Source organism: Euleptes europaea, chromosome 9 (genome assembly GCF_029931775.1).
Source record: "Euleptes europaea isolate rEulEur1 chromosome 9, rEulEur1.hap1, whole genome shotgun sequence".
Classification (NCBI taxonomy): Eukaryota; Metazoa; Chordata; class Lepidosauria; order Squamata; family Sphaerodactylidae; genus Euleptes; species Euleptes europaea.
Window position 1 is genome coordinate 46901062 of NC_079320.1, and position 71787 is coordinate 46972848.

The 71787-nt window shown below is 42.0% G+C and overlaps 3 protein-coding genes across 3 annotated transcripts; 2 read left to right on the forward strand and 1 right to left on the reverse strand.

Moving 5' to 3' along the window:
* The first annotated feature begins 1354 nt into the window (after positions 1–1354).
* On the forward strand, positions 1355–12595 carry TDO2 (tryptophan 2,3-dioxygenase). Its single transcript, XM_056855053.1, has 9 exons — positions 1355–1389; positions 1738–1840; positions 4766–4856; positions 6646–6716; positions 7430–7557; positions 9340–9526; positions 10264–10371; positions 11452–11587; positions 12396–12595. Exons 1-9 carry the CDS (start codon positions 1355–1357, stop codon positions 12593–12595), a joined length of 1059 nt encoding a protein of 352 aa, XP_056711031.1.
* A 2692-nt stretch (positions 12596–15287) lies between these two features.
* Positions 15288–39539, forward strand: LOC130482342 (tryptophan 2,3-dioxygenase-like). The gene is made up of 14 exons (XM_056855054.1): positions 15288–15291; positions 21138–21202; positions 22889–22956; positions 24837–24939; positions 27865–27955; positions 29745–29815; positions 30529–30656; positions 32439–32625; positions 33363–33470; positions 35035–35146; positions 35670–35727; positions 36780–36859; positions 37810–37900; positions 39386–39539. The coding sequence occupies exons 1-14, from the start codon at positions 15288–15290 to the stop codon at positions 39537–39539; spliced, it is 1320 nt and encodes a 439-aa protein (XP_056711032.1).
* Positions 39540–41249: 1710 nt separating this feature from the next.
* Positions 41250–49655, reverse strand: CTSO (cathepsin O). The gene is made up of 8 exons (XM_056855012.1): positions 49485–49655; positions 47383–47491; positions 46209–46342; positions 45466–45633; positions 44872–44993; positions 42868–43031; positions 41981–42073; positions 41250–41325 (listed from the first exon to the last, which is right to left on the reverse strand). The coding sequence occupies exons 1-8, from the start codon at positions 49653–49655 to the stop codon at positions 41291–41293; spliced, it is 996 nt and encodes a 331-aa protein (XP_056710990.1). The 3' UTR covers positions 41250–41290.
* Positions 49656–71787: the final 22132 nt, after the last annotated feature.

Below are 71787 nucleotides of genomic sequence, written 5' to 3' on the forward strand. Positions count from 1 at the left end.
AGCAGCACACATACTCTGAACATGTGTGTGTAAAGTGCTGTCAAGTCGTGACCGACTTATGGTGACCCCAGAAAGGGTCTTTCAAGCAAGTGATTGAGCAGATTTGGTTTGCCATTGCCTTCCTCTGCAGAGTCTTCCTTGGAGGTCTCCCTTCCAAGTACTGACCCTGCTTAGCTTCCGAATCTGACGAGATCAGACTGTACCATGCTGCCTTCCCTCCCACTCGTAATATAGCTGTTTTAAAAAATGCAACACCTGCCCAGGATGACCCTTTTAAATGTTTGAATGTCTGCTTTATAAACATTGAATCATCTCCACATGGAGCCACTGAAACGTATCTGTGGGTGGTGTTAGAGGTTCTAGCTATAGTTTGTTATGTTTTGATTTTGAGAACATTATGCATGAGGTTAGTCCTATCTAACTGATAGTATTCTGGGAAAGGTTTTTTAGGCATCTTGTGAAACAGTTACATCACAAAATGCAAGTGGGCCTTTCAGTATGGAGGATGTGAGATTATTCACTCTGAGCTCTCTGTACTTTCGGCAGAAATCCATACCGCTTGGGGCAAATACAGTTTCTTGCTAACAGTTCCTGCTGGTATAAGAAACGTCCTGGGCTGAACAGGCTTACCTCTGAGATGATTTGAAAAATGGTATAATTTATTTGGGTGCTATCCCAAAGACTCAGATGTAATTGGTGAAAAGAGAGTCTGTATCATTTAGTTCAGCAAGTGCTTAGTTAATGATTAGGAAGAGTTGAGTAATGACGTTCAACAAACACAACTGTTTGGGGGAAAGTAGTTAGAGTTCAAAATTCCTTTTTAGTTAAAGTACTTTTCAGCCTAGCTAACATACGCTTTAAAAAAATCAAATTTAATGTAGAGATACAGGCATTTGATGGCTCTAATGACAGCCTTGATTCCAGAAAGCCCTTGCCATTATCTTCATTATATAAACATATTAATTTCTGAATTGCTTTTGCATTTTTTTAAACTTAGGACAGTCTTTCTTTAGCAATGACGGATACACAATAACACCCTTCATTTTGTGTGTGTTTTTCGTTCTACTTTGATCTCCATCCCTTTGCATGACTGAAAATGGTTAGAGGAACTGCAGAGGAACTTTTGACCTTTGTGAGTATTTCTTCAGTGCATGTTGGGGTTGACCGAAAGAATTGATCAGTTGACAAAACAAATACTTCATGGAGTTTGTTTCAGAGTAACTTCTGTAATTATGACTACAGGGATGGGCCGATAAAGAAGCAGGGATTGGTCTAAATCCTAGGATCATCTTACATAAAAAGGAGACTGCCCTCTGCTTAAGGGGAGCTCAGTGCATTATTGGATTCTGGAGTCATGAGTGGGTGTCCATTTTGGGAAAACAAATATCAGTGAGTACATTTCCGTTTTTAATAAACAACGGCAGCACTTATTTTGATCGCCAACCTTACGAGAACGTCAACAATATTACATCAGTATTGCCTATTGATGTAGATGGTTAACTACTAAAAGTACTTTTAAAAAAGAATAAGAAGCTACCTTTTGAAAACAACAACAAAAATAACAATAATGATGATAATGATGATGATGATAAAAACAATATGTTCTACAGTGCTATATGATTAAAATGGAATTGTGGAATCAGCTTTTTAAAAATTATGCTCCATCCCATCAAAAGGTTGGAACAAGTGTAGGCAGTCTGAATCCCTTAGCCTAATTGTCTTTTGTTTTATTCCTAGATTTAATTTCAACAAGCTGTCTTTGTCAGACGGGGAAGATAAGTCACAAGAAGGGGGAAATAAAGCAAGCAAAGGGGGGCTTATCTATGGAGACTATTTACAGGTAAATGGAAATTTGTGATGGGACACACTGCTTTTCTCTTCCAAAAAATGGTCATCTGCATACATGCTACCTCCAATATATTGGTGTGTGAGAGATTTAGCACCTCAGTTGGACGTGAATCTTTGTGAACATTTATGTTATGCAAAACAATTTCCCTCAACTTTTATACGAGTCAATGGATGACGGATAGCAAGAGAGTTTGATTATTTTAATACAACCTGCTTTTGAGTTAGAAAAGAGCAGAACAGTATTTAAATTTTGTTCAAGCTGCCTAATCTGCAGTTCGTGAAGAGAGCAGAATGTCCTTTAAAGAGCAGAAGGCACTATATTGTCGGAACGAATACAGGGCTGGTGTCAGCATATCTTGAAGTGGGGCAGCTGCCATGGCAAGGCCCACTGCTGCTGACTCCCTACTGATGTATCTCCTCTGATGCCTGCACTCACACCCTTCCACTGCCTGCTTGTGTTTTGTTGCTTGGGCTCCCAGCTGGATATGCTGCCTAGTGATGCTGGAGAAGGAGACGTGGGTGGTACACAAATAGGGTTGCCAACTCTGGGTTTGGAAATACCTGGAGATTTTGGGAGTGGAGCCTGGGGAAGGTGGGATTTGGGGAGAGAGGGACCTCAGCAGGGTCTAATGCCATAGAGTCCACCCTCCAAAGCAGTCATTGTCTCCAAACAAACTGATCTCTGTAATCTGGAAATCAGTTGTAATCCCAGATCATCTCCAGGTACCACCTGGAGGTTGGCAACCCTATGCACAAAATGTCAGTGTTCCCTGTGGCCATGGCAGTGGCACTCCTAGCTGCAGCCACCATCCAGCACCATCGGGGAAAGGGCCTGCAGCCAGTTTGGGCAGCTATTACTACAGGTAGAGGGAGAGCTTGCAAGTGGGCAGGAGAATGATGGTCAAGCAAGTGGGGGCATGTGGGTGGGTAGCCAAGAAGAAGGGCCTGGTAGTGGGCTTAGGGGGGTCCTGGGCACTCTCTGTCACTGGCCCTGAATGAACAGACTATCTTAACAAGCCGTAGTAAACCACTGGGAACTAAAGGCCTGAGAATAAATTAAAAGTTATACAATCATAATGGTTTTCATTTGGCCAGTCTCTCTGCTAGCCCAATTGTTTATTGTCTAGACACAGTCAATAATTTTAAGACTTGAAGGTATTAATGATAGCACTTATGTTATTTGGTAATGTGATTCAGCTGAGTCTTTATCTGGAGTCTATGTTTTTAAGTTTTTTGAGGCACATTTTGTTTGACAAGAGATTAGTCTTGGGGCAGAAAAAAATAATGTGCACACCGTGGGCATAACACCTCCAGCTCTTTAAAAAAAGTCATCTGTTTCCAGTCAAAGGGGGTTACTGCACTTGTATTCCCAGCGATGTATTAAGAGTTTGAAAATGTTCTAAAAAAAATACTGTTTGCACTTTTTATGTATTCCCACCGTTGTATTAACAGTTTGAAAACTTATAAAAATTCCTGTTGGCACTTTGTTTGGCCCCTTTAGCTGTGAAGACATCTTCCAACCATTTATAAGCCGTGGTATCCAAAAACCATTTTAAAACGATGTTTTTTAGAACATTTTCAAAATCTTAATACATCGCTGGGAATACGAGTGCGGTAACCCCACAGAGGACCACCCAGATAAAGCACAATAACTGCTACCATTGGAATCTGATTATAGTCACCCTTTAGTTGGCAACTATGCAACACAAATAATTATATTGCGAGGGGCCCTATGAGTTTTTACCCAGGCTGTACAAGAAGTATACTTTGCACTGAATTCCCCACCCAAATATATGCATTTTTATGTTATTTACACATCAATGAATCAGCATTACACATGTTACCTACATCTATCTATAAATTATACACACTGCACTTATAATATTCATTGGGTATAAATAACATAAAATTAGCAGGAGATTTCCTGCTACTGCCTGGCAGTTGGCAACCCTACTCCTCAGGCTCCACCCCTAAAACCTCCCACCGGTGGCAAAGAGGGACCTGGCAATCCTACTCAGGAAGCATAACAGTGGGGCTGTCCTTGAAAACAACTCCACGTGAGACTGCCCTTGAAAACGACTTGGAAATTGCCAGTGGTTCAGAATGTGGCAGCCTGTTTATTATTGCAGGCTAGCTGTAGGGATCATACTCTACCATCTTTATGTTGGTTGTCAATATGATTCTCAGTCCAATTCAAAGTGCTAGGAGCTGCAACCTTGAAGGACTCTTCCTCCCGCCCTTTCTCTGTTTGTCTGTCTCTCTCAAAATGAACTCTCATGGCAACTTCGCCCAGCAACCTTTGTTGGATATACTAACCCCCTCAAGGGTACATTCTGCTGCTGCTTATTTATAGGTTTTTCATTGGCCTCCCTGGCTATTTGGAATGACCTCTCAAAGGAGCTTAGGATGGCTTCAACTCTGTTGGAATCCCACAAGGGATTTAGCACTTTTTAATAGGGCCTTTGGAGTCTCCTGATACTGATGGAAATCTAAGGACTCATAGGAGCCTGGGCAGGGCAGTTTTTATTGTATTTTCACTGGCTTGTTTAGATAATTCTCAGTGTATTATGTGAATTGTTTATTTGGTGACCCACCTTGGGTCCCAGTTATTTGAAATAAAGGTGGACACATAATTATTTTAAATAGATAAATAAACAGCAAGACAAATGTGTGTGATTTTCTCAAATTAGCATACTATGTATGCTGTATGCATTTCCTCCTATTAGCCATTTCATCACAGTGGACTATAGATCACAATAGTAATGTTCTTTTTAAAAAAACAAACAAACTAACATAGACTAATATGACTCTGAACTTAAAGTTGTGCATGCTCATGCTGACTGTTAAATGCAAACTCATGGAAAGAGAAGTTTTGTTGTACTGCCTTAAGACCAAGGCTTCTATTCTTTCTTTAAAGCTAGACAAAATATTGAATGCTCAGGAACTTCAGAGTGAGAAGAAGGGGAGCAAAATCCACGATGAACATCTGTTTATTGTAACCCACCAAGGTAATCTTCTGGAGCAAAAGCAAAAATAGTGTACTATAAGCTTATGTTTATTATTTGATGATTAAATTATGTCTATAAAATTGATACATAAAACATAAATTGATCCAATTTTCTGTTAGAGTCCAGTTAGAGTCCATATGCTTGTATATGCCTTATCAGTTTCTCAGAAATGCGTTGGAAATGAAAATAGATGGAGACCTTAATGGGGTACAGTTCAATTTTTAGGGGGAAGTAGATTCCCCTTTGTCATGACCAGGCTCAGACTCACCAGATGGGGACCCAGATGAGCTCCAGGAAGGGACAGGATGGCTTTCTGAGGCAGATCTAGAGGCACAGGGTTTTCCTCAGAGCCAGAAACTGTGGCTCCTGAGGCCACGTCACAAGACCTCAAGCCCCAAGCTCCCAAGGCCATGTGCCAAGAGCTTGAAGTTGAGACCTTGCCACTGAGAGACCTAGCAGAAGTTCCAGAAGCAGTGGTAGCCACCAACCTTGCAGGTTCTGCCACCACCCAACAGAGGCAGGAGAGGCAGTGGGACCATGCAGAAGCAGCCCAGTGGAGACCCAGTGCCAGGCTTGCAGCCTGGGCTCCAGCTCTTGTGCCAGACTCAGTTGTCAAGACTTAACTGGGGCTAAAATCCTTCAAAGGAATGTAATCCTTTGAAGGATTTTAGCCCCAGTTAAGTCTTGACAACTGAGTCCCAGGTGTTCCCTCCAGAGCAGATGGGGTTGCCTTGCCTCCCTCATAGCTTTGGGCTGAGAGGGGGCTCTTGCTGGATCAACCTGTTATCAAGGCTCCAAATCTTATGCTCTGCTTTTTTTGCTCCGGGCCCAGGATCTCCAAGAAAACCCTTCTTGCTGCAGCACCTGCAGTCAGAATACCCTCATTTCTTCTTTTATTGTTGTATACATTCACTCTCCCCTCTGTTTTACTACTTCTGAATTCCAGTTTCACTAGAAAAAATGTTCACTGGAAAAGCCAGCATGGAGTACTGGTTAGAATATCATACTAGGATCTGGGATATTCCGGTTTGCCTGCTGCCTTCAGCTTTTCCTAGCATTATTGTTTTTTCCAGTGAGTCTTGCCTTCTCATAATGTGACCAAAGTACAATAGCCTCACTTCAGTCATTTTAGCTTCTAGGGAGAGTTCAGGCTTGATTTGATCTACAACCCTCTTGTCTTTTTGGTGGTCCATGGTATCCATAAAACTCTCTTCCAACATCACATTTCAAGGAATCAACTTTCTTCCTATCAGCTTTCTTCATTATCCAACTTTCACACCCATGCATAGTAATGAGGAATACTATGGTATGAATTATCTTGATTTCGGTTGCCAATTTTCACTCCACCTTCATCTAAAACTAATCCAGCTTTCCTTTTGATATGTTCTGCATATAGTTTGAAGAAATAGGGAGATAAAATACATCTTTGTCTGACACTTTGCCAACTGGAAACCATGACTTCTTGATTAATACCTGGTAGGGCTAGAGACTTGGTCCCTCAAACTCTAAGCTGAGGCTAAGTTGGAGGAACTGGCAATGGCTCATTACCCAGGATTCACTCTCCAGTCTTGCTTGTGTTGTTTTATCCTGTTACTAGCCCTTGACATAGTATGGAAAAATTCAAGGCAGATTCTATACGTGTTTTCTTTAATATTCTACTCTTAAGGAAAATTTTATAGGACCATTTCATAATAAATCAAGAGATGCTTAACTTTCTGATGTTCAATATGAATTCATTATCACTGTTTGCTAAGAAGGGAAACTAACAGTGTATGCCTTTTAATTGTAGCTTATGAACTATGGTTCAAGCAGATCCTGTGGGAACTGGATTCTGTCCGAGTGATATTTCAAAATGGTCACGTAAGTTGTATGAAAATAGATTCCATTTAATATTTCCGTTATTGGCTGTTTTTCATGAAACACACACAGTATTTTAAATTCAGCTCTTTACTGAAGGTTCTATTTATTGAGGAGATTTAGAACAGCAAAATTATCTGTTGGGCACCCAAAATCCCATTGAAATAAATAAGACTTAACAACATAGCTAACTGATGAAGACTGCTCTATCCTATATTCATCTATCTTGGAGTAAGCCCCTACATGTGACTTGCTTTTGAATAAGCATTCATCGCCCTATGCTGTAAGGATGTTAAATGTTAAATACAATTATTCAGGAATATGCTACATTGATCTGAGTAAACCTAGTTAACATTGTGAAGCATGTCTGCAAACGTGGTTGGGAGTAAGTCCTAGAGAACCCTGCAGGTCTAATTTCGAAGTAAACGTACAGAGGATTAGACTGCCAATGTAGCCTAAATAGGATTTATGTACGCCTAACTTGCTTTGGGTTTTTTGCCAAATCTGATCAATTATTTCATATACATTCCTCCTTGGAAGACACAAGCATGAATAATATAAGTAAACCCTTCAGTGGTTTATAAAAACTAAACAGCAAGATCTGGGTTAAATGCTGTCTTCATTACATGAAACACAACGATTAAAACAAAGCCCCTATTCCTTGTCTTGCTAGTGAGCCATGAGATGTATTTATCTTCTCCCCCTACCCCACTAAGGTGAGAGATGAACGGAATATGTTGAAGATTGTTGCTCGAATGCACAGAATTTCAATGATCCTTAAACTACTCGTGGAACAATTTTCTGTCCTAGAAACTATGACAGCCCTGGACTTCTTTGATTTCAGGTAAACGTTTCCTTTGATTCATTCACAAGTGACAATACCCATATCACAGAACGGAACCCTTTGGAGCCAAAAGAAAGTTTGCCATTTGTCAGCATTAAACCTTATAACTCATAGATCAGGATAAGACTGTTCAAATGAACAAGACTAATGTATGCTTTAGCAAATGGAAGCTGGTCACACCAAAGGTGTACGCTCAGCAATTCTGTCTGGTTCATTTTCAACTAAAGGGTAGAATTTGATGTGTGACTCTTCAACCCAGTTTGCTGAATTTACAAAACAAAAAAGATGAGAAGCGTCCACTTGGATCTTAACTAATCAAATAATGAGTTGAAAAGCCATTTCTGTTACTATCCCTATTATAACTATTCTGTATTTTCATTATTTTAGTTACTTCAGAACAAGGTGGCCAATGTTAAGTGGGGAGGAGAAAGAGGAGAGGGGAAATAATTAAAATCAAATAATAAAAGAGTAATTCTAAACATGCACAAGGCCAGCAATCTTGGAAGACCCTTTTCTGCCTGAGACCCCGAAGAGATGCTGCCAGCCAGCACAGGCAACACTGATCTAGATTGATCACATGTGATTTACAATGAAATCCTAAGCAGAGCCACACCCATCCAAATCCACTGATGATGCATGCTTTTATTTATGCATTTATTTATTTATATCCCCTTTAATTCAGCAGGACTCACTTCTGAGTTAATATACAAATGTCTGTTTGATTTATATCGCCTTTTCTCACCAAGAGCCCTGTGGCACAGAGTGGTAAGCTGCAATACTGTAGTCAAAAGCTCTGCTCACAGCCAGAGTACAAACCCGACGGAAGTCGGTTTCAGGTAGCCGGCTCAAGGTTGACTCAGCCTTCCATCCTTCCGAGGTCGGTAAAATGAGGACTCAGCTTGCTGGGTGTAAAGTGTAGACAACGGGGGAAGGCAATGGCAAACGTAGTGTGCCTAATAAATGTCACAATGTGACGACACCCCCATGGCTCAGTAATGACCCGGTGCTTGCACAGAGGACTACCTTTACCTTTTTCTCACCACTTATGACTCAAAGTGGCTTTGAACATAATTCTTCCCTCCACCATTCTCTCACAACAACAACCCTGTGAGGTAGGTCAGGCTGAGCGTTTGTAACAGGCCCAAGGTCACCCAGTGAGCTTCCATTGGTGAAGTGGGGATTTGAACCTGGGTCTCCCAGGATCCTATTCTGCCACTCTGTCCACTACAGCATGCCACTCTGAATAGATTTATAAGGGTTTAACTCTGTTTAGGATTGTGCTGTTAGCATAAGCCTGTTTTGTATGTTTTCTTGCTTGGCAGTAAGCCCCATTTAATTTAGCCCAACTCACTTCTGAGTAAATACAAAAATGTTTGATTTTGTAAGTACTTATATTTTATACTTGCAATATATCAAGACAAGCAAAGTAAATGTTTTGCAAATATTCTTGATTTGTTTGAATGCAGAAGGTGGTGGTTAATTAGAAAGAATTTAGAAAGCATTTTGTGCAGATTGATCTAGTGTCTATTCTTTTTAAAATGACGTACTCTTTGTAATAATTTCTGGAGTGTTTCTCAGTACAGCGCTCCATTGCTTTGGCTCCCTGCAAGGAACCTTCCGCACCATCTCCTAAGACACTGAGCCAGTCTCTGCTTTCCATAAAGAAGCAATTAGACATGGTGGTCTATGTTTTGCTTACTGAACGAGTTTCCTCAAAAGCATATATTAAATTGTACTTCACTTTTTCCATTGCAAAACTGTTCTTTTTCTCTACCTTGAAAGAGATTATTTGAGTCCAGCATCAGGATTTCAGAGCTTACAGTTTCGATTACTGGAGAATAAGATTGGTGTCCCACAGAGCCTGAGAGTCCCATACAACAGAAGACATTACCGGGATAACTTCAAAGGAAAAGAAAATGAGTTACTGCTGAAATCTGAGCAAGAGCTAACTCTGCTGCAGTTAGTGGAAGTAAGGGTTCCTATTAATTGGTGACCAGCTGCGGGGCAATTCTAGCAATAATTTATGGATTTCAAAGATCTCATTAAATTTGGCCAAGAGGGATTTACCTTAGTTGAGCACAACTAATGTATTTGCACAAATCTAAATCCCTCTTGCCTAAAATATATGGGGCATTTGCACACTTGGGTAAATTCTTATGAACACTGTTTGCAGTAGGTTAATTAAAATGCCTTAACATTATGAGAAAGCTTCTCTGATTTGCTTTACTAACTACAGTAGTACATGAAGCAAACATCAATAACTGTATATACTTTTCGAAAGTGTGGAGTTTACAATAACCTTACTGGCCATAGGTAAAAGGGATACTTACACAGCTGGTGTATCATTTATATGTCACTTAGACATGGTGTGGACATTGATCCACACCCCCAAAATATTAATTTTGTCATCGGAAGCAAATCTGTAAAACATTGTTAAAAATGCCACTGCCAATTTACAAACTATAAAAGCTAGTTACTAGACAGTGTATTGTACACAAACAGATTTTCCACTGTTGAAAAAGGGAGGAGGCAACCCCCCTTGACCACCCAAAAGGCTATGCTGGGGATTGTAGGACCTCCATGGACACGATTCATGTGGAATGAGGGCTCTAGTCCAGAGGGGAACTGGGTGAGAAAACTGGCTGGATACAAACCAATACACAATCCATGTCATGAATGAATAATTAATCTATATTGTTCTTTAAGTCGTGGCTAGAGAGAACACCAGGACTCGAGCCAGAAGGATTTAATTTCTGGGGGAAATTTGAAATGAATGTACTTAAAGGACTGGAAGAAGAATTTGCAATGGTGCAGGTACTGATAATTTTTTCCTCTGTTAAACAAAGAGGCCATTCAATTACACTTATAGTAGTTGGTCATGTGGCCATCCATAAGTGTGGTCACATGAAATAGGACTACCTGTATATGGCTTCATAGGGTAATCCATTTTTGTGACTAGCCTCCGTCCATTGTAAGGGGAGGGATTTATGCAAGCCAGCAGAATTCCTTTTATATGCTGACATGGGCAAAATATACATTACTGCTTTTGAAACAGGTGACTAGGGATATAAATCAGGTGTTTAGTCTTCAATGGACATGAGTTTCAAGATCTGTGATTGATTGTAAGTTATGTCTGCATGACAAATATACAGCAGTTCTTTGATGATGGGGACAGCTGTAGCTCCTTCACCGAATTCCCATTCCCACTGTAAGGAACCGTGAGACTGATGTTTGTTCACTTAGTGAACAGAGACTCTGAAGAAGGAATTTCAGGTTAACTTTTGGTATATTTGTACCCAGATTAATTTACAAACTCATTTTTCTGCATACTTGGGAAGTCCTCCCAACTGTGTAAAAACCCTGTCTGGCCTGCAGGTGTCCCTGTCTTAATAACTTTGATGCTTAATGGGGGCCCAGCCACATTTTTCTTAAAATATAGTGATATTTAACTAAACAAGATGATGTTTTTAAATCTTGTTCCTTATTACATTATATGTGAATGATAGACTCTAAGCAAGCTGACTAATTGCCTTGGGCTAAAATTACTAATGTTTGTGAAGCTGGAGGCAAAATCTATTTATTGTAAATATCTGGGCTAAAGGACCATGTTTCATTCAGGTTACCCTAAGTGTGTGCTATTAACCATCAAGATTCAGCATTGCATTTCCAGAACATTTTCAACAGATGGTTAAGTTCATATTGGATCAACCTGTTTGATGTCAAAAAGCAAACTCAGGCCCCTTCCAGAGACGCTCACGCTTCTTCTTGTCGGAATGTTAACATGATTAAAAGTGAAGCAGTTTCCATATTCAGTGAAGACATGCTGAAAATCCTTCAACAACAAAAAAAGTGAAAACTGCGTTAGCTCTTCTATTCCTGTTAGTGTTTTCCTAGAGAATTGTAGCTATAGATTTGGATCTACTTGGGATCAGTATGGGAAAAATCAACAGCATTCCCAAGCAAGGGTCACGACTGCTCCATCTGTATCATTGTTGCAGTATAGAGATTCTGCCAGAAAATATAGCAGCAGGTGCACTCTTAAAAGGCCAGTCCTTAACATGGAGAAAATTAAATTTGTCGTTGACTTTTCTGGTGACATCACAAATATGTGAACCCTGGGAAAAGAAGGCTTGCCAGTAACAACTATTGTTCTGAGGGATTAGACAAATCAGTTTAATTCCAAAATGGGCATTGAGGCTACTGATGAAAATGTAAATGAGTACCAAAAAAAAGAGGGAAGAAATCAGCAACATTCATGCAACTCAAGCTATGGTTCTATATGTTTGTTCTAATAATCAAATTACCCTTATTTCACTATATACAGAGGATGTACAAAAGGAGCTTCCCATAACTGAGCAGGACTTGGGGAACATCCAACATAAAGAAGGTAGCATGTTTCCCATGTGAATGACTCACAGAGCAAGATTGTGATCCATCACAGGTAACCCCATTCCTACCCTCCAAATATTGTCCATTCCCTTCCCCATGTGGCATGACTAGTATATTTATTCATTACATTTTTTAATCTTTCCTAAAGCCTTCTGCATGGCAATTATCTCCTCACAACAACCCTGTGAGACAAGCTTAGTGAGGAAATAGTGACTGGCCTAGCAAACAAAATGCCTTAATGACTTTAAATTTGGATATTTCCATTCCTATTCCAACACTTGCACTCTTTGTGTTGCTCCAAAACGACCAATCTTTTTACATGCCTTCCCTCAGCTTTATTGCAATGTCCACATTTCCTTTTATAGTATTATAAAAACATAAATATTACCTGTGGGTAACAAGGCTTCCCAAAAAATTCACATTCTAACAATGTGCTGCTGTTGAGATAGAAACCATTATTCCTGGTAAATTCTTTGATGCTGAAGTTTTGATTCCCCTGAAGAAAATGAGAGAGCTCCTGGCCAAACTTGTCCTCTGCATCAAAGAAATTAAGGACACCAGAAACTATACTCCACAGGAAGAAAATGATGCTCAGGTTAGCTACAGCCTGGGTTTGGTACCTGTGGGCACAAAACAAAATAATGCTTGAGACTTGGTTCTGAGGCAACTCTTCAAACTCTCTCAAACAATGGAATAAGGAAACTTGGGGACGCTACTGGGCATACCGGCCATTTGACAACTATGCTTTAAATGACCAATGGGCATGAAGGTGTTCGGTCTTTGAGAAGCAAATAGGGCCAAGAAGAAGCAAAGGGTGACTTACCTGTTCAGGTTGCAAAACGTTACAGCAGGAAACTCAATATTTTCCACATATTGAACAACTACTGATGTTGTGGTGGGCCATCTGAAATAGTTGGTAACACGACTGCTGATTTGCCAAGCAACAAGGACAATGGAGCACAAGACTATAAACATCCATAGCACCTTACGAGTCTTGCTGTGCGTTCGAACAATATTGTGCACCCCATGGAATGAGGTGGAAGTTGCGAAGTCATAATCATACTTTTTCCTTTCTTCCAGGGATGGCAATTGTTTTCTGGTCAAATACAACTTGGCTTTTCCCAACAAACCTTGACATTTGATAGAAGAAAATATTATTGACACAAAAATTTACTATAAAACCAAGTGAGAAGGATCCTTCAAGGTGCATTTGGTATCAGTTAGGATCCCATCCTTTTAACAAAGCTAGCTCTCAAAGCACTGCTGCCATTATAATATTGTTGAAAATATTTCTGTAAATGTATCTCTAAATCATGTATGTGTCTCCAAAGAAGCACTAACTGGAAAGAAAATGTCTAGATCCATCAAATTAACAGCAACTATTCATCCAGTGTGCAAAAAAATGTGAAAAGATCATTATGGAAAATTATCTAATGACAATTCAGTATTTTGATTCTCTGTGTTAAAACAGTATCAATAAATGATAGCATTTATCAGCCGAAAGAAGTGACACTAATTGCAATTTATTTATCCCAGTTCTTTAAATTATAGTTCCTTATTTAAATGATATTCTTATGTCTAGCTGTAGTCTATTTATATCTATAAATATCTTGGTTTTACTAGTGTCTGCAGAAAATAACTAAAACCAAAGCCAACCTACCACCAAAACGGTACCACTCAAGACAAATTAAAAACACTTGTCATCTCAAAGGAATACTTGTTACTCACCCTCGCCATGAAATCCACTTAATTTTCTGAGCCTCTCCATTGGACACATATTATTTAACACAGGGGATGCAACTATCAAACAATGGTATTTCACTGCAAGCAAATTGCTTATATTATGAAGGAAGGGGCGGAGATTATAATAAATACCATGTCCAAGGGCAATTTACAATCCCCTGTTGCTACACTCTTCTTTCTAAATAGTACCTTCGCATTAAAACAAAACAAAAACAACAGGGCCATATTAATGAGCTGAAGTGTACATAATATATTTATGCCAAATAAAGGTGTGATTTGATTTTACTGTTTGTGTACATAAAATAAGGCAGATAAAAATGGACGAGCACCCATGAAGCTTCCTTATTCTGAGTCAGACTACTGGTGCATCAAGATCAGTATTGTCTACTCTGACTGGCAGCAGCTCTGTAGGGTTTTCAGTGAAGCTGTTTCACATTACCAACAACTTGATCCTTTTACTGGAGATGCCAGGGACTGAACTTGAAGCTCTACCACCGAGCCACTGCCCTGCTATAAAAAGGGGGTGGAATTTAAAATTAATTAAGACATTTAAAAATTAATTGCTACAAGCAAGAACTCAAATTTAAATTTTTATTTTAGCTGTAACCTGGAAGAAACAAGTAGTAACTTTTTTCATTTCTCTGTGCTATAAGAGAAGTAGAACTTTTTGTCAAAGCTGTCACTGCCTTTGTTTATCTTCCTTTTGACATTAGCATTACAAAATTCAAATGTTCCTTTGCTATGTTGAAGGAACAAGTGTTTTGGCAACATCTCTAGACATGAGTTTATGTGTCCAATCAAATCTGGCACCATATTTATTTAATTGAGAGCAACTGGTCCTGCAATCACTGCAAGGGTGAACTTAGCCAATCAGGAATCATGACTTGAATGTGATCAGTCACATTGCCGATGGACTGGGAAATCACGTGGGGGGAGGGGCTCCAGGAGTGATCATGAATGCTCGCATGTGCAGCCCCCCAGTGCCTGTAATAAATGGCTACAAATCATGTTCAAAGGTTCAGGGTATACAAAACAATCCTAGTTATGGATCAAGTTGATTGCAGAGTATTGCTTTGGTTAATTCCAGAAAATTACATCACGGGGTGGTTCCAATTGAATTTGGGATCCAGTCCCATAGAGTACTTATCATACTTAAGTCCCTTATTACAGAACAGGGAGCACAGCCATTTTGCCAGATGTGAAAAACAAAACAAAACAATGACTGTTATGTCTGCATTGGTATGATTGCTCTACTTATTACAAAGTATGAAAAAATCTAAGGCTCAGTCTTACTCAAGTTAGCACATAGGAAGCATATGAAATAAGGAGTAACACTGAAGGACACTGTCCTTCAGTGTTACTCCTCTGAAGATGCCTGCCACAGCTGCTGGCGAAACGTCAGGAAAGAAAATACCAAGACCACGGTCACACAGCCCGGATAACCTACAAGAACCAATGAACTCTGACCGTGAAAGCCTTCGACATATGAAATAACTTCCATTTTTAGAAGGATTTTTGTTTGCTTCATAGTTATGTTTTGTTGATGCTACACCATGCAGCTTTATGTTAAACTCAGTGGGAATTACTTCTGAGTAAACATGGGTAGGAGGATAAAAAGCAATAAATGAATATTGTCTTCTAGGAGCAAACTTTACTTGCCTAGCCAGAGGTCTTAAAAGGAATTCCATCCATCGATCCATTGATCCATCGATCCATCGATCCAGCGACCCAGCGACCCAGCGACCCAGCGATCCATCGATCCATCGATCCATCCAGCGATCCATCCATCCATCGATCCATCCATCCATCCATCGACACTATTTGTAGCCCACCTTACCTCTGCAAACTCAAGGAGGAGAACAGAACAGCAAAAACTGCAAGGACACAAATCATAAGTGTTCAACAACAAGTTAAAACCAGTACATAAATAAAACACGTGGTTAAAAGCACACCAAAAACTGTTTATCCTCCATCAAAGGCCCTCTGGAAGGAACGATCTTCCACTCCATCCTAAATAGGACAAGTGAAGGTGTCTGCCACACCGACTGAGAAATCCCATGGCTGAACTGTTGCCAAATGGCCCATCCTAGGTGAGGACACTGGCAGGATACAGCTGTCTGAGGAGCTTAACTTGTGCAGAGGAGTATACTGGCAGATGTTGTTTGAGAGGTCTGAGCCAAGGAAGCCAGGTTTTGAAGGGCCTTAATAGTGATGTTCAGCACTCTGAATTCAATTGGAAACAACCGATGCAGTTGATGTAGCTCTGGCATTAAACGTTTCAACCAGCTGACCACAGTCAGCAGTCTTGTTACCGCATTTTGCAACAAATGAAGGTTCCACCTAGAACACATAGTAATCCAACCTGGAGGTTACAGTAGTATGGATCAGCATAGCTAGGTCAGCACAGTCTAAATAGGGGCCAGCCATGAGCCAAATGTAATTTAATGAAGGCACTCCAAGCAACAGTACCAACCTGTTTATTCATCAACAAGTCCGGGACCAAGAGCATGCCACGGTCTTAAATAACAGTAAGCTTAACCCTGCCAAAGGCTGGTAGACCATCCCTTCACCACTCCAAGCACTCTGCCTTCCCAACTAGCATCACCTCTCCCTTGCCTTGATTAAGCATCAATTTGTTCACACTCAGCCACTTGACCACAGCCTCAAGATACTGGCCCAGGACATTCACAGCTGCTTCTGGAGGCTTAGACAGTGATATATAAAGCTGGATGTCATCTGCATATTTGGTGGAAGCTCACTCTGAAGGTCCTGATGATCTCAGCCAAAGGTTTTACATAAAGATTAAAGAGCTTTGGGGATACACTGGATCCTTTGGGCTCCCTATATAACAGGTCCCAACAAACTGTTTTCCCCCCTCTCCTGTGGCAACTCTTTGTTTCCTGCCAAAAAGAAATAAGCAACATCAATGTATGGCCGTCCCTTTTACCCTAAACACTGATTGCAGTTGATCCACCAAAATGTATCATTGTCAGTCATATCAAATTGCTGCTGATAGGTCTAGAAATATCAACAGTGATGGACTGCCCTTATCCAACTGTATCCAGAGATCATCCACCAAGGACAATTGGGCTATTTTACTCCTGAAACTCATCCTGAAGCCAAACTGAAATGGGTCAAGGGCAGATGTTTTATGCCTGCAGTTACTCCACCACATAAATTCAGTTGCTTTGCTCAGAAATGAGAGATTGGACAGAGGTAGATAGTTGCCCACATCCAAAGATGATTTCTTAAGAAGAGCTTTAATCATAGCTTCTTTCACCTGTGAAGGAAACTCCCCTTGAACGAGGGACATAATAATCTTCCCAAAAGAGGTATTTCCCAGCATGATTTTAACAGCCAGCATGGATCTAATTGGAAAGAGATGGTTTTTACAACCCCAGGCACTCTGTCAACATCAGTCAGTGAGATCAACCTGAAACTGGGTAGTTTCCTTTTAATACTTAAATTAAAAACAAAAACATCCAGCCTGAAGATGAGTTCTAGTGAACTCAAAAGCTCACACACTGTTATGTATAATTTGTTTGATCCTAACAAAAAGCTTTTATTCTTAGATTTTAGATCTACTCTTAATAGCCAGAGGGAGGAAGAGGAAGCAGGCTCCTGTTCCCTGGGGCCAAATCAGGTGATAGCACCTGCCTAGGAGCTGGTGAGCTTAGCATGGCAGGAGAGGAGGCAGTCCCCTCACTCCTCACTGCTTCCTGAATCAACCTGTGAGCCAGTTTTCCACTGACAGTTTGAGCAGTGCTCCACCCGCCTGGCCAGAGCTCAGCAAGCTCTCATGCCATTTTGGTTCTTATGCTGAACCTATGGGATGGACTTACTGTGCATTCCTGAGGGGGGGCGAATCCTCTCAGGAGGCGGAGTGACCTCGCAGCCAGCATAAGTGTGTCTTATCATGGGACAAGACGCACACACTGGTGGCGAGGGCAGTTCCATCGGTGCCCGAGTGCCTCACCCCTTGCCAGTGAAGTGTCCCCGTGGCGCAGGCCACGGCGGAGACTTGCGGCACCAGCGTGGGGGGCATTCCCAAGGTGGGCCAGGGGGCGGAGCTGCTGTTAGGCAGCTCACTATGCCCTTTCGGTCCGGGATGCCGGCAGCCAGGACAGTGTTGCTGCGCTTGCTTTTTAGCAGGCGCAGCCTCGCTGTTTTCAATGGGACTTTTAGCAAGTCCAATTGCCGAAGTGGCCCTTTTCTCCAGGAGAACTGATCTCTATCGGCTGGAGATCAGTTGTAATAGCAAGAGATCTCCAGCTAGTACCTGGAGGTTGGCAACCCTAGATGGACTGCAAGAAGAGATGCAAATGAGAACCTTCAGTGGTAGTCTGCGAAACAATTTTGGATAGGGATTTCTCAGATTTAATGTACATGAGTTTATATGCAGGCAGTGCAATTTACAATGGCTGTTTGACTTTTTATAGTGTCAATTTTTCTAAGCCACCTTAAGGCAAGTTATACATTTTTAAACGCACAAATGGTTTAATGTCATAATCCAAACTGGGAAACTATGATTAGAGCTTTCCCTTCAAGCCAGGATTGCAAACTATGGTTTGATGGGGTGGGGAGTTCGGCTCTGCTTCTACTTTGTACATTATTATTTGAAGCTGTGTGTGAGAGGAAGAAGGAGTTTGCTCTTTGTTTCTGCACTTTAAATGATGGTTTGGAGAGGTGTCCGAACTGAGCAAATATTTTTTTTAAGCGAAGAGTTGCTTTTTTCCGAAGTGTCCTAGTCCTGTCTTTGCTCCCCCCCCCACTTTTTTTTAACTAACCAGTTGGTCGTTTGCAGATCTTTGAACTTTAATCCTCCCACTGAGAATGAGTATCTGATTGGGTTATTAATATTGCATCAACTCTTATCCATATTTGCCTAACCTTGAGTTATTGAATCTCCATTTACTTAAAGCAGACTATAAATTGGATGTGGAGGTTAAATTCAAAGGTTACTGTGTCTGTGGAAATTACAAAATACTCAGGGAACAAGGGAACCACTGGCGCTTAACTGCAGAGGAGATAAAGATATTGATGCTTTTATGACAGAAATGGTCATTCAAAATATTCCTTCCTGCCCATTCAAATTTCAGAGGCAATAAATATATCTAAGCAGCCTCTAGAACAGATCCAGAGGGATGGCTGAAGTTAAGGATATTAATTCCTTTTATAGAATAGACAAAAACATTTTAATACACATAGAAGTCCACAAATAAGTGGATATGAATGATCCAAATTGTTTGAAGTTATTTTCACTTCCTTGTTAATGGCCACAATGAAACAAGCCCTACTTTCCCCCACCTTTTTGCTTGTCCTGAACTATTTGCCGACTATTATGTGAGGGTCCTGACGGTCGGCTGGCTCTGCAGCGACCCCTATGCTGCAAATGAGTACCATTCTGCATTGTTGTCTAATGTTTATTGGGATGTAAAATCGTTGAAAGTGTCAACTGTTTTATTTTTACCATGTTATTGAAATTTTTATTGTGTTTATTACATTGATTATCATGTTGTGAGCCCTCCTGAGCCCGGGGAGGCTGGGGAGTGAGGGTGGGATACAAAACTAACTAAATAAATTTTGGACACAAGGACTTTGCAGCTGTAAAGGGAGTCTGATAGGATTCATTTGGAAAAACCCTTGTTCCCCAGTCCTTCTCCTTGAATACAAATTAGGAATTTGAGTTATATCCTTGTGTGTTAGATCCAACAGCCATGTACTTGTGGTTAAGCTGACCACATAGGATTTGTGTTTTTATTCTTCAAAGAGAAGTGTCCCTAGCCCTCACTGAGGATACAGCCAAAGGGAGAGAATCATGCACCCATGGCCACTGCTGAGCAGGGCACTGTCTCAAACCAAATACACAAAGCTACGAGAAAATGACTCTTTAGAGCAGTGGTTCCCAACCGGTGGTCCGCAGACCCCTGGGGGTCCGCGAGAACTAAACCAGGGGTCCACGAAACAAAGTTATACTGGTGGTCCGTGGACCACCAGGGGTCCGGCACACAGCTCTCTCCCTCTCTCTCAGTTGAGCTGTGGCCGCGGCTCAGGGGCCGTGTGTGAGGTAAAGCACCCTCCTCCTCCCCCACTTTCCCTCTCCTCACAGCGTGGCCAGGTTTTGCACGCGGCACTCGAGGGCCGGCGTCGCTAAGGCATGCGGCGGCAGCAGCCAATCAGCAGGCGGGATTTTCCCGCTGGTTTTGGCTGGCGGAGGAGGCCGAGGTGCTGAGGACGGGCGGATGGCAGGCCCCCCGGGGAGGGAAGGTAGGAAGGAGCCCAGGCGGCGGCAGCAAGGAGGAGGAGGTCTTGGATTTGCCTTCCTCCTCGGCCTCCACCCCGTTCCCTCTTTATAGGGCCGTCCCCCTCTTAAACGCCTCCCCTGCCCCCACACTGGGCTGGGCCGGGACTTCCGTCAGTCTGACCCTTCGCCTTCCGCCCCACCCATGTCCCGTCCAGGCTCATCTGACGCCCAGCTGGCCAACGGGCCGCTCAGAAGCTGGCGGCACGTGTCTTCTCCTCCCCCTCGCTTGTCCTCCTGTCTCCCGGCCGTTTGTGGGGAGGTCCCTCGCTGTGCTTCTCTCTCGTGACGGCTTCCTAGAGGAGAGGGGACGTTTTGGCAAGGGACTGGCTGGGCCTCGGTTCCCCCCGGCCCCCAGGCCGCTCACGCGGCCACTGTCCTCCCTCGCCGGCAACGCGGCCGAAGGAGCGCTTGTTGGCGCGCGTGCTGCCCTCCCGGCTCCCTCCGTCGGGGACAGAAGACGCCCCCCCCGGGCTAGCCTCCAGGCATGGGTTGCCCCCCTGTGCGGTAAGTGTGCGGCGTTGTAGAGGGCCCGCGACGGAAGGGCTAACAGCCGTCGCGGGACGGGGTTATTGGCCATTTGTGAATGGGAGGTTTTGCCTTGGATTTGCCACTCAGATGCACGTTTTCCCCATCCAGATTCTCAAAAAGCTGCATGGGGGGTTATTGGTCATCTGTGAATGAGAGGTTTTGCCTTGGATTTGCCTTTCAATAAAAAGTTGTTTGTATCATTGAAAGCTCTGCTATTGTGTTTTTTCTTTTAAGGCAAAAGATGTTAACATATGAGTTGTTTTTTCTAAACTAAAACCTCAGTATTCAGGTTAAATTGCTGCATTGGCACTCAGAAATTTTATTTTGAACCTTGGGGTCCCTGCACCGAACAAAAAAGTTCTAGTGGTCCCTGGTCAAAAAATGGTTGGGAACCACTGCTTTAGAGCATCTTTGTCCTTTTTTCTCCAGCTGCCCAAGATGACCTCCAGCCTCTTACTGTCTGAGCTGCCAAGTGATTGCAACCAGGTTGCACCTTTAGAACAGATGCAATGAACTGGTAACTACTGGGATGATGTTGTGGACTTTTTTGGAACATGTTGGCTGCATTCCCTTTGGAAACCTTCCCTTTGACACCCTTTTTTCCTCTTGTTTTTAGTCGTGTGGAATGTCACTGGTGACTATGCTGACTTGTTTGTGGCAGGTAGGATGAGAAGTGCAGTGGTGAGTTTAATTCTACAGTGTGTGTGTGTGTGTGTTATGCATATACCTTTATACTGTCTGTCCTGCATTGTGCAGACCCAAAATGGTTTACACACACACACATTCAAGAACACATCACCAGGAGAATGGAAAAAACATAAGAAAACATAAAGAAATGGTCCCATGAGACCAATCTGGCCTACTGTAGCTTCTCTATTCAAGTGAGAGCCAGCATGGTGTAGTGGTTAAGAGTGGTGGTTGGAGCGGTGGAGTCTGATCTGGAGAACTGGGTTTGATTCCCCACTCCTCCACATGAGCAGCAGAAGCTAATCTGGTGAACTGGATTTGTTTCCCCACTCCTACACACAAAGCCAGCTGGGTGACCTTGAGCAAGTTACAGCTCTGTTAGAGCTCTCTCAGCCTCACCTACCTCATAGGGTGTCTTCTGTGGCGAGGGGAAGGGAAGGTGATTGTAAGCCGGTTTGAGTCTCCCTTAAGTGGTAGAGAAAGTCGACATATAAAAACCAACTCTTCTGCTTCTTCTGCTTCTTGTTCTTTTTCTTGTTCTTCTTTCAACTCTTCTACATAGCTGCTATCCAAAAGTATCAATGCAAATCCTGAAAAGATCTTCAGTCTTTAAGGATGAACAGGGCCAGCAGCTAAGTCACCTTCACTGGTGAACTCTGGGCTTTTCAAGTATCTGGAAAGAGGGAGGGGCAAATTCTCAGCCAATCTTTCCCTGTTGGCCCAGATACCTTTTCTAATTGATCATGTTCCCCTTTCCCTTCTCCCAAGTTTATCAAGATTATTATGGCTAAAGCATGTCCTTCCGTACTGAATGGGTCCTGAGTATATTTAGGATGAGAAAAGCTGCTCACCCTCAGTATTTGCTATGAGAAACCAGAGCCTCCAAATGCTGAAGGTATTAAAACCAGAATAGGTAATTGTGTCCTATGAACACTGGTGTCACTGCTGAAACACAAGTTTTCTGTATATGTTTCCCTGTATACCTCACCTGCAAACCTTGTATTCTTGACAAAGCAAAAACAGTTACATCAGCCAATACAAGACAATCAACTCTCCTACTGGTTCAACAGAAGGGAGGCTCAATTGCCTCACCTTTTACTCAATGGCCTAGTTAGCTGACCAAAAAAGCAAGATATCTTTTGGCTTGAAATACTCTTGAGGTTGTCAGCAGTTGAGAAATACCCAGTTCAGTCAGTCATTATCACTGCCAGAAGCTGGCCTTCTGAGCACATGCTCAAGGCTCACAGGGAAAGAGCTGGAATCTTCTATCTGCCATCTTGCTGTTGCAACCACTGCGTGTAACTGCAACAGTTAAAGAAGTAAACCACTTCCTTGCTCACAGAGGGAAATGAGTGCTCACAGTGTTCTTGTTTGTATATTTATTTAGACAAAGCTGCTTTATGTCAGTGTGTCTGACTGGCAGTAGCTCTCCAAGGTTTCAGGCTGAACGAAGTCTCTACTAGTACCTGATGCCTGAAATCCTCTAGCTGGGGGATATGATTGCCAAATCTAGGTGGGGAAATTCCTGGAGAATTAGGGGCGGAACCTGGGGAGGGGAGGGTTTGGGGAGGGGAGGGCATTGCTTTGCCATAGCTGGCCCTTCCACCTGCTCTATGAACCCAACAGAAAAAATATTAACTCGCAAAAGAGGTGCTTTCCTTGTCTCATTGTTAATTCTAGAAGGAGAGGCTACAGGATGAGTCTTCTAATCTCCTAGCTTTACCTCTCTGCCTGTCTGCCAAAGCTGAGTATGTCCATTTGAGCCAACTGGATCACATTTATATATTCTTTCACTACTCCCTGAGAACTGTAGTGCAATCTGGTAAGATCTGAGTATGTGCCAGCATGACAAATGTCACCGACTGGCCAGTTCCATCAACCATGCAGCAAAAGCAGCACACATACTCTGAACATGTGTGTGTAAAGTGCTGTCAAGTCGTGACCGACTTATGGTGACCCCAGAAAGGGTCTTTCAAGCAAGTGATTGAGCAGATTTGGTTTGCCATTGCCTTCCTCTGCAGAGTCTTCCTTGGAGGTCTCCCTTCCAAGTACTGACCCTGCTTAGCTTCCGAATCTGACGAGATCAGACTGTACCATGCTGCCTTCCCTCCCACTCGTAATATAGCTGTTTTAAAAAATGCAACACCTGCCCAGGATGACCCTTTTAAATGTTTGAATGTCTGCTTTATAAACATTGAATCATCTCCACATGGAGCCACTGAAACGTATCTGTGGGTGGTGTTAGAGGTTCTAGCTATAGTTTGTTATGTTTTGATTTTGAGAACATTATGCATGAGGTTAGTCCTATCTAACTGATAGTATTCTGGGAAAGGTTTTTTAGGCATCTTGTGAAACAGTTACATCACAAAATGCAAGTGGGCCTTTCAGTATGGAGGATGTGAGATTATTCACTCTGAGCTCTCTGTACTTTCGGCAGAAATCCATACCGCTTGGGGCAAATACAGTTTCTTGCTAACAGTTCCTGCTGGTATAAGAAACGTCCTGGGCTGAACAGGCTTACCTCTGAGATGATTTGAAAAATGGTATAATTTATTTGGGTGCTATCCCAAAGACTCAGATGTAATTGGTGAAAAGAGAGTCTGTATCATTTAGTTCAGCAAGTGCTTAGTTAATGATTAGGAAGAGTTGAGTAATGACGTTCAACAAACACAACTGTTTGGGGGAAAGTAGTTAGAGTTCAAAATTCCTTTTTAGTTAAAGTACTTTTCAGCCTAGCTAACATACGCTTTAAAAAAATCAAATTTAATGTAGAGATACAGGCATTTGATGGCTCTAATGACAGCCTTGATTCCAGAAAGCCCTTGCCATTATCTTCATTATATAAACATATTAATTTCTGAATTGCTTTTGCATTTTTTTAAACTTAGGACAGTCTTTCTTTAGCAATGACGGATACACAATAACACCCTTCATTTTGTGTGTGTTTTTCGTTCTACTTTGATCTCCATCCCTTTGCATGACTGAAAATGGTTAGAGGAACTGCAGAGGAACTTTTGACCTTTGTGAGTATTTCTTCAGTGCATGTTGGGGTTGACCGAAAGAATTGATCAGTTGACAAAACAAATACTTCATGGAGTTTGTTTCAGAGTAACTTCTGTAATTATGACTACAGGGATGGGCCGATAAAGAAGCAGGGATTGGTCTAAATCCTAGGATCATCTTACATAAAAAGGAGACTGCCCTCTGCTTAAGGGGAGCTCAGTGCATTATTGGATTCTGGAGTCATGAGTGGGTGTCCATTTTGGGAAAACAAATATCAGTGAGTACATTTCCGTTTTTAATAAACAACGGCAGCACTTATTTTGATCGCCAACCTTACGAGAACGTCAACAATATTACATCAGTATTGCCTATTGATGTAGATGGTTAACTACTAAAAGTACTTTTAAAAAAGAATAAGAAGCTACCTTTTGAAAACAACAACAAAAATAACAATAATGATGATAATGATGATGATGATAAAAACAATATGTTCTACAGTGCTATATGATTAAAATGGAATTGTGGAATCAGCTTTTTAAAAATTATGCTCCATCCCATCAAAAGGTTGGAACAAGTGTAGGCAGTCTGAATCCCTTAGCCTAATTGTCTTTTGTTTTATTCCTAGATTTAATTTCAACAAGCTGTCTTTGTCAGACGGGGAAGATAAGTCACAAGAAGGGGGAAATAAAGCAAGCAAAGGGGGGCTTATCTATGGAGACTATTTACAGGTAAATGGAAATTTGTGATGGGACACACTGCTTTTCTCTTCCAAAAAATGGTCATCTGCATACATGCTACCTCCAATATATTGGTGTGTGAGAGATTTAGCACCTCAGTTGGACGTGAATCTTTGTGAACATTTATGTTATGCAAAACAATTTCCCTCAACTTTTATACGAGTCAATGGATGACGGATAGCAAGAGAGTTTGATTATTTTAATACAACCTGCTTTTGAGTTAGAAAAGAGCAGAACAGTATTTAAATTTTGTTCAAGCTGCCTAATCTGCAGTTCGTGAAGAGAGCAGAATGTCCTTTAAAGAGCAGAAGGCACTATATTGTCGGAACGAATACAGGGCTGGTGTCAGCATATCTTGAAGTGGGGCAGCTGCCATGGCAAGGCCCACTGCTGCTGACTCCCTACTGATGTATCTCCTCTGATGCCTGCACTCACACCCTTCCACTGCCTGCTTGTGTTTTGTTGCTTGGGCTCCCAGCTGGATATGCTGCCTAGTGATGCTGGAGAAGGAGACGTGGGTGGTACACAAATAGGGTTGCCAACTCTGGGTTTGGAAATACCTGGAGATTTTGGGAGTGGAGCCTGGGGAAGGTGGGATTTGGGGAGAGAGGGACCTCAGCAGGGTCTAATGCCATAGAGTCCACCCTCCAAAGCAGTCATTGTCTCCAAACAAACTGATCTCTGTAATCTGGAAATCAGTTGTAATCCCAGATCATCTCCAGGTACCACCTGGAGGTTGGCAACCCTATGCACAAAATGTCAGTGTTCCCTGTGGCCATGGCAGTGGCACTCCTAGCTGCAGCCACCATCCAGCACCATCGGGGAAAGGGCCTGCAGCCAGTTTGGGCAGCTATTACTACAGGTAGAGGGAGAGCTTGCAAGTGGGCAGGAGAATGATGGTCAAGCAAGTGGGGGCATGTGGGTGGGTAGCCAAGAAGAAGGGCCTGGTAGTGGGCTTAGGGGGGTCCTGGGCACTCTCTGTCACTGGCCCTGAATGAACAGACTATCTTAACAAGCCGTAGTAAACCACTGGGAACTAAAGGCCTGAGAATAAATTAAAAGTTATACAATCATAATGGTTTTCATTTGGCCAGTCTCTCTGCTAGCCCAATTGTTTATTGTCTAGACACAGTCAATAATTTTAAGACTTGAAGGTATTAATGATAGCACTTATGTTATTTGGTAATGTGATTCAGCTGAGTCTTTATCTGGAGTCTATGTTTTTAAGTTTTTTGAGGCACATTTTGTTTGACAAGAGATTAGTCTTGGGGCAGAAAAAAATAATGTGCACACCGTGGGCATAACACCTCCAGCTCTTTAAAAAAAGTCATCTGTTTCCAGTCAAAGGGGGTTACTGCACTTGTATTCCCAGCGATGTATTAAGAGTTTGAAAATGTTCTAAAAAAAATACTGTTTGCACTTTTTATGTATTCCCACCGTTGTATTAAGAGTTTGAAAACTTATAAAAATTCCTGTTGGCACTTTGTTTGGCCCCTTTAGCTGTGAAGACATCTTCCAACCATTTATAAGCCGTGGTATCCAAAAACCATTTTAAAACGATGTTTTTTAGAACATTTTCAAAATCTTAATACATCGCTGGGAATACGAGTGCGGTAACCCCACAGAGGACCACCCAGATAAAGCACAATAACTGCTACCATTGGAATCTGATTATAGTCACCCTTTAGTTGGCAACTATGCAACACAAATAATTATATTGCGAGGGGCCCTATGAGTTTTTACCCAGGCTGTACAAGAAGTATACTTTGCACTGAATTCCCCACCCAAATATATGCATTTTTATGTTATTTACACATCAATGAATCAGCATTACACATGTTACCTACATCTATCTATAAATTATACACACTGCACTTATAATATTCATTGGGTATAAATAACATAAAATTAGCAGGAGATTTCCTGCTACTGCCTGGCAGTTGGCAACCCTACTCCTCAGGCTCCACCCCTAAAACCTCCCACCGGTGGCAAAGAGGGACCTGGCAATCCTACTCAGGAAGCATAACAGTGGGGCTGTCCTTGAAAACAACTCCACGTGAGACTGCCCTTGAAAACGACTTGGAAATTGCCAGTGGTTCAGAATGTGGCAGCCTGTTTATTATTGCAGGCTAGCTGTAGGGATCATACTCTACCATCTTTATGTTGGTTGTCAATATGATTCTCAGTCCAATTCAAAGTGCTAGGAGCTGCAACCTTGAAGGACTCTTCCTCCCGCCCTTTCTCTGTTTGTCTGTCTCTCTCAAAATGAACTCTCATGGCAACTTCGCCCAGCAACCTTTGTTGGATATACTAACCCCCTCAAGGGTACATTCTGCTGCTGCTTATTTATAGGTTTTTCATTGGCCTCCCTGGCTATTTGGAATGACCTCTCAAAGGAGCTTAGGATGGCTTCAACTCTGTTGGAATCCCACAAGGGATTTAGCACTTTTTAATAGGGCCTTTGGAGTCTCCTGATACTGATGGAAATCTAAGGACTCATAGGAGCCTGGGCAGGGCAGTTTTTATTGTATTTTCACTGGCTTGTTTAGATAATTCTCAGTGTATTATGTGAATTGTTTATTTGGTGACCCACCTTGGGTCCCAGTTATTTGAAATAAAGGTGGACACATAATTATTTTAAATAGATAAATAAACAGCAAGACAAATGTGTGTGATTTTCTCAAATTAGCATACTATGTATGCTGTATGCATTTCCTCCTATTAGCCATTTCATCACAGTGGACTATAGATCACAATAGTAATGTTCTTTTTAAAAAAACAAACAAACTAACATAGACTAATATGACTCTGAACTTAAAGTTGTGCATGCTCATGCTGACTGTTAAATGCAAACTCATGGAAAGAGAAGTTTTGTTGTACTGCCTTAAGACCAAGGCTTCTATTCTTTCTTTAAAGCTAGACAAAATATTGAATGCTCAGGAACTTCAGAGTGAGAAGAAGGGGAGCAAAATCCACGATGAACATCTGTTTATTGTAACCCACCAAGGTAATCTTCTGGAGCAAAAGCAAAAATAGTGTACTATAAGCTTATGTTTATTATTTGATGATTAAATTATGTCTATAAAATTGATACATAAAACATAAATTGATCCAATTTTCTGTTAGAGTCCAGTTAGAGTCCATATGCTTGTATATGCCTTATCAGTTTCTCAGAAATGCGTTGGAAATGAAAATAGATGGAGACCTTAATGGGGTACAGTTCAATTTTTAGGGGGAAGTAGATTCCCCTTTGTCATGACCAGGCTCAGACTCACCAGATGGGGACCCAGATGAGCTCCAGGAAGGGACAGGATGGCTTTCTGAGGCAGATCTAGAGGCACAGGGTTTTCCTCAGAGCCAGAAACTGTGGCTCCTGAGGCCACGTCACAAGACCTCAAGCCCCAAGCTCCCAAGGCCATGTGCCAAGAGCTTGAAGTTGAGACCTTGCCACTGAGAGACCTAGCAGAAGTTCCAGAAGCAGTGGTAGCCACCAACCTTGCAGGTTCTGCCACCACCCAACAGAGGCAGGAGAGGCAGTGGGACCATGCAGAAGCAGCCCAGTGGAGACCCAGTGCCAGGCTTGCAGCCTGGGCTCCAGCTCTTGTGCCAGACTCAGTTGTCAAGACTTAACTGGGGCTAAAATCCTTCAAAGGAATGTAATCCTTTGAAGGATTTTAGCCCCAGTTAAGTCTTGACAACTGAGTCCCAGGTGTTCCCTCCAGAGCAGATGGGGTTGCCTTGCCTCCCTCATAGCTTTGGGCTGAGAGGGGGCTCTTGCTGGATCAACCTGTTATCAAGGCTCCAAATCTTATGCTCTGCTTTTTTTGCTCCGGGCCCAGGATCTCCAAGAAAACCCTTCTTGCTGCAGCACCTGCAGTCAGAATACCCTCATTTCTTCTTTTATTGTTGTATACATTCACTCTCCCCTCTGTTTTACTACTTCTGAATTCCAGTTTCACTAGAAAAAATGTTCACTGGAAAAGCCAGCATGGAGTACTGGTTAGAATATCATACTAGGATCTGGGATATTCCGGTTTGCCTGCTGCCTTCAGCTTTTCCTAGCATTATTGTTTTTTCCAGTGAGTCTTGCCTTCTCATAATGTGACCAAAGTACAATAGCCTCACTTCAGTCATTTTAGCTTCTAGGGAGAGTTCAGGCTTGATTTGATCTACAACCCTCTTGTCTTTTTGGTGGTCCATGGTATCCATAAAACTCTCTTCCAACATCACATTTCAAGGAATCAACTTTCTTCCTATCAGCTTTCTTCATTATCCAACTTTCACACCCATGCATAGTAATGAGGAATACTATGGTATGAATTATCTTGATTTCGGTTGCCAATTTTCACTCCACCTTCATCTAAAACTAATCCAGCTTTCCTTTTGATATGTTCTGCATATAGTTTGAAGAAATAGGGAGATAAAATACATCTTTGTCTGACACTTTGCCAACTGGAAACCATGACTTCTTGATTAATACCTGGTAGGGCTAGAGACTTGGTCCCTCAAACTCTAAGCTGAGGCTAAGTTGGAGGAACTGGCAATGGCTCATTACCCAGGATTCACTCTCCAGTCTTGCTTGTGTTGTTTTATCCTGTTACTAGCCCTTGACATAGTATGGAAAAATTCAAGGCAGATTCTATACGTGTTTTCTTTAATATTCTACTCTTAAGGAAAATTTTATAGGACCATTTCATAATAAATCAAGAGATGCTTAACTTTCTGATGTTCAATATGAATTCATTATCACTGTTTGCTAAGAAGGGAAACTAACAGTGTATGCCTTTTAATTGTAGCTTATGAACTATGGTTCAAGCAGATCCTGTGGGAACTGGATTCTGTCCGAGTGATATTTCAAAATGGTCACGTAAGTTGTATGAAAATAGATTCCATTTAATATTTCCGTTATTGGCTGTTTTTCATGAAACACACACAGTATTTTAAATTCAGCTCTTTACTGAAGGTTCTATTTATTGAGGAGATTTAGAACAGCAAAATTATCTGTTGGGCACCCAAAATCCCATTGAAATAAATAAGACTTAACAACATAGCTAACTGATGAAGACTGCTCTATCCTATATTCATCTATCTTGGAGTAAGCCCCTACATGTGACTTGCTTTTGAATAAGCATTCATCGCCCTATGCTGTAAGGATGTTAAATGTTAAATACAATTATTCAGGAATATGCTACATTGATCTGAGTAAACCTAGTTAACATTGTGAAGCATGTCTGCAAACGTGGTTGGGAGTAAGTCCTAGAGAACCCTGCAGGTCTAATTTCGAAGTAAACGTACAGAGGATTAGACTGCCAATGTAGCCTAAATAGGATTTATGTACGCCTAACTTGCTTTGGGTTTTTTGCCAAATCTGATCAATTATTTCATATACATTCCTCCTTGGAAGACACAAGCATGAATAATATAAGTAAACCCTTCAGTGGTTTATAAAAACTAAACAGCAAGATCTGGGTTAAATGCTGTCTTCATTACATGAAACACAACGATTAAAACAAAGCCCCTATTCCTTGTCTTGCTAGTGAGCCATGAGATGTATTTATCTTCTCCCCCTACCCCACTAAGGTGAGAGATGAACGGAATATGTTGAAGATTGTTGCTCGAATGCACAGAATTTCAATGATCCTTAAACTACTCGTGGAACAATTTTCTGTCCTAGAAACTATGACAGCCCTGGACTTCTTTGATTTCAGGTAAACGTTTCCTTTGATTCATTCACAAGTGACAATACCCATATCACAGAACGGAACCCTTTGGAGCCAAAAGAAAGTTTGTCATTTGTCAGCATTAAACCTTATAACTCATAGATCAGGATAAGACTGTTCAAATGAACAAGACTAATGTATGCTTTAGCAAATGGAAGCTGGTCACACCAAAGGTGTACGCTCAGCAATTCTGTCTGGTTCATTTTCAACTAAAGGGTAGAATTTGATGTGTGACTCTTCAACCCAGTTTGCTGAATTTACAAAACAAAAAAGATGAGAAGCGTCCACTTGGATCTTAACTAATCAAATAATGAGTTGAAAAGCCATTTCTGTTACTATCCCTATTATAACTATTCTGTATTTTCATTATTTTAGTTACTTCAGAACAAGGTGGCCAATGTTAAGTGGGGAGGAGAAAGAGGAGAGGGGAAATAATTAAAATCAAATAATAAAAGAGTAATTCTAAACATGCACAAGGCCAGCAATCTTGGAAGACCCTTTTCTGCCTGAGACCCCGAAGAGATGCTGCCAGCCAGCACAGGCAACACTGATCTAGATTGATCACATGTGATTTACAATGAAATCCTAAGCAGAGCCACACCCATCCAAATCCACTGATGATGCATGCTTTTATTTATGCATTTATTTATTTATATCCCCTTTAATTCAGCAGGACTCACTTCTGAGTTAATATACAAATGTCTGTTTGATTTATATCGCCTTTTCTCACCAAGAGCCCTGTGGCACAGAGTGGTAAGCTGCAATACTGTAGTCAAAAGCTCTGCTCACAGCCAGAGTACAAACCCGACGGAAGTCGGTTTCAGGTAGCCGGCTCAAGGTTGACTCAGCCTTCCATCCTTCCGAGGTCGGTAAAATGAGGACTCAGCTTGCTGGGTGTAAAGTGTAGACAACGGGGGAAGGCAATGGCAAACGTAGTGTGCCTAATAAATGTCACAATGTGACGACACCCCCATGGCTCAGTAATGACCCGGTGCTTGCACAGAGGACTACCTTTACCTTTTTCTCACCACTTATGACTCAAAGTGGCTTTGAACATAATTCTTCCCTCCACCATTCTCTCACAACAACAACCCTGTGAGGTAGGTCAGGCTGAGCGTTTGTAACAGGCCCAAGGTCACCCAGTGAGCTTCCATTGGTGAAGTGGGGATTTGAACCTGGGTCTCCCAGGATCCTATTCTGCCACTCTGTCCACTACAGCATGCCACTCTGAATAGATTTATAAGGGTTTAACTCTGTTTAGGATTGTGCTGTTAGCATAAGCCTGTTTTGTATGTTTTCTTGCTTGGCAGTAAGCCCCATTTAATTTAGCCCAACTCACTTCTGAGTAAATACAAAAATGTTTGATTTTGTAAGTACTTATATTTTATACTTGCAATATATCAAGACAAGCAAAGTAAATGTTTTGCAAATATTCTTGATTTGTTTGAATGCAGAAGGTGGTGGTTAATTAGAAAGAATTTAGAAAGCATTTTGTGCAGATTGATCTAGTGTCTATTCTTTTTAAAATGACGTACTCTTTGTAATAATTTCTGGAGTGTTTCTCAGTACAGCGCTCCATTGCTTTGGCTCCCTGCAAGGAACCTTCCGCACCATCTCCTAAGACACTGAGCCAGTCTCTGCTTTCCATAAAGAAGCAATTAGACATGGTGGTCTATGTTTTGCTTACTGAACGAGTTTCCTCAAAAGCATATATTAAATTGTACTTCACTTTTTCCATTGCAAAACTGTTCTTTTTCTCTACCTTGAAAGAGATTATTTGAGTCCAGCATCAGGATTTCAGAGCTTACAGTTTCGATTACTGGAGAATAAGATTGGTGTCCCACAGAGCCTGAGAGTCCCATACAACAGAAGACATTACCGGGATAACTTCAAAGGAAAAGAAAATGAGTTACTGCTGAAATCTGAGCAAGAGCTAACTCTGCTGCAGTTAGTGGAAGTAAGGGTTCCTATTAATTGGTGACCAGCTGCGGGGCAATTCTAGCAATAATTTATGGATTTCAAAGATCTCATTAAATTTGGCCAAGAGGGATTTACCTTAGTTGAGCACAACTAATGTATTTGCACAAATCTAAATCCCTCTTGCCTAAAATATATGGGGCATTTGCACACTTGGGTAAATTCTTATGAACACTGTTTGCAGTAGGTTAATTAAAATGCCTTAACATTATGAGAAAGCTTCTCTGATTTGCTTTACTAACTACAGTAGTACATGAAGCAAACATCAATAACTGTATATACTTTTCGAAAGTGTGGAGTTTACAATAACCTTACTGGCCATAGGTAAAAGGGATACTTACACAGCTGGTGTATCATTTATATGTCACTTAGACATGGTGTGGACATTGATCCACACCCCCAAAATATTAATTTTGTCATCGGAAGCAAATCTGTAAAACATTGTTAAAAATGCCACTGCCAATTTACAAACTATAAAAGCTAGTTACTAGACAGTGTATTGTACACAAACAGATTTTCCACTGTTGAAAAAGGGAGGAGGCAACCCCCCTTGACCACCCAAAAGGCTATGCTGGGGATTGTAGGACCTCCATGGACACGATTCATGTGGAATGAGGGCTCTAGTCCAGAGGGGAACTGGGTGAGAAAACTGGCTGGATACAAACCAATACACAATCCATGTCATGAATGAATAATTAATCTATATTGTTCTTTAAGTCGTGGCTAGAGAGAACACCAGGACTCGAGCCAGAAGGATTTAATTTCTGGGGGAAATTTGAAATGAATGTACTTAAAGGACTGGAAGAAGAATTTGCAATGGTGCAGGTACTGATAATTTTTTCCTCTGTTAAACAAAGAGGCCATTCAATTACACTTATAGTAGTTGGTCATGTGGCCATCCATAAGTGTGGTCACATGAAATAGGACTACCTGTATATGGCTTCATAGGGTAATCCATTTTTGTGACTAGCCTCCGTCCATTGTAAGGGGAGGGATTTATGCAAGCCAGCAGAATTCCTTTTATATGCTGACATGGGCAAAATATACATTACTGCTTTTGAAACAGGTGACTAGGGATATAAATCAGGTGTTTAGTCTTCAATGGACATGAGTTTCAAGATCTGTGATTGATTGTAAGTTATGTCTGCATGACAAATATACAGCAGTTCTTTGATGATGGGGACAGCTGTAGCTCCTTCACCGAATTCCCATTCCCACTGTAAGGAACCGTGAGACTGATGTTTGTTCACTTAGTGAACAGAGACTCTGAAGAAGGAATTTCAGGTTAACTTTTGGTATATTTGTACCCAGAGATGTACTCTCATGTATGGCCCATTGTGAATCAGGTTGTCTACAAATTAGGTGGTGGTGGTGTGGGGGGAGAACATATGTGTCTTAGTGAGTTATTACTTCATTTTTGTAATGTGTATTAAAAAGTTAAAAGTCCCCTGTGCAAGCACCGGGTCATTCCTGACCCATGGGGTGACGTCACATCCCAACGTTTACTAGGCAGACTTTTGTTTTACGGGGTGGTTTGCCAGTGCCTTCCCCAGTCATCTTCCCTTTACCCCCAGCAATCTGGGTCCTCATTTTACCGACCTCGGAAGGATGGAAGGCTGAGTCAACCTTGAGCCGGCTTCCTGAAACCAACTTCCGTCGGGATCAAACTCAGGTCGTGAGCAGAGCTTGGACTGCAGTACTGCAGCTTACCACTCTGCGCCATGGGGCAGAGTATTAGGAGTATTAGGAGTGAAATATATATTCATGTAGCCACTCCCATGTAACAGTATAGAAGCATTTTCAAGAGTCTATGTGTGAAAATGGAGTGTGAGAATTCTGCCCAGGAGTTGGAGCTATGCAAGTATTGCAAAAAAACAAAACAAACAAAAAAACCTACCAGCTTCAACATGTCTGACAGGCAGGACCTATCCAGGCAAACCAGGATGTAACTTTTAACAAACTTTGTAAGTTGAAAGGAATGGAAGTCAGAATTGTGCTATCCAATATAAAGCACACCTCAGTCACCTGGAGAAATCTGAACTGCAAGAACGCTGTGAAAACGGCGGCCTTGCTTTTAGAGTGTTGCAATGCAGCCTGAGTCAAAATAATCAAGCTACTGAGTGTAAATTTTGAACCTCAGGAAAGACTTCAATAGAAGGCCAACAGTGGAGCAGGGAGGGAAAACCAGTAGAAGTTCCTTATCTGTTGAGGTAGTTTCCAAAGTCATGGTAAAGCCCATTTCAGGTACAGATAAGCTAAGATGGGTTGACCACGATACACTTTCATCTCTAAGGCAATAGAAAGGACAACAAAAGAAAAAAAATAGATTCAAATAAGCAAAAAAGGTAAGCTTTTAATATATATTTTTTTAAAAAATTGTGTTTGAAAGGCCAAAGAAGACTCAGAGGAAAAAGAAGATCAAATGGCAGAACTTAAGAAACAAAAGGAGGTTCTTATTTCATTGTTTGATGAAAAACGGCATGAACATCTTCTTGGCAAAGGTCGGTGTAATCATTCCTTGCAAACAAGCTAAAATATGATTTTGTTTGAGACCTTAATACTGTTATTACTGTTATTACTGTTAATACTGCAAGAATATATTTTAGGCTGAGATCAAGCAGTGCTTGAGTAAAGCAGTAGACTTCATATCTGCTGTTGAAGACTGGGAGTGGGATCTCTCTCTTCTCCAGCAGCATACATATGGTCGATGATACCAACTCTCATGGGCATTGATCTCCTGCTGGTTGGAGAGGGCTTGCATCTGCATACTGCTACTGAAAGAGATCAGTCCTCATGGGCACAATTAATGGTGTGAATTAAAGTAACAGGATGGGGCAAGATAGGGCATGAGTATGAGAAATTAAACTGACTGTCGACTCCTTACTACACTGGCAAAGCAATTGTTATAGCCCACCTTAAGCACTTGCAGTACTCCACTATGTTCAGCCTGTTAATGTGTGTTGGGATTTCCAGTGTGTAACAAAGCAGAAGGAACCACAAGAAAATTATTATATTATTTTGCAGGTGAAAGAAGGTTGTCCTATAAAGCAATGAAAGGAGCTTTAATGATCTACTTTTACAGGTACTTTATAAAGATCCCAACTCTATGATTCTGTGATTTGCGTGAACCTTTTTGCTACTGGAAAGGTGGTTCTCTTTCCTTTGAAAGACGTTTTCCTAAACATTGTTATCTCTTGCAAGGATGCTTAGAATTTTTCAGACAGAAATATTTTAAACATTTAGAAAATGAAACTATGCTATTTAATAGGGATCAAACACCTCGATGTTTATTTTGTTGGTAGTTTAAAATAATACTTTTTGATAGATATGCATTGGAATGTTTGGAACTCTCCCCCAATCCTCCAGTATTGGTATTTATTTAAACAAAACTCCATCTGCTTCAAGTATTGTTTATCTTCAGAAATTATCTTCACTGTTTGATGTCTGCATGCCTTTTAGAATTAAAAGCAATCTGGCATTTCAAACGTTTGTAGTTATCTGCAGTCAAGGTGTAAGGCTGAAAACTTAAAGCCTACTTAGCAGAACGTACTTCAGAGAAAACGTAGGCAGGTGGGGACTGTAAATGTGTCACATATATAGCCCAATCTCAGGCATGTTTACGTAAAACTCTCACTGGGTTCCATGGAACTCACTCCTAGATTAATGTCACACGGTTCTGAGATCAGAAGTTAATTTTCTTCTCAGGGTCTTCTGGGAAAGGAGTGAAAGGGAGAAGACCCATGATCATGACAGCTATATTCTGTTTAGCTTGAGAGCTTTTGTCATTCATTCTACCAGGTTCCATACTTGATGCACCATTTCCTTTGTGCCTCCTTGGTGCCAGTCGGTACCCTCCATCAAGCACGGCTAGTCTTTCCTCACCTATTTTTCTACATACTGCCCAACTGCTTACATGGTTCTTTACTTTGCTGTCTGTGCGCAAGTGCTAGACTTAGGGATGCCACCTGCTATCAATTTTAATTGTAATTATGGTCTTATTGTAACAGTTGTGAGTCACTTTGAGAACTTTCATTCAGTTTCTATTTAAAATAAATACGCAAATGCATAATTTATACAAATGAAAGCATTTGTATATTGAATATTGATTTCTGCTTATTCCCCCCACCAAAAAAGAGAAGAACCTCGCTTTCAGATTCCTTTTCAGCTCCTCACTTCTCTGATGGATATTGATGTGCTGATGACCAAGTGGAGATGTAAGTTTTTGCTCCTGTGTTCATCCTGTGGTATATCTAGTGTTAACATGTTTAGTGGAGAGATTTGTAATCAGATTTCTTGTCCTATTTTTTTTTACCTGAGAAAGCAGCCACAGGGTATGTCATATTTGTGTGGGATTTGGATCAGGGCTATTGTGGTGGATACTAGCTGGTAATAGGGGGTGGTACTGAGACTGACAGAAGCTCAGGATGTGTGGGTGAGCTCACTTTTCTTAGGGAAAATGAGTCAAAGCATTAATACCCATCCCTCTACATCAAGCCCCCAATCTGAATAATTCACTCCCCACCCCGTGATGGGTTTTTTAAAAGATTTAAAATAACCTTAAATCCACCACTTAACGCATAAGTCGTCCCTTTTACTACTATAGCTGTAAACAGGGCTTTGCATTAAAGCAGAATCGTAGCCCAGGAAATTAAACTGAAGCACAATTAATTAAAGGAGTTGGTAATGCAAAAAAAGGAGACAATAAACTGTTTTTATGTTGGGATTTATGCATTGCATACCTTATACATTATGGAAACCACAAAAGTATCTGCATTCTGCTGCTACATATGCATGACTTCTGGCAGTTTAAATTTAGTACTGACTAGCAGTGTTCAGGATAACGCTGATTCCTATATATAGTCAGTGATACTCATGCAGGTCAAATATGTATTGCAGCTGTTTCAACGAACAGTGAATGCAGGCAGGCCCTTGGACCCTCTGGAAAGAATATACCTGCAATTTCTGCCTGGCTAGCAAGAGCTGGGAATTTATGTATTTCATTAAAAGAGCTTTTAATACATTCCTTTGAAAACGTGCCTATGTCTGTAGCAATTATAAGCAAAGCACTGATCGTTTCAGCAGTTTTTAAGAGCTGTCTCAGTGATAACAAAATGACTTGTTTACTTTGCAAAATTATGTGCTAAAACATTGTCCCTGTGTTTAGATAACCATGTGTGTATGGTGCACAGAATGATTGGCAGCAAGGCCGGCACTGGAGGATCATCAGGGTATCAGTATTTACGCTCTACTGTGAGGTAAGTCTACAAAAGGTGGATATCTTTGATAAATATGGACACACATGTACACGACATGAAGAGGTGAAAAAGAAATCGTCTAGATGCCGTCCCTTGACTTAATCATTCATTGGTCTTCTGACAGTGAGGAGGTGTAAGCAGTCTGGCACATCTGGCTGTCAGATTTGTGTCAGAGAATTCTTGAAAATTCTTTAAGAAAAAATGATGGCTGAAGAATGACCCATTTAAGATTTCTGACTGACCACACAGAGCGAAACTGGTTTCTCCTTCTTTATAAACGAGGCCTTCTAGTGACATTAACTAGCAGTAGCAAAGTCATAACATAGGATGGAATGCATCATAAACCTATCACATTAATTGTCAAGGAGTTAACAAGCAAATTTACTTGGACTGTACTGGTGTGGACTGTAACCTCACATATAAAGTGCTGATCTACTTTGGGAGCCAATTATTGTTCTGAAAACCAAAAACATGCATCATAATTAAATGAATGTGGTTAAAACCTGTTGTCTTCTTAGTAGCTTGAACATATAAACCCAGTCTCAGGTGGTCTGAAAAAAATGCATTAGAAAAGTAAATTACTGCAGGATAGCTCTGCCTGAATGTATAAGGGCTGACCATCCTTCATTGATGGTTCAAGGCCCTCAACCTCAGAATCGAAGCTGCATGGAAAAATAGAGAAGAAATTCCAGGGAAGTAATTAAGGTTTATTGAGTGGACGCATGCGAAATGCCAAAGAGAGCATAACTGTACATCACTTAACTAGTTACAGCTTGTTTCTATGAAGCATGGGTCAGTAAGAGGTAAGACAAAAGTCTCTAGTTTGCTCCCTTAAGCCTAGGCCAACCATTCTAAGGGTTTATTCCATGTTACAAAGTCCATGTGATAGGCACATGAACTGTCAAGACACATGGTCATTGAGTTCCACACTTCCCAGGCATACCTGGGCACTATTTGGGTGCCCATGCAGGAAGAAGGGAATTATACCATCCCTCCTCCATGCCCAACACCTGACCTGAAATTACTCTGGAGCCACTACTTCCCCAATAAAGCTTACGTGTAGCCTTCAGTACACCAACTTTTCCCAACATGCAACTAATGGCTTTATGGGGCCATGTCAAATCAGGAAGACTGCACTGGTGGGAAAGGGAAGGTTCAAGCCTTCTCGCCCCATCCACTTTCCCATGTCTGGGAATTCAGTTCCCAGCATGGTACACCTAGTGCATGTCTGATCCAAAGTCCTTGTTACAGAGACCAGTCCAACATGTGGACTTTGTAATGTGGAGATAGGACCTGATCAAGTATTATAATGTGAGCTGGTAGATCATTAGAGCTTCATGAAACTTTTGTAAGAAAAACTTTCAAAATCATAGTCTGGTGACTTAGGTTACAGATAATATCAATTAGCACATATGAAAATAGAAAACATTAGGGTATACCACATCCATTCAAACAAAGCTCATGCATTTCTTCCTTTCTTTACAGTGACAGGTACAAAGTGTTTGTTGACTTGTTCAATCTTTCAACATATTTGGTGCCAAGACACTGGATACCAAAGTTGAACCCAACCGTCCATAAATTCCTTTACACAGCTGAATACTGTGACAGTTCCTACTTCAGCAGTGATGATTCAGACTGAAAAACGACCTTGGATAATACTTGCAAAAAATGTGTAACTGAAAGAACTTTGGTGCTTTAATCAAATACCGTATGCATATATTATATAATGAAGTATATGTTTATATATTTATACAAAATATTATATAGCTTCTAAAGTATAACAACTGTATTTCAGACAGATTATGAAATAAAATACACACACACACAAACAACTCAGGCTTGTTCACTATGAGGTATCAAGGTGCTGAGGAAATGTGATGGATGCTCTGTTCAAAGAAACAGCTTTTTCCTGTAGGGGCCATTCCATGTACACATGCTGCCTTGTTCTCCTGTGCAAACCTCAGCTCCTTAGTATGCTACTGTTAGGGGGCAGTTTTAATGGTGTAGGAAGGCTCAACAATCCCTTCTTCTTCTATGCCCAAAGGACACTAGTGTACTCACAGTGCTATCCTCAAGAGTTACACCCCTCTGAGTCCAGTGCCTTCAGTAGTCTTCAGTAGATAATGCTTCTGCTCGAGGGGGTGAAAGGGGTTGGGAAATTGAGTAATGTCAGCTCCACCCCTTGAAATGCTCTGGGAATGCCCCCCGCTCCAGCATGGGCTCCCACTTCTGGGATTTCACTGCAGTGGAGTCCCACAACACCGGCGTGAATGCCCCCCATGCCAGCATAAGTGCCCTTTATCCCAGGATAAGGGGGCACTTATGTCAATGCAGGGTCATGCCGGCTCCTAAGCTGATTTCCCCCCCCCTTTCAGGATTGCAGCCTTAGTAATCAAGTCAAAATACCCAATGGGATAAAAGAAATGCTAGCATGTAAGAAAGATTTCCTATGTAATCATCATCTTTATTATAAAAAATTAGTCAATATTAACTTCAGTATAAAAAAATATTTTTTATATCTCAGTTAACATACAGAAATGTTTTCATCAAAACAGACTGTTAAACCATGACAAGTATTAAAGTTCCTTCATCAAGTGCTACTTTCTAAATTTCAAAATGTTGATGATTGTGCTACCATAAATACACACAACATTATTTATTGATTAAAATATTTATATCCTACCTTTCTCCCTGTGAGGTGGCTTAGAAAAAAAACAGGATTTTACAAATCTGGTCAAAGCCAAGAGGAATGAACCATATTTGCAAAAGTCATATATGAAGGGGAAACGTTCATTAATTCTACTTTGCTTTCCAATCTTCTTCTGCATGAAGAGTTCAGTTTATGCAGCTGGCTTCCTTTCGGCATCTGTTCAGAATGTGGCCTTTGTATTCTGCCTTCACAACAGGCAGAAGGGATCACTGTTGCAACCATTTTATGGGTAGGGAATTAAGGCAGAAGAGAGTGACTGTCCAATGGCCATACTAGCACATAGTGTACCTGATGAAGTCAAGTTGTCCTGATCAAGGTCCAGTTCTCTACTTACTGGGCAACATTGGCTCAAAACTCTCATTTCAAACATTTGGACAAGCGATGTAAGACATGAGCGCCAACAGTACCCTAGAACTGATAATATAGTCCAGTGAATGCCATTTATAGTGCCACAGTCACACTATTCTAAGACCACTGTGTAACGCTGATTAGGATGGCACTGTTAGTTTCCAGCTGCGAACGTCTGTGAAGAACAGGATGGAAGATGATGCACAGTCCAGGACCTGTCACGGTTACGAAGCTCATCAGAATGCCCTTTCTTAAGAATGAAATGCTTTCAAACCGAGCAAAGTAATGGTAAAAAATGATTGCCACTTATCCTTCATTTAAGGCCAACCGTTTCACACAAACACAGCAGAAACTTCATCAGCAATACCTAGAAGGCAACAAAATCAAAATTACCATTTCAACATAACACAAATGGAGCATCTGCCCTTGATAAAATGGGGGGGGGGTTTACAACTATTTATTACCCAGCCCTTGAATTGCATGAGTATTTCATTCCTATTTTTTAACATCTCAATATGACTGATAAGGGATCTTCAGGATTTTTCTTGCAGAGTGGCCACATAGAGAATCTGCCACTTTGAATAAGTCTGATCACTGCACTGGAAGACCATGACAACTAGCTTTAGAAGAATAAGCAATGCTATTATCATTGTATACACTTAAGTTCAATTTTTCCTAACTTATGATTCAAAGGCAGCAATCCTTAATCAGCTAGCTTCAGAACTATCAGTGTTAATAGGATTATTTAGCATATAAGCAAATGGTCAGGCATGCATGCAAGACAGCCCCAGTGTGACTATATTAATATTGAATATCTTTGATCCTCAGTGCAGGGAAACACTTATGCAAGGGTATTTTCAAACAAATACTCTTTCTGCTTTCTAATAAAGTTGTGGGGAGAAATATGCATGCCTTGAGAACTGAAAAATCTCTTACTGCAGCACCCTCCAGGCAACACATCTGTACTTGCATCTATTTAAATGTCTGGTTTAACTAATCACAATACCTTTTTCTCAACTTACCACAGACATTGGAACCTATTTTAACTCGAGCATAGCCATCTATTCCCCATGAACGTCCCCAAGAGTTCCGTACAATCCAATAGGGGGTGCTACCTGTAAAAATAACCTCAATAAGCCTTTATGTCAGCCACACATAACAAAGAACATAATTACATCTACAGCAGAACCTCATTCTTGTACTGCAGGGATGTGCCAACTTATTGCCTTCCTTGAAAATGCATAACAAGTTTGCACTAAATGCACAAAGTACAAAAGGCCAGAGTACATATCACAATACGAAGGCTGGATCAATGGGAATTCAACAGAGAAAGAATTACAACCTTAATTTAATCTCATATACGGTACTGGTAGTAATTGTGTACATGACTTAGGCGGGTCTGCACTATGCACAATGAGAGAACATATCTCCAGAACCCCTATTCTGAACTCTTTGGGAGAACAGCAGGCTAACTTCAGAACTAAGGCAGATAGCTTACCCAGATACCTCACCATGTGCACAGACAATTCCTCCCACAAAAGCACACTGTGAATCCAGGAGCTGCAATAAACCTGCATATTTCCTTGAAACTTTACCCTAGCTGTCATTAAAAAAACAAAAAAACAAAACCTTTCAGCGTTTAGGCTGCAAGTCTAAAATATAAAGTGATTTGTTGTGTCTTGAAGAATATTCATGCTTGGTAACCGAACGTTGTTTTTTTTTAATTGCTTGTAATTATTTTAATTTTTATAATTGTTACCAAGCTTTTAACTTGTGAGTGTATGTATTTGGATGGAAGCAACTACCACTGACATCAGGAAGACTTACTTCAGAGTAAAATGACATGAACATAAACTGATGCATAATAATTATTAAAGTTACCTGTTTACCTGTAAAGAAGAAAAGTTACCTGTTGTATCAAAGCCAGTAATGAGAACAGCATGATTTGCTTCTCCACTGGAGCAGTGATGCTGTATGATGCCACCCAGGTAATCTTGCCAGCTAACTGCATCTACAATTGCTACCAAAGGACCCCATTTAACAAGTTTCTTCTTCATTTCTTCTTCCTGCATACTGCAAGGTAATGAAACACACCCTAATAATCAGAAAGTCATCTAGCATCAAATTAGACTAAAACAGCCCCAAGCAGCTTGGCTGGAGAGGATTCAGCACTTTGAGTTAGCTATCCATTAGGTAAGGGATTATTTGCTATTCTCTCCAGGATCAGAGGAGTGTGCCTATTGGGTGCTGTGGAACACAGGCAGGATGGTGCCGCTGCAGTCATCTTGTTTGGGGGCTTCCTAGAGGCACCTGGTTGGCCACTGTGTGAATAGACTGCTGGACTTGATGGGCCTGGGTCTGATCCAGCAGGGCTTTTCTTATGTTCTTATGTTATATTTGATGGATGAAGCTGGCAGAAGTCATGAACTGTCAAAAATACTGTATATAAATGTTAACAATCAGGGGATCACTTGACCTTGTGAAAATAAAACCAGGTTAAATTAGCTGTATCTACAGAAATGGTTACGTCTAAGCTGCTGAAATAAATCAGGGAATGTAGACAGGTTAGGGACTTGACTCAGATTCAGCTTTAGCGAAGCACTGCTGAAGGCAGCTGTGGACTTGCCTAAAGACCACAACAAACTTCCCAACTAGCTGGGCACACGAAACCCCAGTCAGATTGCCAACAAGTGTCCTGACCACCTGTTTAAAAGGGGAAGTGGAACCGTAGTTCTGATCCACAGGTGTTGCAGAGGGCTGCTGCCCTAGAGACAGCCCAGTGTCTATCCTCTGCTACCCAGCAGCCAAGCTTCAATCCATGCTTTCCCAGTCAGATTGCCCAGGACAGCTCTGGCTGACACAATAATCCTTCCTGCGCTGTAAAATGTTTTAAAGGGCATTAATCTGACAAGCAAGAAGAAAGGCAGAAAATGAAAATAATCCCTCACACTACTGTTTTTGTTGTATAATGACCTTATTCTTCTCATTCATTATTGGCATACATGGAATTAAGCATGGCATTTATGACTTTTTTCCTACTCTATCTGTATAAAAATAATTTTTGCTGCAATACCTAGTTAAGTAACTTTCAATGAGTACACAGTGTGTTGCGTTTACAAACTGTACTCAATGCCACTGTTTGTTCAATCTGAATGAGAACAATTGTGTACATAACTGCAGAGGAAACCAAACAGTACTGACTCCTTTTTATGGGCAACTAGGTAATAGGTATCTTGGAGGACATTGTACTTCCACGAAGTTCTTTTAAAACCTGTCCTGCAGTGTAGTTACCAACTCTGTTCTAACGGATAGAATTTACTACACAAGTGTAACAGGCAGATTTCACTTTACCTGGAAGACAAGAAACTACTGATGTAATTTCTGATTTCACTAATGGGAATGGAAGAGGGGCAGACCTCAAGCAAGGCTTGAAGGGCACCTCTTGAATATATTGTGAAGAAAAATGAATTTTCTGAAGAACATCTGTTCTGAGTAGCTGCTTTTAATACCTCATAACAGGAGAGACAGCATGGTGTAGTGATTAAGAGTGGTGGTTTGGAGCGGTGGACTCTAATCTGGAGAACCGGGCTTGATTCCCCACTCCTCCACATGAGCGGCAGATGCTAATCTGGTGAACCAGGTTGGTTTCCCCACTCCTACACATGAAGCCAGCTGGGTGACCTTGGGCTAGTCACAGCTCTCTCAGGCCCACCTACCTCACAGGGTGTCTGTTGAGGGGAGTGAAAGGGAAGGTGATTGTAAACTGGTTTGATTCTCCTTTAAGTGGTAGAGAATGTCCGGATATAAAAACCAACTCTTCTTCTTCTTTTTCTAACAATAGTTATTATTAGTCATTGTTGCCAGAACCAATAAACTAGTATGAGAAAAGGAGAATAAAGAGACTTGGTATTACCTGAAGTCAAATGCAGTGTACCCTGTGATTGAGACTCCAAAATCCGAGCGACTGAAATAATGACATAATCCTGTTTGCGCTTTAAAAGAGTACTCGGAATCTCTCACTAGTTTCACATGGGTCTGAAAGAAGACAGTTCAAACAAAATTCTTGTGATTAAATGGTAATATACTTACGTTGGGAAAAGCTGCCCTTGAAATGTCAGGGCTTGGTATGACCCGGTCATGGAATGTACACTTTCAAACAAGCAAAGGAAAGAGGTAGAGCAGGCGTTCATAAGCCGGAGACTGCCCTTCATCACACCTCATGCAGAGGTTGGGGTTGGGAGAAAGAAGTATCTGGTCATTAGATGCCTTGTCAGAACAGGCAACCTGATGACCAGATGCTGGAACAAACAGCATATTCCTGTTGCAATCATGCCTTGCTTGTGAGGTTCCATGAGGTACCTGCCTAACCTTAGCTTGAGAGAAAATTTGGGACTAGAAGGCTGACTTTTGGTTTAATTCAGCAGGTCAGTATTTTTGAACTCACATTTATCTCCTCTTTACCAAAAACTGTCACTCTAACAGAGACTGTGTTGTGAGAAATTACTACCTGGTTTAGCCATTTCAGAGCATTGATAGTAGAGCCGCCATTGCACCCGTTGTTGTTGTATGAACAATCAATGATTTGTTGAACACTGAGTTCTTCCAGAACATTCCTTTTCATTGCATAGGCAGACTCTATGCTGCCAACCACACTGAAAGCCCAACAGCCTCCACACTAGAAAGGAAAAACATAAGAAAATCAGAAATCCTTACCAGTCCTCCTCATAATTTTGTTTTATTTTTAAAGTATTTCAATGTAGTACTTTAAAGATACATTCTGTATTATGCTCTGACTGCGTTTGCACAGCATATTGTTGGTTATTGGGCATATCTGGGGTTCCTTCCAGAAAATCTAATTTAGTGCAAGAGTTTTGTGACTTTTAAAATCTGGCATCTGTTGAAACTTCCTTGCAGTTTCCCTGTTAGCTACCAGTTGTTGAAGACCCCTATACAACTCAGAAATAATGCTATAAATACATGATCTTTCTTACACACAATCCCTAATAACAAGGGGCTATCTCCTGTCTGGAAAGGGTATAAGGAACCCCCCTCCTATGTCATGATTTCAGGTTGCCACTGAAACACTGGACAGCCAGTGTGTACAGCAGCTGGACAAAGCCTAAGTTGTGAGGACAAACTGAAGGAGGGTAGAACTATATTTCCTGCTCTTTGCAGGAAGGGCCAGAAGAAGCGCAACGAATCCATAAATGTCTGTACAAAGATGTTAGGCTAAAATGAAACACAACTTACAGTTTCTTGATTTCTTACTGGTGTTACAGCATTTTTATCCCTCCAGTCAAATCTTGCTGGTAAGGATGCTTCTGTTTCCCCTGATTCTGCAAAGTATTTGGGAACTGTAGAAGGTCTACTTCGTAAGTAAATAGCTGAAAAATAAGCCAAATACTTATACCGGTCAGGGTTTCAAGGCACCTATAGGCTATTCAGATATTTTGTTTCTAAAAGCAAGTCATTTTTGAGTTAGACATTCTTTCAAATTACTTAACGCAGATCCATTTCCATCAGGTTATTAAAGTGCTGAAAATTGTAATCTCAGTAGCATGCTGGCCATAGTACTTTAACACTGGACCATTGCCTGGTGACCCAAGAGATAACACTTTAATGGGTAGCCCTTGATATAGCTTTCTTGCTTGAGATGTCTGTTTTTCTTTTAGTAATCAGATTTGTTGTCTCTTTGATACAGCAAGCCTTCACCTTTTATACTCCCATACAGAGGGACCACAAGCTGCGTTCTTCTGCTATAGGATCTAATTTATTAAAAATATGTTGGCTAGGAGCATGCATACTCTATGCAAAATAATTATGATGTCCATCTCATAATACACATATGAACAAAAAGAGTAGTAAAAAGTAATCATAATAATAATAATAGTAAAATTTGTATAACCCTTTCAGTGTTCAAAGCACTTCATATACATTATCATAGTAATCCTTCCAACAACCTTGTACGGTATTATCTCAATACTACAAGGTGAGCAAGAAGCAAAATTAGAACCAGGACTTCCAGGAGCATAGCTCAGTCATGATGCTACACTATACTAGTTGTTACTATTATCATGACCAATAATATGCATTGCCACAAAAATAAGATGTAATATACAAATGGCGCCTTTGTTTTTAATGTAGTAATCTTCAGTTTTACTTGTTGTTAAAGTGACTCAGAAAATAGAAAAGAATGAATATATATTCTATTTTGTTCAATTATCACACGTTAATATTGGAAATTCACATACAGTTTTCCCTTTCTTCTCATCTTCCCAGCTACTACTGAAAACTACAGAAATATTACTGGGTTTTGAAGATAGTCTTCTGAGACATTTACAGGTACTCTGATTCTTGGACATTAATGAAAACTGGTATTGCTGGGAGAAAAAAATACATCATTCATCAATATAAAACTATGTACCTCTAAATTCTTCAGGAAATAAGTGGGAGAACTGATTTATTCCATAGAAAGCAGCGATGCTGTCATTTGGTAATAATGAATTCAAATTCCTAATTCTTTTAACACTTTCCTGAAAAAAGAGAGACAATAATTGCACCCAAAAAATCATATTTATATACAACCTTCTTGTGCCTGTGACCACTGTTGGGATTTTTAGAAAACGGAGAGGACACTGTTGCAAAATAGCTGCCCTTGGGACTGGGGCCAATCATGAAATATTCAAAAGCTTCCAGTCAAGCATTCTTCTATGGTGGAATCAACTGTGTCCAAACATGTGCTCCCTGTAGACACAAAGGTTATATCTTCTGAGCTCTTCTGAAGCACCTCCTGCTCTAATGAGGTGGAAGAAAACTAGAATCAGCTCAGCGCTTTGGGGCAGCAGGAAGCACAGTAGCAGATGCCTTGACACCCATGGGCACTACCTTGGGAATCACTGGCGTAATCCATGGGCCAATTTTTATATTACCAGTATAGTGTGGGAGTCAATTTCCTACAGCACAATGTCACCTTGATCAGCAACATCTGTAAAACTGGCACAGTTATGTCGTTCTTCTCACGCAGTATATCCTCTCCGGCTGATAATGCTGGTGTGGGAACAGAACCATGTTTTTGGCCAATGCACATGGTGACCCTCTACAGATGTTACCGACCACTTTGTAAATGTTTTCTTCCATATACAGAGAATTGTTTAAAAGTATATCTCCGGTTATTTCCCTTTCCTTTCTGAAACAGCTTTTGTTTTTCATCTGAGGAAAATACAGGCTAATAACTAATTTAAATACATTTATATAAATAAATGTGCATGTTGGCTTCCCAGAGAATAACGACTTGGGGTGGGGGTGGGGGATTTCAAGGCTGTTATCAGTTCAAGGCTGCCACCCAGCAGAGAAAAATGAAAAAGAACAAATACAATCGCTTTCAATTTTCTTTTTAGATCCATGAAACGAATGCTTGGCTGGAAAACGCCGGTGTGCGTTTTGGAGATATTTGTAGAAATATATGGAAATATACGTAGAATCTTATAAGAAGCACTGTATTGAGCCTAGGGTTGACAGATCCCTCTTCACCACCGCAGGAGGTTTTTTGGGCAGAGTCTGTGGAAGGTGGGGTTTGGAGAGGGGGGGACTTCAATGCCATAGAGTCCAATGGCCAAAGTGGCCATTTAGTCCAGGTGAACTGATCTGTATCGGCTGGAGATCAGCTGTAATAGCAGGAGATCTCCAGCTACTACCTGGAGGTTGGCAACCCTAGCCTGCTGCTGAATTCTATCAATCTCTGTAAGGCAAGCTATTGGCGAAGGGGCTCCGGCCAAGCAGCAGCGGATACCCAAAGGCAGGGTTGGTGCCAGGAGGCTCAAACTTCCCCAGGGATACCAACCTCCAGGTAATAGCTAAAGATCTCTTGCTATTACAACTGATCTCCAGCCAATACAGAACATAATTCACAGTGGGTCGCCGGGTTAGTCTGTCTGCAGTAGTAGAAAAGGGCAAGAGTCCAGCAGCACCTTAAAGACTAACAAAAATATTTTCTGGTAGGGTATGAGCTCATGCCCTGACCTGGATGGCCCAGGCTAGCCTGATCTCGTCAGATCTCAGAAGCTAATCAGGGTCAGCCCTGGTTAGTATTTGGATGGGAGACCACCAAGGAAGACCAGGGTTGCTGTGCAGAGGAAGGCACTGGCAAACCACCTCTGTTAGTCTCTTACCATGAAAACCCCAAAAAGGGGTCGCCATAAGTCGGCTGCGACTTGACGGCACTTTACACACACACACATGAGCTCATACCCTACCAGAAAAATATTTTTGTTAGCCTTTAAGGTGCTGCTGGACTCTTGCCCTTTTCTACAATATAGAACAGTTCACCTGGAGAAAACGACGGCTTTGGCAACTGGACTCTATGACACTGAAATCCCTCCCCAAACCCCGCCCTCCTCAGCCCCCCCCCCCAAAAAAAAAACCTCCCGCCGGAGGCGAAGAGGGACCTGGCAACCCTAACCTCCCCCCACCACCACCCTTTTAAAGACGGGAGCCTGGGCGCAGCCTGCCCATCCCTCTGGTCCTTACCCGCAGGGCAGCTTCCTGCCTCCGCTCGCCGACCCAGGGATGGAGGCGCTTGGGGTTGCTGGTGTCCCGGCGGCCTTCGCCGGCTTCAGCGGCCTCGGGCCCGGCGCCATCCCCGCAGGAGGAGGAGGAGGAGGAGGAGAGGCAGAAGAGCAGCAAAGGCCACAGCTCCATGCAGCCCCAGGCGAGCCTGCCACTCCGGGCCGCGGGCCGGCGCGACGCCTCCTTTCCCTTTCGCTTTGCTGGCTCCACCTCCCCCCGTCGCCTGCGCGCAGCGGAGAGGCGAGGCGAGGCGAGGCTCGAGGGAGGCCGGCGATCGCGGCGTTGGCCTGGTGGGGCCAGAGGCCGTTTTCACCCGGGAGGTTTTGCCTTGGCTTCGCCGCTCTCGGGATGCCCCTTTGCTCCGTCCGGATTCTCCAAACGCAACCATCAGCCCGCATGCAGGCTTGGGCGAATTCGGATGGGGGAAAGGGGCATCTGTGTGTGTGTGAAGTGCCGTCAAGTCGCAGCCGACTTATGGCGACCCCTTTTTGGGGTTTTCAAGGCAAGAGACTAACAGAGGTGGTTTGCCAGTGCCTTCCTCTGTGTAGCAGCCCTGGACTTCCTTGGTGGTCTCCCATCCAAATACTAACCAGGGCTGACCCTGCTTAGCTTCTGAGATCTGATGAGATCAGGCTAGCCTGGGCCATCCAGGTCAGGGCAAGGTGCATCTAAAGAGCAGCAAATCCACCATTTATTCATGGAAGGTTTTGCATTGGGTTTGCCACTCTTGAGATGCACTTTTCCCCCATCCATATTCTCAAAACTCAACAATAAGCCGCCGTGCAGTTTTGAGAATTCAGATGGGGGAAATGGGCATCTATTGAATGACAAATCCAATGCAAAACCTTCCATGGATAAATGGTGGATTTGCTGCTCTCTAGATGCACATTTCCCCCCATCCAAACTCTTAAAAACTCAAACATAAGCCCCCGTGCAGAGTTTTTGAGAATTCAAATGGGGAAAAAAATGGCATCTATAGAGGGGCAAATCCAATGCAAAACCTTCCGTGCATAAATGGCCCTACTAGACTGAGAGTGGCGGATCCAAGCCCGAACCTCCTGTGCATGAATGGCTTCCGTTGAACAGGACTTGCCTGGCTCAAAAGGTCATTCTGGGGATGTTGAACTAGCAGAAGTGGCGAAACTGACTGCGTTAGTAAATCAAAAAGAAAAGGATGAATTTGTGAAGGAGTGGGAGGCATGGATTTCATATTGTCGCAATGAATTGACTATGACAAATGTTAAAGGTTATGATTTAGTCTGCGGGCGAAAACACATGGTCGCTTGAGCCTCCTTTCTTCCCTGTTCCAGCCAGGATTCAGCCAGGATCGAACACACGAACGTTCGATCCTGGCTGGCAATGGTGAAGAGGGACCTGGCAACCCTAACAATGCAGAGTCCTGCCCTGAAGTGTTGCTACAGCCACTGAATTGAAGGGGGTTTGGACAAATTCATGGAGGATGAGTCTCCCAATGGCAATTAGGCAAGGATGCTGAATGGAACCTCCAGTGCCAGGGGTAGTGTATCCATCAAAACCATTCATTTGATGCTAACAACAAGGGAAGACTGCTGCTTTCAAGCTCAGCTTGTGGACTTCCCATTTGGCCACCTTTTGGTGCAATCCCACAAGTAGGGATGCCAGACTCCACGTGGGACTTGGAGATCCCCTGAAATTATAGCTTACTTCCAGACTACAGAGATCAGTTCCCCTGGAGAAATGGATGCTTTGGAGGGTGGACTATATGATATTGTACTTCACTGAGGTCCCTGTCCTCCCCAGGGTCCTTCCCCAAATCTCCAGGAGCTTCCCAAACTGGATTTGACAACTCCCCCTTCCCTGCCATTGGCTAGGGGGAACCTGGCAACCCTACCCACAAGTCTCTATGTATATGTTTTGGAGCACATCAGTATTTTCCTCTGCTTTTTGCCACCCATTGGTGCCTCTAATGAACATTGCTCAGATGTGAAGTTAATGGAGGCCTTTGGGAAAATGCATCTTAACCTAACTCACCTAGAATTACTATGAAGTTAAAATATCATACTGAGATCTAGGGGGGAAAGCTAGTATGCACCCGAATTCTAAGAGCTGGATATACACAAATCCTCATGGAAGCTTTTTAAAAAAATATATAGAATCCCCATTTTCAGTCCACCATCAAATCTCAGATGACCTCTTTGCTGTGGACTGTATAATAAAAATCATAGTTCCAATGCTCCATAACATCTCTGTGGCACAAAACATGGATCCAAAGCATAGATTGTTATGGTTTTTCATCCAATCTTCCAAAATCCACTTTGATATTACAGATCACAACCATCTCCATGAACTACATTAAAAAAAGATCACTGATCCAGCATTTCAAGGCACACTCACCACAGAGCAAAAACATCGATCTGAGGAATGAATCTTCAATGATCCACACAGACTTTACATGGAATCAACTGAAATCAATTGTTAAACCTTAAATTGGTACCATATAATTTAACTGCATTATAAAACAAACAGATCCAGTGCTTTGTGATTCTGCCACAGGATCAAAACCAAGGATCCAAGGCACAGATCCTAGTGATTTTTTTTACACAAGTACCAAAAATACTTGTCCACAACCTCAAATCACATCTGTTCTCCCAGACTTCACAAGGCAAACGCAGATCCACTGGTTTGTGGTGCTGCCATGGTGAAAAATGTGTATCCTCATTATGTTGATATTCAGTCTCCAGAACTTTATTACAGCACATGGACTACACAGAAAGAATAAAAGAAAGAAAACAAAAATCCAGATCCAGCATTTTGTGACTTAACTATGGTGCAAATATGTGGATAAAAACCGGATCCTTCTATATGGAGTCTCCTGAAATGCAGTGCCAAATCACACATCCCATCTGTGTATGTGGACTACACTATAAATTCTGGGCAGAATCCAAATTAAAGTAACTAGAATCCAATTTTTATCTAGGTGTTTGCACCATGGATGAGCCACTTGTAGGGATGGAGGCCCTCGCTGAAGAAGAAGAGGAGGAATAAGAAGAGTTGGTTTTTACATGTCAACTTTTTCTACCTTTTTTTTAAAAAGGAGAATCAAACCGGCTTACAATCTCCTTCCCTTCCTCTCCCCCCAACAGACACCTTGTGAGGTAGGTGGGACTGAGAGAGTTCTGAGAGAACTGTGACTAGCCAAAGGTCACCCAGCTGGCTTCATGTGTAGGAGTGGGGAATCAAACTCGGTTCTCCAGATTAGAATCCGCCGCTCTTAACAACTACACCACGCTCATCTTTTTCTCATTATTTCTGAACATTGTAAATATTTAGGATTAATTCCCTGGCTCCACAGAAATCAGTGTGTTCAATCTTTGTCCATACAATTTTGTGAAATAATAGATTTCAGCCAAAATCTAGACCCATCCAACATCTGCCTTTTAAGGTAATCAGAACAAAGGCTTCAATTTATACTGAGTTATTTCTGATTCTTTGTTCATCTGCTAACAGAGTTGCCGCCTATGGTCCTTTCGGAGGAGGGCTGCATATACATTATAATGCAGTTCAACATGAAATACATTTTACTACTAGACACCTGGGGGCAGCAGTGCACTTTTAAACAGGCAAGTGTGGAAGGCTTTTCCTCCCCAAAAAAACAAATTGCAGCAGAGAAATACATGTATCCTTGGCTAAATCATAATAGAAACTGAATGGCAGGTCTTGCGGTCCCCAGGGGAAAGGGAGAAAGCGAGAGTGAGGGGGGAACCAACCATATAGACCAGATTGGAGGAAAATAGGCCACTGCTTTTATTAAATACAGCAAAAGGAGTGTTGGCACAGCAGGGGGGTGGATCCTGCTGTCTGATCATAGAATCATAGAGTTGGAAGGGACCACCAGGGTCATCTAGTCCAACCCCCTGCACAATGCAGGAAATTCACAACTACCCCACACACACCCAGTGACCCCTAGTCCATGCCCAGACGATGGCTAAGATGCCCTCCCTCTCATGATCTGCCTAAGGTCATAGAATCAGCCTCTGCTTAAAAACCTCCAGGGAAGGAGAGCTTACCACCTCTTGAGGAAGCCTGTTCCACTGAGGTTCCCAAACCAGTGGTTCCCAAGCTTTTTTGTTTGGTCTAGGAACCACTGAGGTTCTAGACCAGTGGTTCCCAAACTTTTCGGCCCACTGCCCCCTTTGTTCCACAAACTCAACCCCAGCACCCCCTGCCCTATCCAACTACACAGTTAAAGGGGCCCACCTCTACCACCCCCTGCTGCCCCCTTGCCTTTTAGTGCCCCCCCCAGGGGGTGGTACTGCCCACTTTGGGTATTGGGAACCACTGGTCTAGATGGAAACTCTTTTGATTTAATTTCAACCCGTTAGTTCTGGTCTGACCTAATATACCCCATCACCCCATTCCGCCTGCTGGGGAGGAGAAGCCTGTGGAGTAGCAAGCTTTGAGATCCCACTGTGTGGTTCCCTTTCCACCTGGTGGTGACAGCCAGATGACAACCTCTGAACTGGGCATGCTGCTGTATGTCTCCACCCCCAAGACCCCTTAAGGATGTTCCCAAAACAGGGGAGGTGGGCACGCAGGCACAGCCTCCCCCCCCAACGGTTCCATCCCAATGCCCAAACAAGAGCAGGGTAACAGCCCGGCTCCCACCAAAGCTCCTACAACTGCAGCCAACAAAGCAGCCCATCCCAGACCCCGTGAAGCCAAATGTCCATGCCCCACTCAGATGGGTGGATGTCCTCCGCTCTGAAGAGGGCAGCTTGCTTGAAATAAATATCTGGGTGCTGTATCAGGAGACCACCCACAGCTCTGGTGAGCTGCCATGCTGCATTGCTGACTTTCCGTCTGGCTAGTGAGATGGCCTAGCCCTCCTCCACTTTCCCCTGGCCCAGGGACTGCAAACACAGCCCCAGGTAAGCCTGGGTCTGCAGCCAAAGGATACAACATTAGTACTAATTGTTTGGAATAGTACAAAAATACAACATTAGTACTAATAATATTTTCATACTCAGGATTTTCTTTCCACAGGATGATGGAAGCAAATACAATAGGTACAAGAAGCAAATTGCCTGTGATCTTTATTAACTGCATTTCAAGGAACTGATCTGCAGAATCCCTTGGCTCTACTTAGGATATGTTAACATTGCTTGTAGACATGAAGTACTCAAAACAGATTTTAATGTATTATCTATTTCTGATCTAAACAGCTTCGGGGCTAATTAATTGTATACGTCTTCATTACAATTAAAGCGTCTTCAAGAAATTGAACCCGCAATTTCTGCACTTTTTTGTGCTTTTTTGTTAATTCTAAAACTGAAACACCCAGACTGTAGCAGCTTGTGTGCTAGTTCACTTCTGAATGCCACTGAATGGGAGAGAAAGATACAATATCCTTACCAGAGGGCACCTCAGGGTGGTGGCGGAGACCTGGGGATGGCTACTTCAGCACTGTGAAGGCATGCGACTACTAAGTGGTGCCATATATGGACCTGAGTTTAATGTTAGCCTATTCCAAACAAAAATTGCTCTGTGGTGGCATGACTGTTGTTTAGTGAAACCTGTGATAACTTCAGGTCTCTGAGAACAAGCTTCTTGATAGGAATCTTAGCTCCTGATTCTTAACATTTGCCCAAGTGCTTTTATATAGTTTATGCCCCCTGTGGATTTTTTAAACAGGGCATGTTACACATTTTATGATTCATGAAGCAAACAGTTGTGTAGCATGGAAAGATTACTTGTGCTATTTTATGATAGTCGGGTATATTGGTCTGTAAGAAATGGCTCATATTTACTTCCTTTTACTTCATACTCCAGGGTGAAGTCTTCCAGCCAAGTTAATTTGTAGCATCTATGATGTCTGCTTTCATTCCTGGCTACATATCTGGTCTTTCCTAAGAAGGGAATCCGGTGCTGAGCTGGCAGCCCTAGACTGTAAGAGAGTGTGTTTGTCCAAGTGGGTAGCAGTTGATGAGTCAGGGGATGCTACCTACTCAGCAGCCGCTACTGCTTCACAACACCCTACAGTAAAGTCATTGGTTTCCCTTCTGCAGGTGGTGATACACAAAAGTAAAAGCTAGTCATCTGCCAGTGAACTGGCATCACTGTTTACTACCCATTTCATATGATTATTTCAGCCTCCGGCACGCACACATTTTCTCTCAACGTTTGCACTGCAGTGGGCTGAGCTAGTCATGGGCATGCCAAGCTCGTTTTTGACACCGGGCTGTAATAGGCTGGAAAAGTTATGACCAAGTGCCAAAAGCTAATTTTCACCAAGTCTATTGCAGGTGGCATCGTTGCTTGGTGTTAACTTGGGCCAGCTGAAAACCATAGCTGCTTTAGGCCATAAACAATCATGTACAAATTGGCCATGTGCCTGGCAAAGATGCATATCTTTTGTGTTATGTAATCATCCCTATTTGTAATGGCACTGGGAATAAGGAGTAAAAAATAATGGTAATGGAAGAAAATGCAAGGTTTTAAAACTTTAGGCAGAATAACAAGGAAAATCTACATTAGCCCTAAACAATTATACAAGTGATACTGTCTTGGATATTGTCTCTGGATTTGTGTTAAGAATGTGGTAGTAGAGATGTTAGGCAGTTAACTACAGCCCAAAATATTGTGCATTAGATTCTCACTGATAACCTTATCCTAAAGATTTATGCTTGGAAGCCCCATTGAGTTTAACAGAAATGGGTTCCAAGCATGTGCATAGCACTGGAGCCGTAGGCTATGCTCAGGCTATCCCACTGAAATCAATGGGACAAAGTTGACATGTTTAGACTTGGACAGCTACTTTCAAAATGGAGGCTTCCTTCAGTCCATCCTAACTAAATGTCTGGACATGTTCTTTGTGAACTGGGTAGGTTAAAATTACCAGACATGGCTCTGTTTTGCTTCTTCTAATATAAAAATTAAAAGTAGCATCAGAACATCTATTGTAACTTCAGAAAAATCTCAACCGTTGGAACGGGATGGCTAGGACTAAGGCAAAAAAGACAATGCCTCAGAGAAGCCAGAGTGAGGCAAAAGAAAGTTTAGTGGGGGAATTCTTAATCCTTGCTCTGATTTCTTTACAAGCATCAGCTAGGACAAAGATCTCAAAAGTGGAAGGATCATCTACAAGTGATTAGTAACCATCTAGCTTGTATCAGGTACCCATCAACATAAGGTTAGAACAGGGGTAGGCAAACTGCGGCTTGAGAGCCGCATGCGGCTCTTTGGCCCCTTGAGTGCGGCTCTGGGCTGCAGGATCATGGCCGCCCACCTGAGAGAAGCCACCGTCCCCGGGTGCGGAGGGCGCTGGGGGGGCTGGCTTCCTTCGGCGGAGGATCAGGGCTGCACGTCGCGGCAGAGGAGAGCCTGGAATCCCTTCCCTGCCCCAGCCAGGCTCTGCGCGCACGCAGAAGTCCCACAAAAGTTCTCCGCCTTTCCGCCAGCCCAGAGCTGCCGCCGCGTCTGGGGGAGGCGGATCTTTGCAACGTGCTGGCCCGAGCACCGGGGAGAAGGAGGGAGACCCCAATCCAGCACACACACACCCTCCCCCGCCTTCCTCACCTGCAAGCTCTAGCGCTTCCCCCTCGTGTCCTGCCCTTCCCTTCCACCGCTAGAGAATGCCAGCAAGAGGGGAGGGGGAGAACACCCCTCCGCCTTCCTCCTCCTCTTTTTCCTCCTCTCCTCCTCGGAGGCCGAGGCGCTGAGGAGGGGCGGATGGGCGGATGGCAGGCCGGCCAGGGAGGGAAGGAAGGAAAGAGCCCAGGTGGCGGCGGCGAGGAGGAGGAGGAGGCCGAGAGGCCGAGGTGGCCGGTATGCACCAGGGCGGCCGCCGAGAGGTCAGTGGGGGTCAGGGAGATGCAAGGCCATTGTTCATATTAAGTGTTTGTCAGTCATTGTCATGATTTAATTTTGTGGATACCTTACTTACAATTTAATTTTTATCAATAAATAAGATCATTATTAAGTATGGTATCAAGTTTTATTCAGTGTACCTATAGTTTTATTAAGACTTAAAACTGTAATTAAAGTTTATTAAGTTAATAAACAGTGTACCTACCTATATAGTTCTTCACACAATGCGTGGTTAAATGGTGGGACTCCCTGCCCCAGGAGGTGATGATGGCTGCCAACCTGGAGGGCTTTAAGAGGGGAGTGGACCTGTTCACGGAGGAGAGGGCTATCCATGGCTACTAATCAAAATGGATACTAGTCATGATGCATGCCTATTCTCTCCAGGATCAGAGGAGCAGGCCTATTATATCAGGTGCTATGGAACGCAGGCAGGACAATGATGCTGCACTGGTCTTGCTGGTGGGCTTCCTGGAGGCACCTGGTTGGTCACTGTGGGAACAGACTGCTGGACTTGAAGGACCTTGGTCTGATCCAGCATGGTCTTTCTATGTTCTCATGTGTTAACTGCGTCTGTGAATCTAGAGAAAAGTTTGCTCACATTGTTCACATTAAGTGTTTGTCAGTCATTGTCATGATTTAATTTTATGGATACCTTATTTACTTTTTTCCCTTCTCAGAGGCCATGTCTACCCACTGGCTTTCTTGGTGGTAGACCTGGACTCTGAGGAGGGGGAAAAGTCCCCCTTCAGAGGCCAGGTCCACCAATTGGCTTCTATGGGCCTCCGGAGGTCAGGTCTATTGCCAAGAAAGCCAATGGGTAGACCTGGCCTCCCAATGGGACTCAGCCGGAGGCCAGGTCTACCAATAGGCTTTTATGGCGGTAGACCAGGCCTCCAGAGGAGGACTCCGGACGGGGAGGGGGAAATGGCAGGGACTTGCAATTTAATTTTTATCAATAAATAAGATCACTATTAACTATGATATCAAGTTTTATTCAGTGTACCTATAGTTTAATTAAGAATTAAAACTTTGATTAATGTTTATTAAGTTAATAAACAGTGTACCTACCTATATAGTTTAAGTTTAAGAAATTTGGCTCTCAAAAGAAATCTCAATCGTTGTACTGTTGATATTTGGCTCTTTTGACTAATGAGTTTGCCGACCCCTGGGTTAGAAGATTGTGTCTGTTCTTCTACCAAATAAATTAGAGATTACAAAAGCCGTTGAAGAGCCATCCATATTCTTAGAAGCCATACTTCCCAGATTCCAGGAACGCTGTTGTAATGTAGAATGCTTTACCTCCAGTTCTCACTGCTAATCTTGACGGCCCATCACCCTCAATTTTTTTCTGAAAGAACCACCACTGACATTAATTTCAATCTGTAAATATTTTAAAACTTTTAAATAGAAAATAAGCAAATCACAGCACAGATCTCGAAGAGGAATTTTTATGCTGCTTCACACATAGCTAGCCACCTACTGCATCCTGCCAGGTAGACCAATGGGCAAAGTGACCCATGAGCTGTCTTCATTTCCTTATTTCTATAGTTCGGTTACTGTTCTTTCAACTGAATCCTGTCTTCATTTGCAACCATTAATTATTCAGTCATGTCAACTGAATGTTAATATTTAGGAGAAAAATTAATACAATTTCATCACCTACAGAGAGCTCAAAGCTATCATGATGCAATAAAAAACATCTGGAGTTCAAATGAAATGCAAAATACTCTTTTACTATACCAAAAATCAGAGTATCTCAAGCTTTAGATATTTCCTCTGATATCCTGAGCACAATAATTTCAAGAATAAGAACTTGAAAATACATTGAACTTGGTATGTAGCAATAAATTAAACCAATAGTTCAATAGACTGAAAAAATGTACATGCAACATTGCAATTCTAAATAGAGTTACATCCTTCTAAATCCATTGAAGTTAACGGCTTAGAAAAATGTAACTCTGCTTAGAATGGCATTGATAATCCATTTATTTATTTGTGTGTATTTCTGAGCATGCTTTTATTCCAAATAATTTCTAGTGATTTTTTTTATTATATAGATATATTTAGTTGTATTCCGATATGAAGATATAGTTTTGTTTCCACAATAATGTGGAAACATTTGTTTAAACTATGGATGAATAGATTTCTTTGTTTCTGTTGCTATACAGTACAGTTCTAAGCACAGTTACACCCTTATAGGTCAGTTGAAGTTAATAGTCCTCCATGCATTGTGTGTGCTACTGCTGGGGGTACACTGTTCAGAGGCTGAGAGCAAAGGACCCCTTGGTCTGAGCAAACAGTTGCTGAGACAGTTACTTGCAGGATGAGTACTACTCCTCCATGGGCAGATTTAAGCAGCCCTGTTGGATCTAAGCCTGTGGAATGACAAAATAGGGCCAAGGCATTCCTTTATGGGTGCTGACAGGTCTCTCAGAGGTGGCCAGAGAGCCCACTATGGGGCCCTAGGGGCAGACCTCTGCCACAACGGGCCCCCCAAGGTTCATGCCATCCAAGACACCCTCCCCTGTCTGGCATACATATCCAAATCAACAGCAAATGATGGGCCTACCTTGGCAGCTACTCTGCGGGTCTCTACTCCTGCAAGGGAATGAGTTCAAGGGCTATGTGGTTAGCCACTCCACTCAGCATAGTGGGGCTCTGGCCCTCCCATGGCGCCCTGTCTGAGAGCTCCACTGGGCTCAGATGTGGGGGCTCGTGTTGCTGGGGCAGCTCCCAGCCATTAACAAGGGGAAAGGTTTTGTGGGGGGGGGAGACAGTCCCCTGCTTACCTGTCTATGCATGACTGCCCCTTTGGGTCCTGGCTGAGGAGATGGGGTACCAGTTAGGTCTCAGAACTGCGAAAAGGATCTAGGGGTCTTAGCAGAGCAAACACTGAACATGAGTCAGCAGTGTGATGCAGTAGCTAAAAAGGCAAATGCAATCTTGGGCTTTATCAACAGAAGTATAGTGTCCAGATCATGTGAAGTGATGGTATCGCTTTATTCTGTTCTGGTTAGACCTCACCTAGAGTATTGTGTTCAGTTTTGGGCGTTGCAATTTAAGAAGTATGTAGACAAGCTGGAACTTGTCCAGATTAGGGCAACAAAGATGGTGAGGGGTCTAGAGACCAAGTCCTATGAGGAAAGGTTGAAGGAGCTGGGTATGTTTAGCCTGAAGAGGAGAAGACTAAGGGGTGATATGATAACCTTCTTCAAGTACTTGAGGGGCTGTCATATAGAGGATGGTGCAGAGTTGTTTTCTGTTGCCCCAGAACCGAACGCGTTGGAGCAGAACCAAACGGGTTGGAATTAAATCAAAAGAGTTTCCATCTAGACATTAGGAAGAATTTTCTAACAGTTAGAGTGGTTCCTAAGTGAAACAGGATTCCTTGGGAGGTGGTAAGCGCTCCTTCCCTTGAGGTTTTTAAGCAGAGACTAGATGGCCATCTGTCAGCAATGCTGATTCTATGACCTTAGACAGATCACGAGAGGAAGGGCATCTTGGCCATCTTCTGGGCATGGAGTAAGGTCACTGGGGGTATGGGGGGAGGTAGTTGTGAATTTCCTGCATTGTGCAGCGGGTTGGACTCGATGATCCTGGTGGTCCCTTCCAGCCCTATGATTCTATGATTCTAGGTCAGCCACAGAGTATGGACTTTGGTCTCCCTGTTGGGTGTTGGAGCAGAGTGCTTGCCCAGTTGTGCAAAATGTTCTCTCTGTTCTTTTCTCTCCACCAATGTGCTTATGGATTTGCTCTAAATCCATGCTGTAGAGAACTGTTAGACACCATTCGATGCTGCACATCCTACCTCATGAGTTCTGGTGTTTTTGTAGGGCTTGGAGGGCTGTGATTGGGTCCCGGGGAGAGCACTAACACCCAAGAGCAGTGCAGCAGTGCTGGGGCCCTGCACCAGCGTAACTGGCTTTTACCCTGGTATATCTTGGAGATACACCGGCATAAGGGTCAGTTGGCTCCCTAAGACCTTTGGAGCCCCCCTTGCAATTGCACTGTAAATGAAGCAAGTAAATAAACAACTTCCAGTTCAGACACAAGATTGAGTAAATTGGAACTGTACAATCTGAGTGGTAATTTAGTGGAATTTTGGAAGCACCCCAACTTTTAGTTTAAACTTTTAAGTCAGAATAAATGTATAGATTTGATTAAATAGAATTGTGCTGATTTAAGTGCAAGAGACAGATCTTAACTGTGGTGTCTTAGGTTTCCTATTCAGTTGCATGCTGTAAAGTAGATATAGGAAAGGACCAGGTTGTAAATTACAGACTCTTATTAGCCTCTTCAGTAAAGCATTTCTGTGTCATTCTCTGTGATATGCTGCACGGTAAAATTTCCCAGATGATTATGTTACTGTGTTTTAACAATGACGTCACTAACCACATCTGTATGGAAACAAAGAAAGATTTATTACTAGATTTATATGTAAAACACTGATTTCACTTTCCCATGTACTTAAAGTCTGAAGCTTGAAAGATACTGTCAAATATGTTAAATCAACTTTGTCAACCAGATAGGAACACAACATTTTTCTGCTTTTCCTTGAGAGAGACTTTCTACCCATAATCATGGATCTCTCTCTCACACACACTCTGTGATTCCCATTTGGAGTTTTAAAAGACAGAACTTTATTTTCAGTAGTCACTTCTTGAGTCACTGACAGCACATTCCTGAGAATCGGTGTAGGGGAATGGCAGGGAGAAGGCGCAGTTGAGCCGCCTCCTGAAACAGTTCTGCCTACGCCGATAAAACAAAAAAAGCCTTTTCACAGCTTTTTTTTGTTTTGTTAAACAGGGCCTTTGGCCCCATAGAGAACAAAGAGGCTGCGCCTGCTAAAAAGCAGGCGCAGCAACGCTGTTCTGGGCGCCGGTGTAATGGGGCGAAAGGGGACCGGAAGCTGCCTACTGGTGGCTCCTCCCCCTGCCCCGGGAATGCCCCAGGAATGCCCCCCCCACGACGGTACCGCAAGTGTCTGCTGTGGTCTGTGTCACAGGGAGACTGCGCCAGCAGAGGAGCAGCGCGCAGCTCCACAGCGCTCAGGCACCAATGGAACTGCCATCGCCGCCAGCGTAAGTGCGTCTTGTGCCGTGATTAGACGCACTTACGCTGGCGGCGAGGTCATGCCGCCTCCTGAGGGGAATTGGCCAAATTCTCAGGAATGCACGGTGAATCCATGGTTGAAGAAGAAAACAGTCATTGAAAGTCTGAAAGGAATTCTGTGACTTTACCGCCGAGGCACCATCCTGCAGAATTGAGGCTGTGGCCAGTGTGAATCAGCAATGTTCTGGTGGGCTTCAGTTGCTTCACTTCTCTCTGCAGGACTTACCAGGAAAGGGATTCTTTTTTGTCCTTACTAAAGGGCTGCTCAATAATCTCTACCCACATGTGTCCTCTCCACCAAGTGAGGATTGATGAAAGTGAGAGTGATGAGGTGGATCCAAAGTCACCTTTTCTTATGAAGAAGGCTTCTGCTCATTCTGCTCACTGTGAAAAAGTGAGCTTGCAGTATGAAAAATACTTTCCATAGACTCTAATGACATTGGGTTGAATCCAGTGGGAAATTTCTACTCGTACTGAAGCTCTTGCGCAAGTGGAAAGCAAGAAGAAGACTGAGGTATCCACTTGCAGTAAGTTAGACTTATTGGCCATTTTTGCATGGTAATTAGCAGCGCGTTCCAGACTGAATTGCCCCGCATATTTTTTTGAATTTTGCACGCTAAACCGTCGTTCCGGAAGTGACTGCGAAGCTGGCACATACCTGCTTTGCATTACCAAAGAGCCCATTTAACTCTACCTTTGGTGTTTGCCACGAAGAATCACTCTCAAGGAACAATGCAAAACAACAGAGGCGCTGTTAGCTATGTATATGCTAATGGCTATGCAAACAGGAGCAAAGGAGCAGGCGAGTGGGGGGAGTGGAACTTCTCCTTTTGTGTGGGGACTATGAAAAGGTATTTTTAAAGTCACATTTTAAAAAAGAGCTTTGAGCGAGCATCAAAATTGACCATGCAAATTTGTGTGTATGTGTGTGTGTGGGGGGGACGGACGGACAATGAAAAGGCATTTTTAAAGTCATATTTTAAAAAAGAGCTTTGAGCGAGCATCAAAATTGACCATGCAAAAATGGCCATTGTGTCCCCAATTGCATTTCCACTTATGCAAGATCTTGAGTAACCAATTTCCAGTCACTATAATGTACAGGGAGGAAAGCTCTAGGTGTTACACAAGATCTTGCACAAGCAGAACTGCAGTAAGTCTGTTTATATTTGCACTGGAGCATCACTGGATCCAAGGTTTTCTCCCTGTCCCATAATACTAGAACACGGCGTCATCTGCTAAAGCTGGAGGGTGAGAGATTCAAAACAGATAAAAGGAAGTATTTTTTCACACAACGCATAGTTAAATTGTGGAACTCCCTGCCCCAGGATGTGGTGATGGCTGCCAGCTTGGAGGGCTTTAAGAGGGGAGTGGACATATTCATGGAGGAGAGGGGTATTCATGGCTATTAGTTAGAATGGATACTAGTCATGCTGCATACCTATTCTCTCTAGTATCAGAGGAGCATGCCTATTATTTTGGGTGCGGCGGAACACAGGCAGGATGGTGCTGCTGCAGTTGTCTTGTTAGTGGCTTCCTAGAGGCACCTGGTTGGCCACTGTGTGAACAGACTGCTGGACTTGATGGGCCTTGGTCTGATCCAGCAGGGCCTCTCTTATGTTCTTATGTTCTTAAGACAATATCTCAACAAAATATCAGAAATATTCAATAAAATGTATTTTATTTGCATCCATAATAATGAAGTAACTTTTAAAAATCCATTAAGTTCTAAAATGGGGGAAAGCAGAAGGAGATAAAATGGAAGAGTATGTAATTTTAAAAAAGCTTCCCTCACAAGACTATATATCAATACTTCTGCTCGTTAAGAAGATAGATTCACCAGCCATAGCCACAAGCTTGCTAAATTTCAGTGAAATGGAGTTCTTGTGTCTTTAAATAGTTAGATAAATTATGGCAGGTTGTCCTTTTCCTAATACTATACTGCTGTGATGAGGTGAAGCCTCACTTCCTAATCGAGTTATGAGAATATCAAGTGATACACATGCATTGCTGAACCAGCAAAGCATGCCAGAAAATAGGTCAGAGTAGTTGATATCATTTAGGACTACTAGAGGGGGAATCCCAGGAAAGCAAAAATGAAGCTGCTTTATACTGAGTCAAACCATTGGTCTGTCAAGGTCAGTAATGTTGACTCTGACTGGCAGTGACTCTCTTCTGGATGCAAAGTAGATGCTTTATCACTGAGCCACAATCCCTCCCAGGTTCTAACTTGATAAAAATATGCTCACTCATATTTGTAATTTGTGAAGGTCACAGCAATGAAACTGCGACAGATGTTAAAGATGGGTACCCATTACTACTGCCTGTTAAGATGAAACATTCTGACAGGATTTTTTTCATAGCATTTGGCCATCTGGATTAGATGGATATCATTTTGTTTGCTGACTAATTATCATATGTATGAGTTACTTTACTCTTTCATTTTTTGGTCAATGTCCCCTCTTAGATTTTAATCTGAATGTGCTTCATCATAGGCCTTTGGCACATTATATAATTGCAGACAAGAACTGGTGTCCATAAGAGACACGAAAACACAATAGTTCGTTCTTTCTATCCTGAGCATGTCATCGTTCTGGCTAGATTGATCCATTGATTTAATTATAGATACATTTGAATACTTCACATTCAAACACTATGAGCAACCTGGTGGAGTTGGAAAGTGGGATGCCTGAATGCAGTAGTGGCAGGATGGATACTGTTCACAATGACATGGTTTCCTCTCCTCTCCTCTTTCTTCAAACACCCATGGAATAAGGTGAAGGAACAAAAAGTCTGCTTCTTATCACCTTTTGCAACCTGATCACCACACCTAATTTTTAAGCTACTAGGTGGCTAATGGTTGCTTGGATTTTGCTTTCTTATTTTTATGGGATTTCCACTGCAATGAAATCATTCAGTGGGACTGAACCTTGACAGGATTTGTCACAAAGGTGTGTGTGAGTGTTAAGTGCCTTCAAGTTGCTTCCGACTCATGGCGATCTTATAAATCAAAGTCCTCCAAAATGTCCTGTCTTTGACAGGCTTGCTCAGATCTGGCAAACTGAAGCTGTGACTTCCTTTATTGAGTCAACCCATCTCTTGTTGGGTCTTCCTCTTTTCCTGCTGCCCTCAGCTTTTCCTAGCATGACTGTCTTTTCTAGTGACTCTTGTCTTCTCATGTGACCAAAATACGATAGCCTCAGTTTAGTCATTTTAGCTTCTAGGGTCAGTTCAGGCTTGATTTGATCTATAACCCACGGATTTGTTTTTTTGGCAGTCCACGGTATCTGTAACACTCTCCTCCAACACTACATTTCAAAGGAATCTACTTTCTTTCTATCCGCTTTCTTCAATGTCCTGCTTTCATACCCATACATAGTAATAAGGAATAGCTAAACACTCGTATAAATGAGCATAAACCCACGTAGTTTTCTTTGTTTGACCAAAATGTTAATGACAGCCAAAGTCAGTAGGGCAAATGTTGACCTTAGTTTCTGATTTCAAAATTACTTTTACCAGTGCCTTAATATCCAAGCATGCAGAAAAATATCTCGGGATTCCAGAGAAGCGTGCAGTGCTTTCAATGAGACCATGATACCCAACAAGCACAGTGTTCTACGTTTGGCATGCGACACTTCAGTAATCTGCTGTAAAAATCCCTTTGCACAAAGTCAATTTCATTCATTAATGTTTTAGTTCCCATTAGGGGGAGATCTTTAGGGCCAAACTATATGCTATGTTTTTGGCAAATTGGTTCCCCTGACCCAACACACTTTCCTTGCAGTCACACAGAAGCTGCAGGGAATGTCATTTTAAACATCAGAGGGAGTCCTTTGTGGCTTGTAACTACAGTGTGGGGGAAGGAGGGCTCCTGCCTAACCCTCTTTCCATTTTCAGAAGGTGAGATGTCCTCCAGCAGTGAGTTATTTACATAACTTTGCAGGCATGCTTGGATTTGGATTGAAACCTGCATTAGAGCAGAAGACTCTCAAAATCTTATTGGTGGCGGTAGACCAAAGAATTATTGTATCTGTGGCTAAGTTTCTGTTCTCTGCAATGAAAATATGGACCAAATTAATGTCCAGTGTATATCTACATGGATTCTAACCCTTAAAACTGTAAAATATTTTAAGATGGATGATGTATAGTGAGATTTTATGTAGATTATAAATATTTTAATAGTGCTTTTTCTGCTTCTGAATGGCATACGGGCTGTAATAAAGATTGACTGGCTGACACAACTTTGGAGTGGCTTGTTGCTGCAGCTCCCTGCTGGGGGCCATTTCGTCTTCTGAAAATGGTGGCACGGGGGGCAAGTAGGAGCCCTTCCTCCCCCAAAATGTAGCTACAAGCCACAGAGGACATCCTCTGATCTTTACTCTGACCTATACGGCTGTGTATAGCTTATGTAAGTAGGATCCTATTATGTAATTTCTGTAAAGCTTAATATGTCATGTTAATGCTTACGCTATGCTTCAGTTTGTTCTAGTGGTTCCAGACTTCTAAAATCCTAATACACTGGTTATTGAATGTCCCAGTTTGTTGATTGTGCTGACTTGCTATGTGTCATCTTACCTTGAGTCCCTGTGAAAAAGGTGGACTATCAGTAGGGTTGCCAACCTCCAGGTACTAGCTGGAGATCTCCTGCTATTACAACTGATCTCCAGCTGATAGAGGTCAAATCACCTGGAGAAAATGGCCATTTTGGCAATTGGACTCTATGGCATCGAAGTCCCTCCCCTCCCCAAACCCCACCCTTCTCAGGCTCCACCCCAAAAACCTCCCGCTGTTTGCGAAGAGGGACCTGGCAACCCTAACCATCAGTAATGCAAATAAATACATACATAGATAAAATTACATTCCCTGCAGCTGCTGTGTGACTGCAGGGAAAGTGTGTTGGGTCAGGGAACTTAGACTCAACTCACAAAAAAATATTAACATCTATTTTGGCCCTAAGATGCAGGTCAAGATAAACAGTTGACTACTATTTATCTATATATTTCCCACATTTACATGCCATCTCTTCAGACTCAACTTGAAGTGGCTCACAACATCAAAGGCAAAGTAATAAACATAAAATTATTTAACATTAACCATTAAAACCAGCCAATAAAACTCAGAAAGACATAACAACTCTTGCACCTGATCTAATTGTCCCAGGTTCCAGGAGGAATTATGCATACAATTAAAAAAATGTAGCGGATTTCCCCAACATTTTAAAAAGGGAAATACCAGCCATGTAGATCCCTAAGAGAGGGGATGAGAAAGTTTAATAACTCCCATTATTACCCTCCCATTATATGACCCTCAAAAAGAACAAAAGCAGGATTTCCCTCCTTTTAGGCCTAATAACATACTAGACGGATCAATTTTGATTTCTGAAGACACATGCAAAATTTAAATCTTCTCCACCAGAGCAACATGTGTAACTTGCCACTATGGGCATTACTGTAGTGCTGTTTGCATAGCTAAGAACACCTTAGCAACTCCTAGTGTCAAAATCAGTTGATACTGAATTGGCACCTCATGTGGCTATTTGTCGTTTCAAATGCTGGGAAGATAGGGTTGCCAACCTCCAGGTAGTAGCTGGAGATCTCCTGCTATTACAACTGATCTCCAGCCGATAGAGATCAGTTCTCCTGGAGAAAATGGCAGCTTTGGCAATTGGACTCGATGGCATTGAAGTCCCTCCCCTCCCCAAACCCTGCCCTCCTCAGGCTTTGCCCCAAAAATCTCCAGGTATTTCCCAACTGGGAGCTGGCAACCCTATGGGAAGATAATGAACAGTACTCCCGGTGTCCTGTCTAGTTTGGCTATCAGATTTTAACTAGTAAGTAAAGTTCAGAACAGGCACAACATCTCTTAACTCAGATTCCTTGCCTGTTTAATACTCTTTAAGCACTCATCAAAAGTCTTAGAAGTAGAATGAGGATTTGACTTTTTAAAATATGAAGCTACCACTTGTTACATATAAAAGAACACAATCTGTTGAAATCCCTAACGTCCAATGTCATATAATGCTTGTTACAGTCTAGTTTTAAGTTCAGTTCCACTAAAACTAAGGGGGTTACTGCACTTTGTATTCCCAGCGATGTATTAAGAGTTTGAAAACGTTATTAAAAACATTGCTTTAAAAGGGTTTTTGGATACCACGGCTAATAAATGGTTGGAAGACGTCTTCACAGCTAAAGGAGCCAAACAAAGTGCGAACAGTATTTTTTATAACAGTTTCAAACTCTTAATACATTGGTGGGAATACATAGAAAGTGCGAACAGTATTTTTTATAACATTTTCAAACTCTTAATACATCGCTGGGAATACAAGTGCGGTAACCCCCAATGCCTTTTCATACTTTATTTCCCCATTTAATTCAATAGGGAAAAAAATCTATCTGGGTCATGCTTATTTATTCTGAATTCTCCTTGATATAATAGTGTTAACTCTCAAACTAAAACATTCTTATTAATAATGGTCTATTTTCCTTAAATAGATGACACGATTTAAACTACCTTGGTGCTTTTCCAAGCTTCAATTCAAGATCCATACTGGGTCTGTTTTTCTTATCTGTACCTCTTCTGGCCAGATTTCGCACAATTTTGGGATACAATCCCTCTACTGTCTTTGAGAATAATACAGTCTTCCTGAAGGTAGTCTCATAGTCTCACTGTTTTCAAGCTCATGGCTTTTATAGAGGTTAATGAAACCTGCCTCAGAAAGCAACCAGAAGAGGTTTAGTTCTGCTTGCCATAAAAATGAATAAATGAATGCCTAATTTTGATATGAGGAGTTGCTCAATTGTTCTTAACTGTGCATCTAGAGACAAATTGTGTGTGTGTGTGTAAAGTGCCTTCAAGTCGCAGCCAATTTATGGCAACCCAGTGGGGTTTTCAAGGCAAGAGACTTCAGAGGTAGTTTGCCATTGCCTTCTTCTGCATAACGACCTGGGTTTTCCTTGGTGGTCTCCCATCCAAATACTAAGTAGGGCTGACCTTGCTTAGCTTCTGAAATCTGATGAGATCAAGCTAGCCTAGTCCATTCAGGTCAGGGCAGAAACAAATTATATATACATTGCAAATTATATAGATTGAAATGATTATGACAATATATTTTAAAATTAGTTGTGTGTTGCAGTACAGAGAGAATGTATGTTTAAACCAATGTCTACATTGTAATCCAGCTAAGGATACAAATCCAGCCATGTCTTTCCATTTAGCAAATCCAATTTAGTATCCAATTGCATAGATATCATTACCGTACAGGAAGACTGCCATATGATAAAATTTACACATCTGTTTCATTACATATTCATGCAGCAGGAAATCCTAACTAGCTGCAAATTTCCAATAAATGTATACCATGACTAATCAGGGAAAAATAGGTATCTGTTCATTCATCATGATAGTACATATAATTTCCATATGTATAAATTGGGAGAAAAGTGTGAGTAACCATAGAAATATATATTTACTTCATTTTTACCCAGCTGTTCTCCCCAACAGAGATCCAAAGCAACTTGTATTGTTCTCTTCTCCTCTATTTTATCCTCACAACATCCCTGTGAAGTAGGTTATGCTGAAGGTGTGTGACTGGCCAAAGGTCACTCAGCAAACTTCCAGGGCAGAGTGGGGATTCGAACCTGGGGGTCCCAGATTCTGTCGAGACACTGTAATCTCTAAACCACACTGTCAGCAAGTGCATAAAGTCATTATCAATAAATGTAATACTATCTCGAGAATATATTCATTTCATGCCCAGTACTCTGCTAATATCAAATAATCTGAAAGTTTTTAGAAATAATTAGCCTACTGTATCACATAGAAAATTGACATTATAAAGTGATTACATTGTGTATATTTCTTACGTTCAGCATAGATTATATAACTAGATGAACAGGTTTGTTATACAAATGGCTCATTAATGGCGTAAAAACACTTCAATTAAGTTTATGTAGCTGATGCATCTTCCAGAAGGTTCCTCCACTAGACAAATTAACAAGGAGACTCTAGAGGTATATCCAAGGCATCCTCAACATATTGCATGAATACAAAGTACCACTGGCCTAACATTGTATCTTTGGACGTTAGATGAATATTTAAGTATTTTTACCCTATTTCCCCCCCCCCCCGAGAGGATTCAAAGCACCTTACACAAGACAACCATAAACAATTGGGGGGAGGGGGACGGGACCCTGACAGTATAATATGTCACATCCTGGGCTTGTTATGGATCCTCTATCCTGGTTCATAGAGGTTCACAGGCGACAAGCCCTTTGGCTCTTGAGTTCACACCTCTGCCACATCCAGGCTTAAATATGTGTAGCAGGAAAGGAAACAAGCTCAGCATAGAGCTTGTGGAATTGGAGAAATTTTCCCAAGATTCCCTTGCCTAGCTTCCCTGGATCCAATGATCTTTATCACTTTCCCTGAACCATTTCTTCTCCTCAGACACTGCCATCATTATTTGCAACTTTTTAACCTTGTGGGATAGGTTTGCAAATCTGAAGTTGTGGATCTGGTTTCCAGTTGATGATTTCCCGTTGATGATTTCAGTTCTTTCCAGTGGTTTCCCACAATGACTTCAATTATTTCCAAGTCTTCTATTTTAAAATATTGTCGAAGGCTTTCACGGTCAGAGTTCATTGGTTCTTGTAGGTTATCCGGGCTGTGTAACCGTGGTCTTGGAATTTTCTTTCCTGACGTTTCGCCAGCAACTGTGGCAGGCATCTTCAGAGTAGTAACACTGAAGGACAGTGTCTCTCACTGTCCTTCAGTGTTACTACTGTGAAGATGCCTGCCACAGTTGCTGGCGAAACGTCAGGAAAGAAAATTCCAAGACCACGGTTACACAGCCCGGATAACCTACAAGAACCAATCTTCTATTTTAGATTGTGTCTATTTCAGGCAATTAGTTGCAAGACTTGTCAAAATCTGTCCCATCCCTGGATTTTTCACGAGATGCTTCCTTTTGCATTGAGAAGATTGAGGCCTGGTCACCATCAAGCAGATAAACTAGCAAAGTTTAGACCTCAAACATTGATAAAAAGATAATACTGACAGAGTTGCAGTCAGGGCTACACTTTGAAGTATAAGTCCAGGTTTAGCAGCTATCCAGGCTTAGCAGAAGGCTTTCCAAATGTAGACTGTACCTAGTGATAGGTAAGTTTACTAACACTCACCTCCATCTTGCTTTATTGTTCCTCTTCATCACCCCAGTGCATTCTGGGTATTGTATTACTCAGAACCCCTGACAGTTCCAAGAAAACATTTGGGGTGAAAGGAAGAAGTGGCACCTGGTGGTTTTGGGGACTCT

Bases quoted from the DNA above. Each gene is read 5' to 3' on its own strand.
- TDO2 (XM_056855053.1), top strand. From the start codon at position 1,355: ATGAGTGGGTGTCCATTTTGGGAAAACAAATATCA. The intron at 4,857-6,645 runs GTAATCTTCTGG...TTTTAATTGTAG, and splicing joins GTTTATTGTAACCCACCAAG to CTTATGAACTATGGTTCAAG. The intron at 9,527-10,263 runs GTAAGGGTTCCT...TTGTTCTTTAAG, and splicing joins CTCTGCTGCAGTTAGTGGAA to TCGTGGCTAGAGAGAACACC.
- LOC130482342 (XM_056855054.1), top strand. The intron at 24,940-27,864 runs GTAAATGGAAAT...CTTTCTTTAAAG, and splicing joins TCTATGGAGACTATTTACAG to CTAGACAAAATATTGAATGC. The intron at 29,816-30,528 runs GTAAGTTGTATG...TACCCCACTAAG, and splicing joins TGATATTTCAAAATGGTCAC to GTGAGAGATGAACGGAATAT.
- CTSO (XM_056855012.1), bottom strand. From the start codon at position 49,655: ATGGAGCTGTGGCCTTTGCTGCTCTTCTGCCTCTCCTCCTCCTCCTCC. The intron at 45,634-46,208 runs GTAAGTTGTGTT...TTTCCTTTCTAG, and splicing joins CAGTAAGAAATCAAGAAACT to TGTGGAGGCTGTTGGGCTTT. The intron at 41,326-41,980 runs GTAAGTTGAGAA...GTTGCCTTCTAG, and splicing joins AATAGGTTCCAATGTCTGTG to GTATTGCTGATGAAGTTTCT.